At 45.6% G+C, this 72,089-nt stretch overlaps 1 protein-coding gene across 1 annotated transcript; it reads left to right on the top strand.

Annotated features, from left to right (window-relative positions):
• Nucleotides 1-30,760: 30,760 nt before the first annotated feature.
• Nucleotides 30,761-49,417, top strand: LOC141117458 (serine protease inhibitor A6-like). Its single transcript, XM_073610337.1, has 5 exons — nucleotides 30,761-30,911; nucleotides 39,363-39,994; nucleotides 43,240-43,510; nucleotides 46,563-46,713; nucleotides 49,118-49,417. The coding sequence occupies exons 2-5, from the start codon at nucleotides 39,376-39,378 to the stop codon at nucleotides 49,304-49,306; spliced, it is 1,230 nt and encodes a 409-aa protein (XP_073466438.1). The 5' UTR covers nucleotides 30,761-30,911; nucleotides 39,363-39,375; the 3' UTR covers nucleotides 49,307-49,417.
• The last annotated feature ends 22,672 nt before the right edge of the window (nucleotides 49,418-72,089 follow it).

Genomic DNA, 72,089 nt, shown 5'->3' with positions numbered 1-72,089 from the left:
ATTAGATAATCACCTGAATGACCGCAATATACAGGGATATGTAATGTAATACTGACACATAATCACACACATAGGTTGGACTTGATGGACTTGTGTCTTTTTTCAACCTCACCTACTATGTAACTATGTAACTATGTAACTATGAATCTCGCAGGAAGTAGGCAGTGCAGAGCAAAATTGAGGAACGTGGAAAAATAGCGCTGGCCCAGAAGGCTAGCTTAAAGTGATATTAAAGTGTTGTTTTTTTGTTTTAAATAACAAACATGTTATACTTTAGACATGTGCATTTAGTTTCATTCCTAATAAGTTTTTAACAAATTTCAACAAATTAGTTAATTCGGAAATATCTGAATTTCCGAATTTTTCAGAATATTCTGAAATTTGAAAAATTCGGAAATTCTGAAATTTGAAAATCCAAAAATAAGAATGAAAATCAGAAAATTCAAAAGAACGAAAATCCAAAAATAAGAATATAAATCCAAAAATTCGAAAACCCGAAAATTCAAAAATCTGAAATAATTTGACTGTTAGTGAACGTAACAAATACAAATTTATCCGAAGTTACAAATTATCCAAAATAGCGAATGCCATATCTAAACAAATGGAACGTAACAAATTAATAATATTAAATTACAATAATAATAATAATAAAAACATATTATTATTATTTATTAATTTGTTCCGTTTCATTTGTTTAGATGCGGCATTCATTATTTCGGATGATTCGTAACTTCAGATAAATAAAGGAAATTCTAATACCTATAATTTAATAGTTATTTATTATTAGTTAGTTATTATTTATAAATTTTGGATTTTCTTCCTTACTTTCAGATTTTCGAATTCCGAATTTTCGAATTTTTTAATTTTTGAATTCTGAATTTACGAATTACGAATTTTCGGTTTTACGAATTCTCTAATTTACTAATTTATGAAAAAAAACAAAAAACAAAAACTAATTGAATGAAAACTAACAATTTTTTCGGCAGTGCATGTGTCTATTATAATTACCTGCTCTGTTTAATGGTTTTGCACAGGGCAGCCTGGATCCTCCTCTTCTCGGGTCCCCCACCGGTGATCCTGGTAACTCCCTTCTGTCGGGTGCCCCCACAGCAAACAGCTTGCTGTGGGGGCACCTAAGCAGGCCAGCTCCCAACCCGTGGCTCTGTGTGTCCATTCACACACACGGACGGCCACACACGCTCGGCCCGCCCCCTCCATCTCCTGATTGGCTCACTGGCTGTGATTGACAGCAGCGGGAGCCGATGGCCAGAAACCAATCAGGAGTGCGAGTCCCCGGAAAAGCAAGGCTCTCGTGGACATTGCTGGATCGAGAGGGAGCCCAGGTTAGAAATAGGGGGGGTGTCTGCTGCACACAGAAGGTTTTTTTACCTTCATGCATGAAGGTAAAATTCTCAATGTGATTTAGGTCTGGACTGTGACTGAGGCATTCTAACACATGAATATGCTTTGATCTAAACCATTCCATTGTAGCTCTGGCTGTATGTTTTGGGTCGTTGTCCTGCTGGAAGGTGAACCTCCGCCCCAGTCTCAAGTCTTTTGCAGACTCTAACAGGTTTTCTTCTAAGATTGTCCTGTATTTGTCTCCATCAATCTTCCCATCAACTCTGACCAGCTTCCCTGTCCCTGCTGAAGAAAAGCATCCCCACCACACCCACCACATACAGCGGGTGCCTCCCGTGGAGGCGGGTCGGTCATGGCTTTTTTTTTTCTTTTTCGGTCCGTTGGCGGAGCGAGAGAAGAAGACTTCGTGGGACATTTTTATTTTTTTATTTTTTTAATAAAGCACTTGTCCCAAGTTGTGTCTTGTCTTTTGTACCATTTTTACACTTTTTTTGTGAAATGGTAGGCGTACATTTGTACCCCCTTACCATTTCACACAGGGGGGAGGCCGGGATCTGGAGATCCCCTTGTTAAAGGGGGCTTCCAGATTCCGATAAGCCCCGCACCGCAGACCCACACAACCACAGGCCAAGGGTTGTGGGGATGAGGCCCTTGTCCCCATCAACATGGGGATAAGGTGCTTTGGGGGGCTACCCCAAAGCACCCTCCCCATGTTGAGGGCATGTGGCCTGGTACAGTTCAGGAGGGGGGCCACTCTCTCGCCCCCCCTCTTTTCCTGCTGCCTGCCTGGTTGCGTGCTCGGATAAGTGTCTGGTATGGATTTTGAGGGGGACCCCTATGCCATTTTTTTAAAATTTCGCGCAGGGTTCCCCTTAATATTCATACCAGACCTGAAGGGCCTGGTATGGAATTTGGGGGGACCCCCATGCAATTTTTTTTTAAATTTTGGTTTAGGGTTCCCCTTAATATTAATACCAGACCCAAAGGTAATGGACTGGAGGGATCCCATGCCGTTTTTCTCAATGACTTTTATCTGTATTGCCGGACCCGACAATTCATTATAGCTGCGAGTAGGGATGGGCTGTCTGTTCGAGTCGAACATTGGCTGTTCGCCCGTTCGCCGAATAGCGAACAATTTGGGGTGTTTGTGGCAAGTTCGAAAGCCGCGGAACATTCTTTAAAAGTCTTTGGGAGAAATCAAAAGTGCTTGTCATAAAAAGTGTTTGGGGACCCGGGTCCTGCCCCAGGGGATATGTATCAATGCAAAAAAGTTTTAAAAATGGCCGTTTTTTCTGGAGCAGTGATTTTTTCAGGAGCAGGACCCGGGTCCCCAAACACTTTTTATGACAATACCATGCATATAAGCCTTTAAAATTAGCACTTTTGATTTCTCCCATAGACTTTTAAAGAGTGTTCCACGGCTTTTCAATTTGCCGCAAACACCCCAAATTGTTCGCTATTCGGTGAACAGGCGAACATCGGGCTTATCCCTAATAACTGCATGCTTGGTGACCTTAAACATGTTTGAACCTGCATGACAAGCAGCAACACTCTATGACGTTCAGTTGATTCTGAGTCGCCATTTAGTTTGGTTGTGTTTTCTGTAGTGTCTCAAAAAAATGCTAAGTTTAAAAGTTGAACAACGTGTCAATTTGAAATTTTTAGTAAAATTGCAGAAAACACCAAGAGAATGTTTTCAAATGCTTACTACAACTTATGGGAATGACGGCCTGTTTTGTGTGCGTTTGTTTGAGTGGCACAAAAGATTCAGTTAGGGACATTAGAATGAATTCCTAAAAGTTAAATCAGTGCTTAGAGGGACACATTTTGAGTCAGTTGATGCTGTAAAGGAGAAAACGGTGGATGTGTTGAAACAGCTGACAGAAATAGATTTTCTCCATGCCTTCGACCAGTGGAAAATGGAGTGCAAATGGGGAATATATTGAAAGGGACAAGCATTACATTTGTAATACATATAAATAAAGGTGAGTTATTTAATAGACACACCTCGTATTTACTAATTAGGTGACTTCTGAAGGCAATTGGTTCAAACAGATTTTAGTTAGGATTTATTTGTAAAAAAATTTTGAAAGCCATTTATCATTTTCCTTCCACTTCACAATTATGAGCCACTTTGTGTTGGTCTATCACATAAAATCCCAATAAAATACATTTACGTCTTTGGTTGTAACATGACAAAATGTGGAAAATTTCAAGAGGTATGAATACTTTTTCAAGGCACTGTATACAAAATGTCAAATACTATAATTTCTTTTGGTGGGGTGTCTGCTTTTGGAAATCATTTAGACCCCTTTCACACTGGGGCATTTTTCAGGCGCTTTAGTGCTAAAAATAGCGCCTGTAAAGTGCCTGAAAAAAGCCTCAGCAGCAAACCCAGTGTGAAAGCCCCGAATGCTTCCACACGGGGGCGCTGTGCTGGCAGGACGTCACAAAAAGTCCTGCCAGCAGCTTCTTTGCAGCGATGGGGCAGCGCTGCTATACCGCTGGCAAAGCACCGCTGCAGCGGCGTTTTACGGGTGGATTTAACCTCTTTTCGCCCGCTAGCGGGGGTTAAAGCCGCCCCCCCTAGCAGGCAAATAGCTCTGCTAAAACGGCGGTAAAGCAGCACTAAAAATAGCGCCGCTAAAACGACGGTAAAGCAGCGCTACAAATAGTGCCGCTTTACCGCTGACGCCCGGGGCGGCTCAGTGTGAAAGGGGTCTTAGCATTAAAAGCTAAATAATTATGAATTCTAAAGAGCGCATTGATAGTACATTTTACAATATTATTATCCAGAAAACACTTCAACTACAAAGTCATTTCTGTTCAACTTTATCTGATAGTTTTATGGTTTAAAGTCCTCATCCATAAAAGTCTTATCTAACCTTTATGTCAGTGCTGTTTTTTACCATAAACCTCCCAGAGGAGAGCTTAATTATTAACCTCTTCCCGCCCAATTGGCACAGCCCTATAACTGGGCATTAAGATGTGTGGAAGAGGATGAACATCCTGATCACATGAACACTGTGATTGGCTGTCACCATAGGCATGCACAGCCTATTACATTAGGGTGTGCACCCCAAAGCTCAAAGCTGAAAGAGAAGAGAGGGAGAGCTTTCCCATCACCCTGCCAGCACACAGAGTGACAGGGCCACTGTCAGAAATCATGGGCCTGATAGAGTCTACCTGACAAAGCTCCCTCCACCTGACAGAGCTAGGGCCTAAGCCTGACAGGGGCACAGTATTCTATGAGGTGGGTGCAGGGTGTATAGTGAGGGGTGCAGGGTTCTGTGCGGTGGGGGCAGGGTTCACAGTGAGGGGTGCAGGGTTCTGTGGGGTGGGGGCAGGGTTCACAGTGAGGGGTGCAGGGTTCTGTGGGGTGGGGGCAGGGTTCACAGTGAGGGGTGCAGGGTTCTGTGGGGTGGGGGCAGGGTTCACAGTGAGGGGTGCAGGGTTCTGTGGGGTGGGGGCAGGGTTCACAGTGAGGGGTGCAGGGTTCTGTGGGGTGGGGGCAGGGTTCACAGTGAGGGGTGCAGGGTTCTGTGGGGTGGGGACAGGGTGCATAGTGAGGGGTGCAGGGTTCTGTGGGGTGGGGGCAGGGTTCACAGTGAGGGGTGCAGGGTTCTGTGGGGTGGGGGCAGGGTTCACAGTGAGGGGTGCAGGGTTCTGTGGGGTGGGGACAGGGTGCATAGTGAGGGGTGCAGGGTTCTGTGGGGTGGGGGCAGGGTTCACAGTGAGGGGTGCAGGGTTCTGTGGGGTGGGGGCAGGGTTCACAGTGAGGGGTGCAGGGTTCTGTGGGGTGGGGACAGGGTGCATAGTGGGGGGTGCAGGGTGCTGTAGAGTAGGTCAGTATAGGGTGAGGGGTGCAGGGTGCTGTAGAGTAGGTCAGTATAGGGTGAGGGGTGCAGGGTGCTGTAGAGTAGGTCAGTATAGGGTGAGGGGTGCAGGGTGCTGTAGAGTAGGTCAGTATAGGGTGAGGGGTGCAGGGCAGATGGAAGGCACAGGGTCAGGAGACCATACAAGTAGACGGTGCAAAACTAAAACAATAATTCACAATAATTTAAGAAAACAACAAAGTCCTGAATGAGCATAAATTTATGCAAAGGAGAGACTTCAAGTCTTCTCTGTATGGTGGTGAAGAAGTCCATGGATTATGCACAATGGCAATAGAGGCATAATATGCTCAGTGCCAATATGGGTGAATGGGATGGGGATGGGAGGGGAGAGGGAAATCAAAGTCCACAATCACGGCAGCCATCCGGTGGAAACAGAAACCATGTTCCCAAAACACTGAAACAGAAAGACAAGAAAAAGAGGCGCCTCTGGGTGCAGAATGTATAACAGTTTTAATCAAGCAAGTAGTTGCAAGCATAACTCACATTTTTGCAGTAAGTGTAAGGCATAATATGGTCCCATACAACGGGGGGCATCAGTGAGGTCAATCCCTGGGATGCATGTGCTGACCCTGTGTTCGTCTCCAGAACCGCTAGATGGTGTACTGCCGACAGTGGTGAATGGACATCAGAACGAGGCTTGGGATGCAGACTGGAGTCCAGGCGGAGGGTGATGATGTCACTGGAAATGCAACGCATTTCTCGAGCTGGCAGGCCATGGATAGCGTGACGGCCGTGCTCCTTTCTCAAGCTGATTGACAGGAACCAATAACGGGGAATATCTGGAGAGGGAGGGGAGGGGAGTGGCCAGAGTAAAAAACTGGCCCTGTGCAGTGATGCATCACAGAAAATGTAATACAGCAGCGTGCAAGGGGAAAACATTATATAAAAGCATTTAAAAACATTAAAAAACTAGAAGTGGTGGGCAGCAATCACAGGTAGAAATGAGCATTATTAACAATAAATATACAATGGAACATTATGTGGTGGCGTTAAAAGAACAAAAAGTGTAAAAACGACAATACATAAAATTCATTAGAATCATTTTAGCAGAATGTAGGGGGAGGGAAAATATGGTGTGTGAATGCCTAATAAGCCAGGTGCATATGGGATTTATATGGCACGAGGGTAATTTAGGATAGGGGAGGGGTTTTTCTTAAAAAAAAGTATGGATAAAGGGAATGAAAATAGATAGTATGAGTTAATGGGAAATAATGTGGATGGGAAGTTAAAGCGGGGTTCCACCCAAATTTTGAACAATATCTGTATGTATTCTCTTCCTTGTCTAGATGCTGACATGCCGTTTAAAAAAATTTAAATCGCCATAATTACCTTTTATTTTTCTATTCTTTGCACTTCCTGGTTCTCCTCCCGTGGGAGTAGGCGTGTTTCTAGCCTCTCCCAGACTCCTGGGAGCTGGTCTCAGGCTTCCCAGGATGCCACTGAGCATGTGCGGGAACGAGCAGTGAATGCTGGGAGCACAGCATTCACCACATTCAGGAAATAACTGCTTGTGGGCTTCAAATGCCCACAATGAAGATGGAAACCGCCTGCAGTGAATAATATAAGTTATTCTTTCCGACGAAATCTGACACAGGCGGACATATTACACACAATATGTGAGTATGTAATGCTGAGAAGAAAAGTTTGTGAATGAACTCAAAAAAAAAAAATTTGATAGATAGGTGGACCCCCGCTTTAAGATGGCAAAAGAGGGGGGCAATTAAAGCTGGAAAATAGGGGCAGGGGGGGGGTTGGGGAAGGAGAGTGGCAGGTAATACTTTGAGGAAAGGATTATATATATATATATATATACACACATATTGCATATATGCAAATACATAGGGGGAGTGTGGAAGCATGTATGAAAATATAAGTACATATACAGGTTCAGTACATATATTGACATATTAACATTAGGATGTGGGCAATATATGCATGTGTTGGGATGAGATATAATAACATACTATATGTAAAGGGGAAGAATAAGAAGGGGAGGGGTTGGAAAAGAGGGGAAGGGAGGGAGGGGTGTAGGAGGGGGGGATTGAATAGAAAAGCAACAAAGGATGGGGAGGGGAAGAAGAGAGGGGAGATAGAGGGGAAATGGGGAGGATAAAGGGGGGAGGGGGGAGAAGGGGGAGGGCGGAAGGGAAGGGGGTGTGTGATCATACTTATTGAGGGCCAGCAGACCCCCATGGGGGGGAATGAAGGAAAGGATGGGAGATCAACCTATAAATTATATAATCGAAAAAATGGTGATTAGATATCATAGAGATCATGGTGGGTAAGGTTAAGACAGTAGGATATGATATATAATACTGTACAATAATGGATCTTAAAAGGGAGGTAGTGTGGCTGTAAGACTTAAGGGTAAGTGAGGTGATATTAAGTATTAGAGAATAGTAGATACTTCAATACATTCATTGATTCCTCCTGGCGAAAGGGCATCAAGGCGGTAGATCCAATAAGTCTCTCGCACATAATTTTTTAAAACGTTCAGCTGTTGGGAGAGACTTAGAGATCTGTTCTATAACCCAGACTCTCAGCCCAGTGGTGGAGCCTTGGTGGGCCACAGCAAAGTGTCTGGGAACACTGTGTGGATCCGTTCCACCCTCAATGTACCTCCTGTGCTCTCCAAAACGCTGTCTGAGGGGCCGGATGGTACGGCCAACGTACATAAGGCTGCATTGACAGATGAGGCCATACACTACATAATCGGAAGAGCTATTGTAGAAGTCTATTAAGGGATAAGTACTTCCTTTGGTACTGAATGATTTTTGTCCATGGTCTACAAAGTTGCATGTTTTTGCATAATTTTTTGTGACATCGGTACATCCCCACCAGGGGAATGAGAGTTAGTGCTGAAGAAAAGGCCGGAGTGGTTTTTAATTTTCTGGGGGCGATTTTGTTCTTCAGGTTGGGGGCCCTAAGATGTGTGACCCTTGGGTGTGTGGCAGGGGCGGATCCAGAGTCTAGCCTTGGGAGGGGCACTGCCAGAAAATACGTTTTTTGTGGGCAATTTATCGAGGAAATGGCTGGTGTTGGCGCTTCAATTATCCCAGCACCATGGTTGTTATTTCTATTAATATATTGTAATATAAAATTTAATGGTTCAACTCACCTTAATGCAGAATCAGTGGGAGCCCTGAGCTTGTCACTTGCCACCGTCGCCTGGCACACATTGCGGATTATCACTTGCCACGTCACCTGCCACATGTTGCAGATTGTCACTTGCCACGTCACCTGCCACACGTTGCAGATTGTCACTTGCTGTGTCACCTGCCACACGTTGCAGATTGTCACTTGCCACATTACTGGCCACACATTGCGGATTGTCACTTGCCACGTCACCTGCCACCAGATGCAGATTGTCACTTGCCACGTCACCGGCCACACATTGCGGATTGTCACTTGCCTGCCACCAGATGCAGATTGTCACCTGCCACATGTTGAGGATTGTCACTTGCCACGTCACCTGTCACCAGATGTGGATTGTCACTTGCCACGTCACCTGCCACACCTTGCACATTGTCACTTGCCACGTCACCTGCCACACATTGCAGATTGTCACGTCACCTGCCACCAGATGCGGATTGTCACTTGCCACACATTGAGGATTGTCACGTCACCTGACACACCTTGCGGATTGTCACATAGCTGCTAAGGTGGTGTTTTGCTTGCCTCTTTCTTCTTTGTCCCAGATCAGGCAGCAGAGAGATAATGTAATCTCTCTGCTGCCCACACTGCCTGAACAGTGAGGGCAGAAGTTACTGCAGGGATGCGGGGCAGTGAGAGATGATGTCATTTCTCTGCTCCCCTGCACGCCGGCTCGCTGATTGGCCAGCCGCCCCCACTCACACCTAGCCTGCTCTCACCCGCCCACACACTGAGCCACACAAACCAAGCTGCCCGGTCCTCCCGCGGAGCCACCCGCTCCCGCATCCACTCGGGGAGCCGCCCGCTCCCGCATACGCTCGGGGAGCCACCTGCTCCCTCATCCGCTCGGGGAGCCGCCCGCTCCCGCATCCGCTCGGGGAGCCGCCCGATCCCTCATCTGCCCGCTCTCTCACCCGCCCGGCCCGCAACAAATTTCTCGGGGGTGGCAATTACCCGTTGCCCCCCCTGGATCCGCCCCTGGTGTGTGGGGAGGATTGATTTAAGATGAGGGTCTTGTTGCAGGATGTCCCAATAGTTGGACAGAATTATTTCCAATTTCTTATGTTTGGAGTGGAAAGTGGTAATGAATCTACTTGAGCAGTCTCTAGGAGGTAGGTTGGTTTTGGTGGGTTTTCCGTGGAGGTACAGTTTGTACGCGTCTTCCGCTAGGCTCTCAGGGTATTGTTTCTCCAAAAATTTGTTTTTTAGATTAACGCTAAGTTTAATGTAGTCTGTGTCCCTTGTGCAATTTTGTCTAAGACGACAAAATTGGCCCTTAGGGATGTTTTGAACCCATTTTGGGTAGTGGCAACTTTTAAAATGCAAGTATGAGTTGCCGGCTGTGGGCTAAGTATAATTTGTACTAATTGGTCTATTGTTCCCAAGGGCCCATGCGCAGCTCTTGCAAATCAATAAAAGTGGCGCTAAAGGCCAGTGTTTAAACTGCCAAGTGTGCAAAACAGCTCTATAGGCTAAAGTGATCTGGTGCTGTAAATGCTACATAAACAATACAAGATTATTACATAAATGTGCAAATGAAATCGTGACAGTGCCTCTGAAAGTATACCATACACGAAGCAATATTAAATCGTGCACTGATATCAATAATAGAATATGAGTGATTTAGTCCATAAAAAAATCCATAGACAGGACACCGTGCAGGAAATGTGCAGTCTCTGGAAACAGTCCACCAATTCACTCAGTGTTAGTGATTCCTCTCCCCTTGAACTCAACACTCACCAGCTCAATATGCCTCACACTCTCGTGTTTTGGCAATAAGGCATAAGTATAGTTGGTCAATGGAAGGCGGAAGATCCAGATTCCTTGATAAATCGAAGTGTCACATCAAGGACAATGAGTTCAAGCAATATGGGATAAAATCTTGCACGGTGGCCTGCAGTGCGGTCCGTGCTAGTTGAAGTCACTTTGCTAGCTCCAATCCAACACATTTCCTCTCAGAAGGCATTGACTGGGATGCAAGATTTTATCCCATATTGCTTGAACTCATTGTCCTTGATGTGACACTTCGATTTATCAAGGAATCTGGATCTTCCGCCTTCCATTGACCAACTATACTTATGCCTTATTGCCAAAACACGAGAGTGTGAGGCATATTGAGCTGGTGAGTGTTGAGTTCAAGGGGAGAGGAATCACTATCACTGAGTGAATTGGTGGACTGCTTCCAGAGACTGCACATTTCCTGCACGGTGTCCTGTCTATGGATTTTTTTATGGACTAAATCACTCATATTCTATTATTGATATCAGTGCACGATTTAATATTGCTTCGTGTATGGTATACTTTCAGAGGCACTGTCACGATTTCATTTGCACATTTATGTAATAATCTTGTATTGTTTATGTAGCATTTACAGCACCAGATCACTTTAGCCTATAGAGCTGTTTTGCACACTTGGCAGTTTAAACACTGGCCTTTAGCGCCACTTTTATTGATTTGCAAGAGCTGCGCATGGGCCCTTGGGAACAATAGACCAATTAGTTCAGTTTTATTTTATTTTAAAGTGGCAGCTTAGCTTAATACGTTTTTTATATTTGCTTTCTAGGGGGGTAACACCCCTGTACCTGGCATTTGAGCGCAGTGGTGGAAACTCGGGGAGGGCGGTATATCTTGAGTTTTCTCATTTGTTACATAAGTATAATTTGTAGCATATATTTCTTGACCATCATGTCCAAGCTCCATGTCTAGGAAGGCTAGGGAGGTCTGGTTACTTTTGTATGTAAATGATAATCCATACGTGTTGTTGTTACAATGTTTAACGAACGAGTTGATGAGGTCTGTGCTACCATCCCAAATAATGATGAGATCATCAATATATCTTCCTGAAAAATATAATGTTGGCTGAAAAGGGGTTATTGTTATGGATAAATTGGTTTCCCCAAAAGCCCATAGCCAAATTGGCGAAGGAGGGGGCAAAATTGGCCCCCATCACTGTTCCTTGCTGCTGTAGATAAAAATCTCTGTTAAAGGTGAAATAATTGTGCGTCAAGCAGAATTTTGTAGCTTATATGATGAAGGTGGCCTGACGAGGGTTGATAAGGGGGTCCATAGCCAGATAGTGCTCCAAAACCGTAATACTGAAGGTGTGGGGAATGGAGGTATATAGGGAGCTGATGTCTAGTGATAACCAGGCATATGTTGGTTCCCAAGTGTAGGGTGAAAGATGTTCCAAAAGATGTGTGCCATGCCGGATGTATGATTGGAGTTGGAGGACTAGAGCTTGCAGGAACTGGTCCGCATTAGGGATGAGCTTCGAGTTCGAGTCAAACCCATGTTTGACTCGAACATCGCCTGTTGGACCGTTCATCGAATTGCGAACTATGGGCCTTCATGGCCCATAATTCACTGCGGCATTGCAGTGCATTGCTGGCTGATAATTGGCCAAGAATGCTTGGCCAATCACAGCGCCGTCTGTACAGAGAGCCGTAATTGGCCAAAGCCAGGGTGGCTTTGGCCAATTATGGCTCAGGGGGTTTAGTACACGCCCCACACTATAAAAGGCCGCCTGCGTGACGGCCTTGTGTAGTGTGTTGCGGCGGAGAGAGATAGACAGAGAGACACTGTCATTTGATTTAAGTTAGATAGAGTAGGCAGGCGAGTCAGTTAGCTGCACTTACAGTGCATTGTGTATATATATATATACATCCTAGGTGTTATATATATATATATATATATATATATATATATATATATATATATATATATATACACTGTATTCAGTTTAGCTAGATCCGTTCCTGTTATTCTCTTCCTACTGACAGGCAGGCAGGTGTTTTTACAGTATTTACAGTATTTACAATTAGTGTACTGTGTCCTTTGCACAGTGTGCACCTAAAGCTACCTGAAGAAAATTGCTGGTGTTCTTCTGATCCTATTAGTACCACAGGCAGGCAGCTAAACTATTTACAGTTAGTGTGCTGTGTCTTCTGCACAGTGTGCACCTAAAGCTACCTGAAGAAAACTGGTGGCGTTCTTCTGATCCTATTAGTACCACATGCAGGCAGCTGCAGTATTTACAGTTAGTGTACTGTGTCCTCTGCACAGTGTGCACCTAAAGCTACCTGAAGACAATTGCTGTTGTTCTGATCCTATTAATACCAAAGGAAGGCAGCTTCAGTATTTACAGTTAGTGTACTGTGTCCTCTGCACATTGTGCACCTAAAGCTACCTGAAGACAATTGCTGGTGTTCTCATACTAATAATACTACAGGCAGGCAGTTGATTCTGCTAGCTGCAGTATCAGTATATATATAAATCCCAGCTTTGTGCAGCTACATCTCACTGCAGGCCATTAGTATGTCTGGAAGGCCAACAAGGAGAGGCAGACTGTCACAAGCCAAAAAAAGAGGGCAAGCAGGCTCTGTGTCTAGAGGCAACAGTGCTGGTCGTGGAGATGGTGCATCCTCATCAGCGCGTGGCCATGGGACACGCTTGTCCTTTTTTTCGGCAGCTGGCTGTGTTGAGCCACAACATGCAGAAGACTTGGTATAGTGGATGACCAAGCCGTCCTTATCCTCCTCATCCTCTCTCACCCAGGCTCAGGGTACTTTGTCTGGCAAAGCAGCTGCCAACGCGGCCTCTTCCCTCGGCTCAATGGCATCAGTCACTCCTTCCCTAGCCCCACCATGTCCTCCTGAGGAGTCCCCCGAACTGTTTGACCACAGTGTTGGGTACATGCTCCAGGAGGATGCCCAGTGGTTTGATGGCTTCGATGATGGTACCCAGCTAGAGGACGGCAGTAACGTGAGCCCAGAGAGAGGGGGTGCCCAAGAAGGACAGCAATCTGGCAGTTATGTTCCCCGAGCTGCAGCATACTGCCAGGTTTGCTCCAGTGATGAGGAGGGAGGGGATGATGAGGTCACTGACTCCACGTGGGTGCCAGATAGGAGAGAGGAGGAGGCACATCTAAAACGAGGCAGGATGCCCTCCAGGGGCCAGCTTAAGGGCAGCACACCGACGGCATCACACCGGAGAGCTCCGCATGTGCAGGGCGCTGCTGTTTCTGTGCGTTATTCCAAAAGTTCTTTGGTGTGGGCCTTTTTTGAGACATGTGCATCAGATCTCACCACTGCTATTTGCAACATATGTTTCAAGCGTATCTCGCGTGGCCAAAACATCACCCGCTTGGGCACCACATGCTTGACCAGACATATGTTGACCTGCCATGCAGTTCGTTAGCAAGCGTACCTAAAAGACCCACACCAAAGAACAAAGCAGACCTCTCCTTGCTCCTCATGAGCTGGGATCTCCAATCCCACTAAACCTTCAGTCCTCTCTGAAACCTGCACTGAGAGGAATGAAGGTGTAGAATTAGGTGTGTCACAACCAAGTACTTGCGGGCAATCTGCTATCGGTACACCGACCTCAGATTGTGCCAGACAAATTTCCCTACCCCAGCTCCTGCACCGCCAAAAGAAGTTTGCTCCCAGCCATCCACATGCCCAGCGGTTAAATGCTAGCTTGGCAAAATTGCTAGCACTTCAACTGCTGCCCTTTCAGTTGGTAGACTCTGCCCCCTTCCGTGAGTTTGTGGAATGTGCTTTTCCTCAGTGGCAGGTACCCATACGCCACTTTTTCTCATGGAAGGCGATTCCGGCTCTCTACTGGCATGTGGAAGGCAATGTCTTGGCCTCGCTGATCAGGGCGGTCAGCGGTAAGGTGCATATTACCACTGACTTATGGTCCAGCAGGCATGGACAGGGACGTTACCTATCTTTCACCGCGCACTGGGTATCTCTTATGGCAGCTGGGAAGGATGCAGGACAGGGTGCAGTAGTGTTGGAGGTTGTTCCGCCACCATGCCTCCAAAATGCTACTAGTGGTGATTCTGCCACACCTCTCTCCTCCACCCCCTCCTCTTCTTCTTCCTCCATGGCCTCTTCCTGTGCTGATTTGTCCTCAGAACCAGCGGTGCTTCGTAGGCGTTCAAGAGGCTACACAAGCACGCAGGCAAAAAGATGCCATGCGGTGCTTGAGCTGGTGTGCTTGGGGGACAGGAGCCACACTGGGGCAAAGATTCTGTCAGCTCTGCAGGGGCAGGTTCAGAGGTGGTTGACACCATGCCAGCTTAAGGCACCAACCTCCTCTCTGCCCTCCGACAGGGACAACTGACCCATGTGCCCTGTTTGGCTCACGTCCTTAACTTGGTGGTGCAGCGGTTCTTGGGCAGGTAACCGGGCTTACAGGATGTCCTGTGGCAGGCCAGGAAAGTCTGTGTGCATTTCCGCCGGTCATATAATGCCAGTGCTCGGCTGGTAGACCTCCAAAAGGAGTTTAACCTGCCCAAGAACTGCCTAATCTGTGACATGCCCACCAGGTGGAACTCAATGTTGGCCATGCTGCAGCAGCTGCACATGCAGCAGAGGGCCATCAATGAGTACCTGTGTGACTATGGCACCAGGACAGGGTCAGGGGAGCTTGTTTTTTTCCCCAAGCCAGTGGGCCATGATCAGGGATGCATGCACTGTCCTGTCACCATTTGAGGAGGCCACGAGGATGGTGAGCAGTGAAAGTGCATGCATCAGTGACACTGTCCCCCTTGTCCACCTGTTGGAGCACACACGCTGCGTGGAATAATGGACAGGGCACTTGAGGCAGAACAGAGGCAGGAAGAGGAGGACTTCCTTAGCTCTCAAGGCCCCCTTTATCCAGACAGTGTTCCTGCGTGCCCGCCGATCACACAAGAAGAGGACAAGGAGGAGGATTGTGTCAATATGGAGGTGGAGCCTGGCACTCAGCATCAACAGCAGTCTTTAAGGGATCAGTCCCAAGAAACACATGGACTTGTACATGGCTGGGAGGAGGTGGCTGCAGATCAGGTCATCCTTAGTGACCCAGAGGACTCCGGACCGAATGCCTCAGCAAACCTACGCTGCATGGCCTCCCTGATCCTGCAAAGCCTGCGTAAGGATCCTCGTATTCGTGGTATCAAGGAGAAAGACCAATACCAACCCTCCTTGATCCACATTACAAGGGTAAGGTTGCGGACCTTATCTTGCCATCACAGAGGGAGCAGAGGATGAAACATCTTCGGGAGGCCTTGCAAAAAGGTCTGTGCAACGTGTTCCCAGAGACTGGGAGGTTACAAACTCCTGTTTCTGGACAACGTGTTGCTGAGGCTTCGGTCAGTCAAAGAAGGAGCGGTGGAGAAGGTGGCCGTCTGACCGATGCGTTCAGACAATTTTTTGTTCCGCAGCCCCAAGGTATGATCGGTTCCAGCAACCATCGCCAGCGTCTGTTTTACATGGTGCAGGAATACCTAGGGGCAAGATCTGACTTGGACACCTTTCCCACCAAAAATCCTCTGGGTTACTGGGTCTTGAGGATGGATCACTGGCCAGAGCTTGCACAGTATGCAATTGAGCTACTGGCCTGTCCTGCATGCAGCGTTCTTTCGGAACGCACATTCAGTGCTGATGGAGGCTTTGTAACCGATCACAGCGTGCGTCTGTCCACCGAATCGGTCGATCGACTGACCTTCATAAAAATGAATCAGTCTTGGATCACCACCAGCTACCAAGCACCTGATGCTGATGTAACTGAATAATTTTTTTTGAAATTTCAGATCCCTTCAAAGACTGCCTATGCTAATGCTGAGTGACTATCCTGAGTAATTATCCTCTTCCTCCTCAATGATCACGCTGATAGCTTGTAAGAACATTTTGGTTCTGGGCGCCACCACCAGTGCCTAAGGCCCAATTTTTCAGCCCCTGTTTAACTGGGGAGTGTAATTACAATTTTTGATGTAATACTTTGCAACAGGGCTCATTCCTGCATTCCAACTAGAGTATCTGTGAGGGGTTGCAGTGTTGTGGCACCAGCACCAATGCCTAAGGCCCAATTTTTCAGCCCCTGTTTAACAGGGGAGTGCAATTACAATTTTTGATGCAATACTTTGCAGCAGGGCTCGTTTCTGCGTTCCAACTAGAGTATCTGTGAGGGGTTGCAGTGTTGTGGCACCAGCACCAGTGCCTAAGGCCCAATTTTTCAGCCCCTGTTCAACAGGGGCGTGTAATTACAATTCTTAATCTAATATTTCACAGCAGGGCCCTGTGAAGGCTTACAGTATTGTGGCCACAACAACACCTAAGGCCCAAATTTCTGCTGAGTATATAGGGCAGGCCCCTACTTTCAAACCTCCAACTTACAAACGACTCCTACTTGCAAACAGAAGGAGACAACAGGAAGTGAGATGAAATCTACCCCTAGGAAGGGAAATTCTCTCCTGCAAGAGTAAATATGGGAAAAACATTTCTCCTTTCCACTGATGCTTTATCACCAATCCTTGTTTCACTAAAACCCCCAAATTTTCAAAAAACATTTGTCATTGGGAAAAAAATGAGGTGAAATCTTCTGAAGAGCAACACAGACAGCAAAACAAATGTCACAGGGGTGATAACCCTTCCCTATGTTTTCCAAAAAGCTTAAAATAGATTTTTTGGCTGGAGCTAAACACGTTAAAAATGTACCCGTTCAAAATTACAAACAGATTCTACTTAACAACAAACCTACAGTCCCTGTCTTGTTTGCACCGCCTGTATACTGCTGTTCAGAGTATATAGGGCCTGGTGGCCCCACGCCTTTCCCTTTTTTAATTTAGGTGCGGGGTTCCCCTTAATATCCATACAAGACACAAAGGGCCTGGTAATGGACTGGGGGGTACCCATGCTGTTTGTCTCACTGATTTTTATCCATATTGCCAGGACCTGACATTACATTAAAGCCGCAAGCAGTTTTAAATGACTTTTTTTCCTTTAAAAATGACATTTGGTGCAGGGACTGTTCTAAGCACGGGAAACACGCGCCACTTTACAGGCATACTATAGACACCCCCCAGGTATGATATTTAAAGGAATATTTCACTTTTTTTTAACTTTAAGCGTCATTAAAAGCACTGCTCCCGAAAAAACAGCCGTTTTTAAAAGTTTTTTTTGCATTGATACATGTCCCCTGGGGCAGGACCCGGGTCCCCAAACCCTTTTTAGGACAATACCATGCATATTAGCCTTTAAAATTAGCACTTTTGATTTCGAACGTTCGAGTCCCATAGACGTCAATGGGGTTCTAACGTTCGTGCGAATTTTCGGTCCGTTCGCAGGTTCCGGTGCGAACCGAACCGGGGGGTGTTCGACTCATCCCTATTGCAGGGTATCGCCGAGTATGACTGGGTATCACTGAGTATGGCAGAGTATGGCTGGGTATGGCAGAGTATTGTGGGGTATGGCAGAGTATTGCAGGGTATTGCAGGGTATCGCCGAGTATGACTGGGTATGGCTGGGTATGGCAGAGTATGGCTGGGTATCACCGAGTATTGCAGAGTATGGCTGGGTATTGCAGGGTATTGCAGAGTATGGCTGGGTATTGCGGGGTATTGCAGAGTATTGCGGGGTATTGCAGAGTATTGTGGGGTATTGCGGGGTATTGCAGAGTATTGCGGCGTATTGCGGGGTATTGCAGAGTATTGCGGGGTATTGCGGGGTATTGCAGAGTATTGCACAGTATTGTGAGGTATTGCACAGTATTGCTGGGTATTGCAGAGTATTGCAGGGTATTGCAGAGTATTGCAGGATATTGCAGAGTATTGTGGGGTATTGCAGAGTATTGCACAGTATTGCAGGGCATTGCAGAGTAGTGCAGGGTATTGCAGAGCATTGAGGGATGGCTGAGCATGGATAGATGGATGGCTGGATGTCACTGAGCAGCAGCCCACAGCTCTGCTACCATCCATCCATCCCCCTCTCCGCTCACAGCGTACCGATCGGTACACAGAGGGGAGGAGAGGAACCAGCGTCATGACATGACGCCGGTTTGTTTACATGTGATCGCTCCATCATTTGACAGAGCGATCACATGGTAAACGACCGCGATCAGCTCTGGACCCGGCGGTCACGGATGTTCTCGGGTGAGCGCCCCAGGGGGCGCGCGAGAGCGGAATTCTGGGAGGACGTCACTGTACGCCCTCCCAGAGTTAAAAATACGTCCTGTAGCCGTCATTTGGCTATGGGCCGGTTATTAAGTGGTTAAGTGACATTGAATTGTAGGTTTTAAACAAGGGGCTTATTTTTAGTCCGAAAGCAAAAATGGACACATTTGCATAAGACAAGATATTTATCGCTTTCACAGGAATATCCGTTTAAAGGTTAAAGTTATTATTGTTCTAGACCAGCGGTGAACAATGTCAGCTTGCTGCATTTATCTATTTCTAATTTACAGTTAAAAAAAACAAAAAGTGGCTTTGTTCTCCCCACATCCAGTGCAGCAGCTGAATTGTTCATCAGTAAAGTGGATAAGGATATTAATGGGGTTTTTTTTGCATAATCACAATGGGAGGGATCACATTCCAAAAATAATATAATATAATATAATATGACACAGGAGGAAATTTTGGCCCTTTCTTCTCTGGCCCCACGTAAAGAAATCACGATCAAGCCGGCTGACAAAGGCGGCTCGATAGTGATAATGAACACTACACAATACGAGAGGGAAATACACAAGGCAGTTGGCAGATCCCCAAGTATATAAACGTCTGGAAGTTAATCTCACATTACGTGTCTTGAATAGGATCAAAAAGGTGGTTGGTCAAGCACTACAAAATAATAGAATTGATGTGAGTACACAAACGTATCTAATTTCTGAATACCCTGTGACTCCAATTATTTATGTGCTTCCTAAAATACATAAAGATCCCATTAATCCCCCAGGCCGTCCCGTTGTTTCCAGCACTCCATCAGTGACCATGCCTTTGGCCAAATGTCTTGATAAAGGTTTAACCCCATTGATTATTCAGACTCGTTCCTACATTACAGATACTCAGCATTTTTTAAGTAAAATCCAACCTTTCATCATTCCACCTGATGCACTGCTGGTCACATGGGATGTTGCCATTCCACACGGTGGTGTATTTTGGTTTTGTGCTGCCCTAGGCAAGACTAAATTCTGGCACCCCCCCATCTAAATTTGCCCCACCCCTTTCTGTTTATGTTTCTTCATGTTTTGTTTTATTTTATTTATTTTTTTTGTCCTTCATGTGTCCTAGTCTTGGTTGTTTGTTTGTCTTTTGTCTTATTTGTTTTATATGTTAGTCTGGTTACACCTTTCACTAAACCTCTGCATATCAACTCTATCGTTAGGCTCCTGTTTCAGATCTCCTCTCTTCCCTCTCCTTCGCCCTTCTTTTCCTTATCTTTGAGCTCCTGGGAATTGAGTTATGGATGGTACTATAAAAAATATGAAGATGGTTTGTAAACTTTTGATCTCCTTTCTTTCTTTCTTTCTTTCTTTCAGCCTCTCCCCTCTTATATGCCTATGCTTTCTGCTCTTCTACTCTATGGCCAAATGGCTATTGAAGTTTAAATATAATCTGCAATATGTTTATAATTGAAGTTAAAATATACGATGTAATTGTTTTTTTGACCTCTCAGAAAGATGTAATAATATCATGGAATGTTAGAGGCTTGGGTACTGCACCAAAACTGCAGGCTTTTTTCACTTCACTGACGAGATTTTCACCTTCTATAATTTTCCTTTAAGAAATGCAGTTACTTCCTCATACGTTACATTATTTAAAGAAAAATCAGTTTGGAAACTCAATTTCATTCAACATCTATTCTTATAGCCAACACATTTGATTTTCAATGTAGACAGGTTAGGAAGGATAATAGGGCCGATATATATTTTTTTGGATTGTGTATTGGCTGGACAAAGATGTGTATTGGCAAATATTTATATTCCACCACCATATTCTCCTGAAATTTTGAAGGAATTTATTGTGTTTGTATCCGATAAACCAGATAGACTATGCATGATAACTGGTGATTTCAATAATTATATGGATCCATCAATGGATAAATTTTCCTTATCGGATAAACGATATCCACAGGGGACCACGGCCTTTGCCAAATACATAGCGGAAATGGGACTACTTGACCTTTGGAGATTGGGAAACCCAACCAGTAGACAATTCTCATGTTTTTCAAGTACATACAATACCTTATCTAGAATAGATTTGGCACTGGGGTCTGACTCCCTATTGCCATTAGGGATGAGCCGAACACCCCCCTGTTCGGTTCGCACCAGAACATGCGAACAGGAAAAAAGTTCGTTCGAACACGCGAACACCGTTAAAGTCTATGGGACACGAACATGAATAATCAAAAGTGCTAATTTTAAAGGCTTATATGCAAGTTATTGTCATAAAAAGTGTTTGGGGACCTGGGTCCTGCCCCAGGGGACATGTATCAATGCAAAAAAAGTTTTAAAAATGGCCGTTTTTTCAGGAGCAGTGATTTTAATAATGCTTAAAGTCAAACAATAAAAGTGTAATATCCCTTTAAATTTCGTAGCTGGTGGGTGTCTATAGTATGCCTGTAAAGGGGCGCATGTTTCCCGTGTTTAGAACAGTCTGACAGCAAAATGACATTTCAAAGGAAAAAAGTCATTTAAAACTACTCGCGGCTATTGCATTGCCGGTCCGACAATACACAGGGGAACCCCGAACCAAAATTTTTTAAAAAATGACGTGGGGGTCCCCCTAAATTCCATACCAGGCCCTTCAGGTCTGGTATACATATTAGGGGAAACCCCGGCCAAAATTAAAAAAAAAAAAATTACATGGGGGTCCCCCTAAATTCCATGCCAGACCCTTAAGGTCTGGTATGGATTTTAAGGGGAACCCCGCGCCAAAATTAGAAAAAAAAACGGCGTGGGGTCCCCCCAAAAATCCATACCAGACCCTTATCCGAGCACGCAACCTGGCAGGCCGCAGGAAAAGAGGGGGGACGAGAGAGCGCCCTCCCCTCCTGAACCGTACCAGGCCACATGCCCTCAACATTGAGAGGGTGCTTTGGGGTATCCCCCCAAAACACCTTGTCCCCATGTTGATGAGGGCAAGGGCCTCATCCCCACAACCCTGGCCGGTGGTTGTGGGGGTCTGCGGGCGGGGGGCTTATCGGAATCTGGAAGCCCCCTTTAACAAGGGGATCCCCAGATCCCGGCCCCCCCTGTGTGAAATGGTAAGGGGGTACTTACCCCTACCATTTCACTAAAAAACTGTCAAAAATGTTAAAAATGACAAGAGACAGTTTTTGACAATTCCTTTATTTAAATGCTTCTCCTTTCTTCTATCTTCCTTCATCTTCCTCTTCTTCTTCTGGTTCTTCTGGCTCTTCTGGTTCTTCCTCCGGTGTTCTCGTCCAGCATCTCCTCCGCAGCATCTTCTATCTTCCTCTCCTCGGGCCGCTCCGCACCCATGGCATGGGGGGAGGCTCCCGCTCTTCTCTTCATCTTCTTCTCTTCTTAATCTTCTTTTCTTCTTCACCTTCTTCTCTTCTTCATCTTCTTCTCCAGGCCGCTCTGCACCCATTCTGGCATGGTGACTTGACGGGACTTTCCTGTGACGTCACGGGGAATGCCACAGGTAAGTTCCGTCATGTCCCGTCCCCGCCCCCCCGTTATTTAAGAACTGTCAGAAGAGGGGACGCGTCAGACAGCGGGAGCCTCCCTCCATGCCAGCATGGGTGCGGAGCAGTCCGGAGAAGAAGATGAAGAAGAGAAGAAGAGAAGAAGAAAAGAAGATTAAGAAGAGAAGAAGATGAAGAGAAGAGCGGGAGCCTCCCCTCATGCCATGGGTGCGGAGCGGCCCGAGGAGAAGAAGATAGAAGACGCCGCGGAGAAGATGCTGGATGAGAACACCGAAAGAAGAACCAGAAGAGCCAGAAGAACCAGAAGAAGAAGAAGAAGATGAAGGAAGATAGAAGAAAGAAGAAAGAAGAAGCATTTAAATAAAGGAATTGTCAAAAACTGTCTCTTGTCATTTTTAACGTTTTTTCAACTTTTTTAGTGAAATGGTAGGGGTACTTTTGTACCCTCTTACCATTTCACCTGGGGGGGCGGGATCTGGGGGTCCCCTTGTTAAAGGGGGCTTCCAGATTCCGATAAGCCCCCCGCCCGCAGACCCCCACAACCACCAGCCAGGGTTGTGGGGATGAGGCCCTTGTCCTCATCAACATGGGGAGAAGGTGTTTTGGGGGGCTACCCCAAAGCACCCTCCCAATGTTGAGGGCATGTGGCCTGGTATGGTTCAGGAGGGGGGCACTCTTTCGTCCCCCCCTCTTTTCCTGCGGCCTGCCAGGTTGCGTGCTCGGATAAGGGTCTGGTATGGATTTTTGGGGGACCCCACAATGTTTTTTTTTTTTTTTTGGCGCGGGGTTCCCCTTAAAATCCATACCAGACCTGAAGGGTCTGGTATGGAATTTAGCGGGACCCCCACGTCATTTTTTTTTTTCATTTTGGTTCGGGGTTCCCCTGTGGGGAATTCCCATGCCGTTTTTATCAATGAACTTTTATGCAATGCAGAGTAGTTTTAAATGACTTTTTTCCTTTGAAATGTCATTTTGCTGTCAGACTGTTCTAAACATGGGAAACATGCGCCCCTTTACAGGTATACTATAGACACCCCCCAGCTACGAAATTTAAAGGGATATTACACTTTTATTGTTTGACTTTAAGCATTATTAAAATCACTGCTCCTGAAAAAACTGACGTTTTTAAAACTTTTTTTTGCATTGATCCATGTCCCCTGGGGCAGGATCCAGGTCCCCAAACACTTTTTATGACAATAACTTGCATATAAGCCTTTAAAATTAGCACTTTTGATTTCTCCCATAGACTTTTAAAGGGTGTTCCGCGGCATTTGAATTTGCCGCGAACACCCCAAATTGTTCGCTGTTTGGCGAACTTACGAACAGCCGATGTTCGAGTCGAACATGAGTTCGACTCGAACTCGAAGCTCATCCCTAATTGTCATATCTTAGTGAAATTAAATATGAGGCTAGAGGTATATCCAACCATTCACCTCTGATATTATCCTTTTTATTTAGGATTAATGTAGGGGATAGATTGTGGAAGGTGAACCCTTACTGGATTTCACTTTTTCCTCCAGACGAAATTAAATTAGAACTTACTACATTCCAGCAGATGAATAAATCTACTGTATAACCCTTAATATACTGGGACGCACAGAAAGCTTACCTTAAAGGCCTTCTTATTTCGCAAATCTCAAGAAAAAAAGAAACAATCTAGAGCTTGGGAAAAAAATCTTGCTGATAGTATGTTACAAGCTGAAGCATTATATATAACTAATCCTAATAAAAGCACTCATACACAATGGATAAATAGTCAAGAAAAATAGCCATTAAAAAAAGCAGAGAATAAAAGGTTTTTTTTGCAGCAACCTTACTTTGAGGAGGGAGAAGGAACAGGATGTATATTGGCCTCTATTGTAAAGGTACAGCGATCAACATCCCTTATTACGGAAATTCATACTTCTGAATACGGGAAGACCAATAATACCCTAGAGATCCTAAAAGTGTTCCGGACTTTTTATCAGAAGTTATATACAAGTAGGACAAGAGATCACGAGGAGGATATGAAAAAGTTCTTTGAGTCCATTAATTTGCCAAGGTTGACAGATGATGATAGGGAGATATTGGAGGAACCATTAACGCTAGATGAATTGAGGGTTGCAGCGACCAATTTAGCCAATAATAAATCTCCTGAGTTAGATGGCCTTCCAGGAGAAATTTACAAAACAGAGAGGTATTATTACCTGATCTCCTAATGGTTTTTAATCATGCCTACGAGGTGGGATCTTTACCCCCCTCGATGAAAGAGGCTGTGATCATCTCTATTCTGAAACCAGGTAAAGATCAAACAAAGCCTGATGCATACTGCCCTATCTCCCTGTTAACATCGGACGTTAAAACCTTGGCAAAGATAATGGCAACTAGACTTTCAAAGTATAACGATAAATTAATAAACCGTGATCAGGTTTTATCCCAAATAGATCAGTAGCCAATAATATCAGACGCCTACAGGTACCCATAGATAATACTGGAAATAGAGCTATCATGTCGTTGGATGCCTCCAAGGCATTTGATAGTATTGAGTGGAATTATCTATGGGCTTCCCTAAAAAATTTTGGAATAGGACCAAAATTCACTAAGTGGATACAATTGTTATATAACTCTCCGAGTGCGAGAGTACAGATTAATGGATCAACTTCATTACCTTTTTTTTGAAGAGAGGAACTAGATAGGGTTGTCCCCTGTCTCCTCTCCTTTTTGCACTGGCAGTGGAACCCCTATTCGGGAAAATCCAGACATTGTGGGATTCCAGAGAGGTGCAGGCGAAGAAAAAATAGCACTTTTTGCCGATGATGCTCTGGTTTTTCTGGGGTATACACACTACTCTATGTCTAAAGCCATCTCACTTATTGATCATTTTGGTACATTCTCAGGATTCAATATTAACTGGGATAAATCGGTAATAATGTCGATTGATCCGATGAACCCGACGCAATTGGGGCCTCCACACCAGAACCGCCAGATTAAGTATGTTACCTCATTTAAGTACTTGGGGGTAATAATCACCTCAAATGTTAAGGATTATATAGATAAAAATGTATTGCCTCTTCTAGGTAAATTTAGGCAACAAAGTAAAACTTGGAGCAAATTCCCATTAACTATGACAGGGAGAGCAAATCTGGTGAAGATGGTGTGGCTCCCCCAATTGCTATTCCTATTACACAATTCTCCAGTTTGGTTGACATCAAAATTATTTAGGACATTAGATTCTACATTTAGAGACCTTATTTGGAAACATGGTAAACCAAGAATTAAACTTGAAACCCTCCAACAGGCACAAGATAGAGGTGGAATAGCGGTCCCTAACTCTAGACTGTACTTTTTTGCAGCACAAATTCAACATTGGTGTGGTTGGGGGGAGATAGATGACCAAGACCCTATACAGAATATAATAATGACTCAGTTTAAACCTCTACCATTAGTTCAGCGAATAGTCTCCCACAGATTTTATGAGAAGAGAAAATTTCCAACTTTTTATCTGATCCATAAACTGTGGGAGACGATACGCATTTTTACGCAGCATAAGGGATATACAAGACATATGCCAATATGGGAGAATCTTTGTCTACCCGAAATAAATAAAATACCAGAATTTTTAGAATGGAAAAGGGCTGGGATAAATTTCCTTTACCAGATAATTGAAGGGGATTCTTTACTGCCTTTTAGTATATTGAAAGATCGCTTCCAACTACTATCAAAGTCTAACTTCTATCAGTACCTTCAGATTCGCCATGCTCTACAAAGCCAAGCTTTAACATTTCCATTTCAATATAACCCATCAGAAATCTTACTAAAAGCAACTTCAGTTAGACTTACTAAACGGGGATTAATGGGGGATCTTTACCACATTTTATTAAATACAGTGAAGGCAGATGGACAGGCTAAGAGTTTTATTCGTTGGCAAAAAGATCTGGTAGATCTTAATGAAGATGAATGGACTCGTGCCATGGAGATCCTTCCTGGGGTATCTGTTTCACCATCTCAGCAATTGACTCAGCTTTTCATCTTACACAGAACCTACTATACCCCACAAAAATTGTTTGTGTGGGGAAAAAAAACGCTTCGCCTTTATGTCCATGATGCTTTATTTCGTCTGGTTCCCTTATCCACATGCTTTGGCGATATCCCAAGCTCCGTAGATATTGGTTTTTATGACCCTAAATACAATTTCGCGAACAGAAATAATAGATACTCCTAAATTGTCACTACTGGGAATAATTCCAGATGGAATTTTACCTGTGGATATGCACATAATGTGGACTAGATATCTCTATTTATCCCGTAAACTTATCCTACAAAAATGGACAGTTAAGATCCCACCAACTCGCAAACAGTGGAGTAATAAGATAAACTATATATTAAAAAAGGAAAGATTAACATATAAACATAGGGGAGTCCCCCAGAAATTCAGCAAAATTTGACACTACTGGATTGACCCGAGCAATCTACTGTATGATGGCTTAAGTGGAGGGGTTAGTGAGGGTGAGAGGGGGGGAGGGGAGGATGGGGATGAGGAGATTGATCTATAATATATTAAGATGATGGGAGTTGAACAAAGCAAAATAAACTATTGCAAGGTGTATGTTTATTGTTGGTGTGTGTGGCTAATTTTATATGAGTTTTTGACTTTTTCTGAATTTGTTTATGTTTCTTATTGTTTTTTTGTGAATATGTGTATAATATGAAATTGAATGACGATAAGATCCTTAGGTTGTTAATTTGTATAAAAATGATCTTTCTCTTTATCATTTTGTATGTAATAAGCATTATTAAAATAAAAAAAAGATTTAATATAAAAAAAGATCCACCCCGTCACCTGGAAACTCCACCCCTTCCTCTTTAGGCTCCACCTCTTCCTATTAGCACTCCACCTGAAGAGTTGGTCAGAGACTGCAGACATGATACAGCCAATGGCCAGAGACTGCAAACAACATACAGGAGAGGGTCAGAGACTGCAGGCATGATAAAGGAGATGGTCAGAGACTGCAGGCATGATAAAGGAGATGGTCAGAGACTGCAGGCATGATAAAGGAGATGGTCAGAGACTGAAGACATAATAAAGGAGATGGTTAGAGAGTGCGGAAATAATAAAGGAGATGGTCAGAGACTGCAGACAACATAGAGGAGAGGGTCAGAGAGTGTGGGCATGATAAAGAAGAAGGTCAGAGACTGTAGGCATGATAAAGGAGAGGGTCAGAGACTGCAGCCATAATAAAGGAGATGGTCAGACACTGCAGCCATAATAAAGGAGATGGTCAGAGAGGGCGGAAACAATAAAGGAGATGGTCAGAGAGTGCGGACATGTCTCCCCATGGTCATCAGAGTGAATAGAAAAGTCTCCAGCCATTCATTCACTGTAATCACAGTGGGGGAAAAGCTTCTAAAAAGTTCTAAAACATGACAAGCAAGATAAGTTACAACATCTTCTGTGACATAATCATTGTGCTTCTTCTAATAGTAATAATAATGGGCCAGTTACCATTACATCCCTGTGACCGTCCTCGCCAGTTCACATAGAGCCGAGCCCGCCCCCTCCCGAGTGCAGCCAAAGTGAGACGAGCCCGCCCCCTCCCGAGCGCAGCCGAGGTGAGACGAGCCCACCCCCTCCCGAGTGCAGCCGAGGTGAGACGAGCCCGCCCCCTCCTGAGCGCAGCTGAGGTGAGACGAGCCCGCCCCCTCCCGAGCGCAGCCGAGGTGAGACGAGCCCGCCCCCTCCCGAGCGCAGCCGCGGTGAGACAAGCCCGCCCCCTCCTGAGCGCAGCCGAGGTGAGACGAGCCCGCCCCCTCCCGAGCGCAGCCGAGGTGAGACGAGCCCGCCCCCTCCTGAGCGCAGCCAAAGTGAGACGAGCCCGCCCCCTCCCGAGCACAGCCGAGGTGAGACGAGCCCGCCCCCTCCTGAGCGCAGCCAAAGTAAGACGAGCCCGCCCCCTCCTGAGCGCAGCCGAGGTGAGATGAGCCCACCCCCTCCCGAGTGCAGCCGAGGTGAGCCAAGGCCGCCCCCTCCTGAGCGCAGCCAAAGTGAGCCGGGCCCGCCCCCTCCTGAGCGCAGCCGAAGTGAGCCGAGTCCACCCCCTCCTGAGTGCAGCCGAGGTGAGATGAGCCCGCCCCCTCCCGAGCGCAGCCGAGGTGAGACAAGCCCGCCCCCTCCTGAGTGCAGCCGAAGTGAGACGAGCCCGTCCCCTCCCGAGCACAGCCGAGATGAGCCTGCCCCCTCCCAAGCACAGCCGAGGTAAGCAGAGTCTGCCCCCTCCTGAGCAGGGACCCCCCCCCCGGCCAAGCACAGCCGAGGTGCACCTCTGCTCAAACCCAGCCGAACGGAGACTGCACCCCTCCTGAGCACAGCCGAGACAGCCGAAGGGGACTGTTTTTGTGCAGGAGACGGGAGCCGGAAGGAGGTGGGGGGCTTTTGTCCATGCGGGGTGGGGGCGGCCTTTAGCCGCCCCCCACAAAGTTCCACCCTAGGCCTGGGCCTTGTCAGCCTAGGCTAAGACACAGCACTGATTCCACATAGTCTAGGAATGGAAGCCTGTAAGCGTTTACTGATTAATTCTACAAAAAATACACTTCTGCTCAGATTTAGTTTCTCCTTGAATTATTAGCCATTGTATTAGAGGAATTAAGGATATTTATTATTTACAATTGGCCGGAGCAGCGATGGGCAGTAATGGAGCGCCACCTTATGCTAATGCATTTATGGACATGATTGAGCAAGCTTTCATCTTTCCTTGTACATTATTCAATGAGCACTGTACAGCATGCTACAGGTTCATTGATGATGCTTTTGCTATATGGACAGGTGATTTACACTCATTATTTTTGTTTAATTGCTATTTGAATTCATTAGTTCCTGGGTTAACATTTAACATGAGTAACACCGATGCAGTCCCATTCTTGGACACGCTTTTATCAATTAAGGACGGACATATAGTTAGCGACCTATCAATTGTTATTATTTTCTACTTTTCATCCCTCGGGGGTTTTTAAATCAATCCCCCGTACCCAGGGCAGGACTTAGGGTGCTGAGGACCCCTGGGCTTGAGTCACTTTCGGGCCCTACCTTCTATAAATACTAATGCGTGGCACTGATGACACGTGGCACTGATGACAGATGGCACTAATATGTGGCACTGATGACAGATGGCACTAATACATGGCACTGATGACACGTGACACTGATGACAGATGGCACTAATACTTGGCACTGATGACACGTGGCGCTGATGACATGTGACACTGATGACAGGTGACACTAATATGTGGCACTGATGACACGTGGCACTGATGACAGATGGCACTAATATGTGGCACTGATGACAGATGGCACTAATACGTGGCACTGATAACACAAGGCACTAATACATGACACTGATAACAGATGGCACGTGACACTGAGGACAGATGGCACTGATGACACGTGACACTGACAGGTGGCACTGGGGACAGGTGGCACTGAGGACAGGTGGCACTGATAGGTGGCACTGGGGACAAATGGCACTGGGGAAAGATGGCGATGGGGACATTTGGCACTGATAGGTGGCACTGGGGACAGGTGGCACTGGGGACAGGTGGCACTGATAGGTGGCACTGGGGACAGATGGCACTGGGGACAGATGGCGATGGGGACATTTGGCACTGATAGGTGGCACTGGGGACAGGTGGCACTGATAGGTGGCACTGGGGACAGATGGCACTGGGGACAGATGGCGATGGGGACATTTGGCACTGATAGGTGGCACTGGGGACAGATGGCACTATGATGTGTAGTGTAACTGTAACTAGTGTGAGTGTTCACTCACGCTGCAGCACGGAAGCTCTCCTTTCTCACACACGGTCTCTGTGTGAGGAGGGAGAGCCGGAGATGAGAGATGATCTCATATGTTTACATAAGAGATTACCTCTCATTGGACACTCCGATCGAGTGCTAAAGGGCGGCTGTGGTTGGCCATTTAGCACGATCTGTGATTGGCTGTGTCCAAGGGACACGACCAACACAGAACTTTCCCGATGCGTGCCCGCGGCGGCGCGCAGAGGGGAAGTAAACAGGAGGATGTCCAGGGATGCCCTGTAGCCGTCTTTAAGCTATAGCGCAGGCGCAAAGTGGTTAATGGGCGGGGCTCTCTATTGGGCGGGGCCCATGGGCTTGAGCCCAGTCAAGCCCAATGGTAAGTCTGGCCCTGCCTGTAGCCAATTAAAATGTGTAACTAGAATTATCAGTGAAACTGACACCTGTAATATCAGATTAAATGAGATGGAAGACAAGCTGCGAGAGCGAGGTTATCCAGCAGATGTAGTTCATTCTGAACGTGTCAATATTAATAATGATACTTTACCTATTAATAGCTCAGGTCGCAGAACGCCGTTCACCTCTCAATTCCATGCGTTCTCACACAAGATCAATAACATTATTAGGAAACATTGGTCCATGTTACAAAATGCTGACCCCTCGATTCCTGAGTTCAATAATCCCCCATTGCCATCATACCGACGAGGTAGAACGATTCGTGATAAATGAGTGAAATCTGATCAATATGTAATGATAAGCCCCCCGGGGAACCTTTCTAGGTCCAAAGAATACAGGTTCATTCCCATGTCTGAGCTGCATCCAATGCTCAAGCATGACAAAAGGAAAAAAAAAGTTTTTCTCACCCTCTTAAAGAGGACTTCCACCCAGGGGGGCCGTCAAAAAAAAAAAAATTAAAAGTCAGCAGCTACAAATACTGCAGCTGCTGACTTTTAATTGGACACTTACCTGTCCCTGGGTCCAGCGATGCGGGGGATCGAAGCCCCGCTCGTCTCCCCCCTCCGCTCGTCAGCACCGGCATTTCAACTGTGGGCGCCGGGCTGTGGCTTCACAGCCTGGCACCCACTGCGCATGCGCGAGCGGCGCCGTGCGCCGTGATTGGCCGCTCAATCACCTGGGACCTGTAATGGGTCCCAGATGATTGACAGGAGGGAGGGAGCAGAGCGGAGCCCTTCCTGTGCCGAGGAGGAAGTGATGTCACCAGCCCAGGCTAAGGGACAGGCAGACTACGAGGGACCACCTAGCAACAGGCATTTAGAGGTAAGTGAAAAAAAAAAAAATATCCAAATGTTTTTTTGTTTTTTTTTTTAGAATTTTTACAGGTAGTTTTGTTTTTTGGGTGGAACCCCACTTTAAGGGCTACGACATTCCGATCGGAGATCACTATACTTGCCAATCGTCCTATGTGGTGTACATTATCAAATCTCCCTGTGGTCTCCTTTATGTGGGGGGGAGACCACACAAAAGGTTAAGGACCGCATAGCCCGCCATAAATACTCAATTAGGGACAAACTTGTCAAGCCTCCTTTAGCTAGACACTTTGTAGAACAGGGACACACAGGGGGAGATTTACTAAAACTGGAGCGTCCAGAATCTGGTGCAGCTGTGCATGGCAGCCAATCAGCTTCTGACTTCAGCTTCTTCAATTAGGCTTTGCCAAGAAAACCTGGAAGCTGATTGGTTTCTATGCGGAGCTGCACCAGGTTTTGCACTCTGCAGCTTTAGTAAATAAACCCCACAGTGTCACAATTAAGATTTATGGTGATAGATGGCATTACTATCAATAGACGTCGGGGGGGGGGGGGAGCGATAGGGAAATGGCTCTAAGGAAGAGAGAAGTTAGCTGGATTCATCAGCTGGACACTCTCCAGCCGAAGGGGTTAAACTCTGATTTTGATTCATATTTATTTCTTTGAATATTGTTAAGTTGGTTAATGAATTGGTTATGGAGAGCTAAACTCTGTTTTTTCATTTATATTTATTTCTTTGAATATTTGCAGGTCAGTTAATGAATTGTCCCTGGAGAGATTATTATATTTATTTATACATTTTAGATTGTTTGCTCTTCGGTGTGATGCTGGTTGTGTGTGTGCGATCCTATACAGATCCTATAGAGGTCCTATACAGATCCTATACAGATCCTATAGAGGTCCTATACAGATCCTATACAGATCCTATACAGATCCTATAGAGGTCCTATACAGATCCTATACAGATCCTATAGAGGTCCTATACAGATCCTATACAGATCCTATAGAGGTCCTATACAGATCCTATACAGATCCTATACAGATCCTATAGAGGTCCTATACAGATCCTATACAGACCCTATACAGATCCTATAGAGGTCCTATACAGATCCGATACAGATCCTATAGAGGTCCTATACAGATCCTATACAGATCCTATACAGATCCTATAAAGCCCCTTTACAGATCCTATACAGATCCTATAAAGATCCTATACAGATCCTATAGAGGTTCTATACAGATCCTATACAGATCCTATACAGATCCTACACAGATCCTATAGAGGTCCTATACAGATCCTATACAGATCCTATAGAGGTCCTATACAGATCCTATACAGATCCTATAGAGGTCCTATACAGATCCTATACAGATCCTATAGAGGTCCTATAGGGGTCCTATACAGATCCTATACAGATGTTGTGTGTGGGGGTTGCACAGACATACCGGCACACACTGATGATGGTACAGTGATGGCTGTTAGACCCCTTTCACACTGGGGCGGTTTGCAGGCGGTGTTGCGCTAAAAATACCGCCTGCAAACCGCCCCTAAACAGCCTCCGCTGTTGGTTCAGTGTGAAAGCCCGAGGGCTTTCACACTGAAGCGGTGCGCTGACAGGACGGTGAAAAAAGTCCTGCAAACTGCTTCTTTGGAGCGGGGAAGGAGCGGTGTATTCGCCGCTCCTTCCCCGTTCCTGCCCATTGAAATCAATGGGACAGCACGGCTATACCGCGGCAATACCGCGGCTATAGCCGCGCTGTACAAAGGAATTGAACCCTTTTTCGGCCGCCAGCGGGGGGTAAAACCGCACCGCTAGCGGCCGAATACAGCTGCAAGAACGACAGTACAGCAGCGCTAAAAATAGCGCTGTTGTACCGCCGACGCCCCCACCGCCCCATTGTGAAAGGGGCCTTATAGTACTATCATTGCTTTATTATTTACATTTTATTTACTTATCTTTATTCAATTTATTTTTAGAATCTCTGATTATTACATCCTACAAGGTGTAAATTCTTTCTTTCCATTCCGTTTGATTCCAAAACCACAGAAAATTTATATTTAAATTTGATGACATTTTCAGATAGTTTTATTTTTATGGTCTGATTGATTCCAGATAAATTGTTTGTTCACTTTAATTGGTTAAATCATTAATTGATTGTTAGTGGACTATATATATTACCATATGTATGATCATTTGGTAGTCATGATTTTCTGAGGAAGGGCGCGGTCTATAATAGCCCGAAAACGTTTATATCATGTATGCCTAATATCATGATGTCTTATTGATGTCTTTTTGATGATATATATATATATATATATATATATATATATATATACCCTGTTTCCCCGAAAATAAGACCTAGCGTGATTGTCGGTGATGGCTTATATTGCAGCCATCACCGACAATCACACTAGGTCTTATTTTCGGGGAAACAGGGTATATATATTAACCCCTTCAATACAGGGCACTTATACACCTTCCTGCCCAGACCAATTTTCAGCTTTCAGTGCTGTCGCAGTTTGAATGACAATTACGCGGTCATGCTACACTGTACCCAAACTAAATTTTTATCATTTTGTTCCCACAAATAGAGATTTCTTTTGATGGTATTTGATCACCTCTGCGTTTTTTTTTTTTGCTAAACAAATAAAAAAAGAATGAAAATTTTGAAAAAAATAAAAGTTTTGCTTTTGCTTCTGTTAAAAAAATTTGTAAATAAGTAAGTTTTCTCTTTCACTGATGGGCACTGATAAGGCGGCACTGACAGGCACTGATACGGCGGCACCGATGAGGTGGCACCAATGAGCGGGCACTGACGATGGGCACTGGTAGGCTGCACTGATGGGTGGCACTGATATGCACCACTGATGGGCATTGATAGGTGGCACTGATGGGCACTCATGGGTGGCACTGGGTGGCACTGGTTGGCACTGATGGGCACTGATAGGTGACACTAATTGGGCACTGAAAGGCGGCACTGCTGGGCACTGATAGGGTGGCACTGATAGGCGGCACTGCTGGGCACTGATACGTGGCACTGATGGGCATCCCTGGTGGTCCTGGCAGTGGTAGGCATTGGAGTGGGCACTGATTGGTAGCTGCCTGGGCACATATTGGTATTTCCCTGTGGTCCAGTGTGGTGGCCATCCTGGTGGTCCTGGGCGGCTTCCCTGGTGGTCCTGGGCGGGATCCAAGGGGGGGGTTGTGCTGATAAACAATCAGCACAGACCCCCCCTGTCAGGAGAGCAGCCGATCGGCTCTCCTCTACTCGCGTCTGTCAGACGCGAGTGAGGAAAAGCCGATCACCGGCTCTTCCAATTGACATCGTGATCAGCCGTGATTGATCACGGCTGATCACATGGTAAAGAGTCTCCGTCAGAGACTCTTTACCTAGATCGGAGTTGCGGGGTGTCAGACTGACACACCGCAACAACGATCGCCACGATGCGCGCTCCCCGGGGGCGTGCAGCGGCTCATTATCCTGATCACATCATATGACGTCCGGTCAGGATAATGAAACCACTTTGCCGCCATCATTCTGCTATATGGCGGGCGACAAGTGGTTAATACACTGCCTGCACTGATTGAATATAGAGTAATATCAAATACACTGCCACTAACTGAATAATCTGCCTAATGTAACTCAAGCTATCTCTCCGTCCACACCAACAACACTACACAGGGCCGCCGTGCAGGCAGCCTTATATAGTGTGGGGCGTGGATTTAGTCCCCCTGAGCCATGATTGGCCAAAGGCACCCTGCCTTTGGCCAATTATGGCTCTTTTAGCAGAGGGCACTGGGATTGGCCAAAGCATGCAGGTCAGGTGAATGCTTTGGCCAAACATCATACTGTATAGCCATGCACTGCGATCTCGCAGTGCATTATGGGGTGTTCTGCGGCACTCAAATTTGCCGCGAACGCCCCATAATGTTCACTGTTCTGCAAACGGGCGAACACCCGATGTTCAGGCCGAACTCGAACATCAAGCTCATCATCCCTATATACCAGGCGGTCATTATTAGTGGGGGGGATTCATAGGTGGTCATCAATGGTGGGGAGAGAAGTCAGGTATTCTTCATTCAAGTAAGGGGATGGTGAACACTCATCAGTTCATGGAGGACCCCAGGTGCTCATCAGTCTACTCATCCTAAGAAAACTCTTATTTGTAGGGAAGAATTTGCTGTGAACCTGTCGTGAGACAAAGATGGAGGGGGGGGGAGGGGGTCATCTCTATCTCATGACAGGTTCTATATACAGCAAACTGACACCCTCACAGTTAAACACAAAGAGACAATCATACCACTTTGTTTTACAATGTTTGACACTGTCCAGAGTTTCGGTCATGTTTGTTGGGTCGGGGCGTTATGACCTCACAGTGTATCTGATTAGGAAACTTTTTTTATGGGCGATATAAGAGTCAGAATTCCAGAGATTTGTGCCTTGCAGAGGACAAGTGAGTGAGAGCACTTCTAACGGTACGTTATACTTTATTTTATTCTTTTTTTATTTTGATAGATAGATAGATAGATAGATAGATAGATAGATAGATAGATAGATAGATAGATAGATAGATAGATAGATAGATAGATAGATAGATAGATAGATAGACAGATAGATAGTCAAAAGTATTGGGACGCCTGCCTTTACACACACATGAACTGTAATGACATCCCAGTCTTAGTCCATAGGGTTCAGTATTGAGTTGGCCCACCCTTTGCACCTATAACAGCTTCAACTCTTCTGGGAAGACCGTCCACAAGGTTTAGGAGTGTGTCTATGGGAATGTTTGACCATTCTTCCAGAAGAGCATTTGTGAGGTCAGGCACTGATGTTGGACGAAAAGGCCTGGCTCGCAGTCTCCGCTCTAATTCATTCCAAAGGTGTTCTGTCGGGTTGAGTTCAGGACTCTGTGCAGGCCAGTCAATTTCCTCTACCCAAATCTCACTCATCCATGTCTTTATGGACCTTGCTTTGTGCATTTGTTGCGCAGTCATGTTGGACCAGGAAGGGGTCATCCCCAAACTGTTCCCACAAAGTTGGGAGCATGAAATTGTCCAAAATGTCTTGGTATGCTGACGCCTTAAGAGTTCCCTTCACTGGAACTAAAGGGGCCAACCCCTGAAAAACAACCCCGCACCATAATCCCCTCCCCCCCCCACACCATAATCCCCCCTCCACCAAATGATTTGGACCAGTGCACAAAGAAAAGTACATAAAGACATGAATGAGAGAGCTTGGGGTGGAGGAACTTGACTGGCCTGTACAGAGTCGTGACCTCAACCCGATAGAACACCTTTGGGATGATTTAGAGAGAAGACTGCAAGCTAGGCCTTCTCGTCCAACATCAGTGCCTGACCTCACAAATGTGCTTCTGGAAGAATGGTCAAACATTCCCATAGACACACTCCTAAACCTTGTGGACGGCCTTCCCAGAAGAGTTGAAGCTGTTATAGCTGCAAAGGGTGGGCCAACTCAATATTCACCCCATACTCATTCACGTGGGAGGGCGGGGATCTGGGGGCCCCCTTACTAAAGGTGAGCTTCCAGATTCTGATAAACCCCCCCGCCCATAGACCCCCAGAACCACCGGCTAGGGTTGTGTGGATGAGTACAGTACATGACCGAAGGGTCTAGTACTGGAGGGTGACCCCACACCGTTTCTTTTTCTATAATTTTTTTTAATAGCTGGGTGCCGACAATTGTAACTGCGAGTCAATTTTAAATGTGATGTAACTCGTTTCTTTTTTACTTTAGAAATGTAATTTTGCTGCAGCATGTTCTATACATGCTATAGATGCGCTACTTTACAGGCTGACTAAGGGGACCCCCAGGAACTACATTTAAAGAATTATTTGATTTTATTGTTGCACTGTAAGCATCACTGCTTCTGAAAAATTATTGTTTTCAAAAAAAATTTGCATTGATACATGTCCTCCAGGGCAGTACCCAGACCCCCATACCCTTTTTAAGGCCAATTACTTGCATATAAGCCTTCAAAATGGGCACTTTTCATTTTTCCTGTTCGGTTCCCAAAGACTTCCATTGGGTTTGTCATTCTGCTCAGAACTTTTCCCCGTTCGGGAGTTCTGGGTGGGGGGTGTTCGCCCCGCCCATCTCTACTTTTGGGGCGTTCCCTCTTCTTCGAGGTACAAGCAGTATTCAACTTACCAAAATAAGTTAAACCTAAATTAAAATTGACATGTCCAATTCAGTCCTATCTCCAATCTCTCGTGCCGTATTTATATTGATTAGTGGGATTCTCCAATGGTGTGTAAAGTTTTGCCGAACAATCCATTATGTTTTTTTTACAGAACTTAAATACTTACCTTTATCTCTTTCACTGGCAACAAATTAGTTACTAAAACCTCCATCTATTTACGATGAATTTGCTGTAAAACGTAGACTACAGCCCATAAGCCATCAGACATTCCCCCCTTAAAACCAACAGAGGTACCCCCTTAGGTCAGTAGACACAGACCCCCCTTAAGACAGGCCCCTTGGAATACTTGCGCCACAATTGAGAAGAACCTACGCTGTGGACAACTGTTCTCCGATTAGCTTTACTCCATCTTTGGTTGATCAGCTCTGTGAGTTTTCTCGTGTCCAATAGTAAAATGGAATGTATAGTGTTTTTGTATATATTTTGTTTCTTTGTTTATCTAATATGTTTATCACAAAAAAAACTAAAATAATTAAAAAAGTGATTTCATTTTTTTGTCAGGCAGTTACGAAATATTGTATATGAACAATTTGTTTTTACCATTTCTTGGAAGCAGAAATTAGCACAATGTGGGGGGGGGGGGTTGCCATTTCTTTGTACAGTTGGTTGAATTGGGTGCAGGGAAGCACTGGGTGCCTTCGCTACCACAGTGCTAATGCTGTGGGCATCACGTGCGTTCCTGTGCCATTAAGGAGGGGTGGGCTTCTTCCAGTCACACCTGCCCTTAACCTATTCATTGATAGATGTGCTCCTACTATGGAGGCTCTGAAAATCATAGAGTTAGAACAGTGGTATATAAAGAGGTCCCTTTGTCCCGGGCACTTCGGCTTACTCATATATTTGCAAATGTGGGCAAACCCCTCTGTTTTTAACCAATTCCAGACAGCCTGCCCAAAATGTACTGCGGACGTTTGGCCCGCACAGGCAAAGAGACATAACTGTACCGAGAAAACAAAATCTCCTGCGCTCAAAGGTGATGTGATGGTGGTGGATGTTGATCGGGATCTGTATGATCAGTGGCAGCCCATCCATTAGGGGTGCCGGAGTGCCGCCCCCCCTCTATCCACGGCCGCTATTTTGACAGGACACCACCACCCCCAATCCATGTGTCCGGCCCCTTTTAGGACGCCGGGCTCCTGAATTACAGCGGCGGGGGTGTTTTCTTGTAGCACTTGATTAGAGCCATCTAATAGGCTTCAAAATAGGGTGGGCTTGTGGCGCAGAGTATTGCACCAGGAGCCCACCCAGGTGTTACAACAGTGATTGAATATTCATTATTAAAACACTGATCCTCAATCTGGCCAATCAGAAGCAGGTCTAAGACCCATTTTCCGATTGGCTGAAAAGAGAAGAGTCCCAATTGGCCGCTGAGGAGGGAGGAAACGGAAGCCGCCACGATGCCCGTGGAGAGCAAGGGAAGGGAAAGCCGTCGCCGAGCAAGGGAAGCCGCCGGTGAGGCCCGGGAGAAGCACTGCCCACCATAGATTGGGAAAGTGCCCCAGACCCACCCATCCGTGGTGGTGGAGTACTGTTTGCTGCCCCCCCCCCCAAAAAATTACCACCGGCTGCCACTGTCTATAATTCCAGGTAACTGCACAGGCCCAGAGCCCTGAAGAAGAGGGGATCTCCCCTCAAAATGCGTCAGCCATCTGCCACGGTCTCAGATAATGCACCCCGATCCCACCCAGATGTGTTGCGAAAGCAAAGAAACATTCGCTGTTGAAACACTGATCCTCAATCCAGCCAATCAGAAGCGGGTGTGAGACCCATTTTCCGATTGGCCAAAAAGGGAAGACTACTGATTGGCTGCCGAGGAGGAGGAGAGAAAAAAAGGAAGCCGCCCTAGCTGCGATGACCCATGGAGAGCAGGAGAAGGAGAGGCCTCTGCCGATGAGCAGGTGAAGCCGGCGGCGATGGGGTAAGTGCCAGGGGGGGGTGGTATACTGTTTGCCGCCCCCCCCCCCAAAAAAAAAAAAATTCCACCGGCCGCCACTGGCAGCCACATATCTTGAATATGAAATGTTGGGGTTACAAACCCTTTAAGGCTTTTCCCATTAGAAAAGTAACACTTTCATGGACATTTATCAAGCATTCTTGAAGCTTTTTTAACACTTTATAAACACAAAGAAAACACATCATAAAAACATCATAAATGCTATAGTTAATGAACATTGCTTCATTCTTCATAATTGACACATATGTAGTCAAGCCTTAAAACCCTTATTTTATTTCACACAGGTGTAAAAGAAAGATGAAGATACTTCTACTCCTCCAGTTGTTCATTTCTCTGGTCCTTGCGGCCCATACCTCCAAACAGGACCGAGCCCACAACACCAACCATCTATCTAAATCAGAAGAGTCAGACGTATCTGAATGCCAAATGAACTTTGCCGTGAGGATTTTTCAACAACATTTTAAGGGGTTCGGACCCATCCCACCATCCAATCTAGTTCTTTCACCGATCAGCATTTACACAACTCTCTCCATGCTGGCTCTCGGTGCCAGAGGAACAACCCGCGATGAAATCTTCCTCACCTTAGGCCTGGATGAAACCACGAAAGACAAGGTGCTGAATCAGGGCAATAGAAAGATTCTTCAAGCGTTAAGTCAGAAAACCAAAGACGTGAAATTCAAGCTCGGTAATGAGATCTTCACAGACCAGTCGGTAAGTATTTCAGAAGAATACCAAGAGGATGTGGCTCACTACTACAATGCCTCCTTTCATTCCATCAGCTTCAGTGACCCTCAGAATGCTGCGAAAATCATCAATAAGATTGTGAGTGACAGAACAGACCATAAGATAAAGAATGTGGTCCAAAACTTGGATTCCAAAACATTGATGGTTCTTCTAGATTATGCAGTCTTTCGTGGTAAGTCCACTTTACTGTTGACTACAGAAAGTAGATTTTGGAGCAACAGTTGTTAGAGAACTACAGACCCAACATTCATCAGGCTTTCTTTTTTAAGTCTGTCTTGGAAGGGTTGTATTTCCCGTGAGGCACTTGCAGTCTAGTTCCTTGTTCTTCAGAGTAAGGGGGCAGCGCCAAGCCTAAAAATTTACTGTGATTTTTTTTATTATTCTTTATTTTATTTGCATCAGCTGCCCACCTCTGAAGATTTGTGGCTAAAGTCAACAAGGGAATTAACTTTCTCAAAAGTCTATCCTGGAAGGGCTGTATTTACTGTGAGATACTTGTAGGCCAGTCCCTAGGTTTTCAGGGTAAGGGGGCAGCACTAGGCCTAAAACTTACAAATTACATTGTATATTTCGTTTGCATCATCATCCAAACACAGCCTGCCATACAGGAAAAGTATTTCAATAAAGTAAGACGGTGCCAACCTACAAATGTGTACACCAAATAAAGGCAATTAACCGTTTAAATGCAAGCAACACTCAATACAATGCCTTGAAAAAGTATTCATACCCCTTGAGATTTCCCACATTTTCTCATGTTACAACCAAAAACTTAAATGTATTTTATTGGGATTTTATGTGATAGACCAGGGGTCTTCAAACTACGGCCCTCCAGTTGTTCATGAACTACAATTCCCATCATGCCTAGTCATGTCTGTGAATGTCAGAGTTTTACGATGTCTCTTGGGATGTGTAGTTCCGCAACAGCTGGAGGGCCGTAGTTTGAAGATCCCTGTGATAGACCAACACAAAGAGGCACATAATTTTGAAGTGGAGGGAAAATGATAAATGGTTTTCAATTTTTTTTTAGAAATAAATATGTGAAAAGTGTGGGGGGTGGCATTTGTATGGCGCCCCCCTGAGTCAATATTTTGTAGAACCCCCTTTCTCTGCAATTACAGCTGCAAGTCTTTTTGGGGATATCTCTACCAGCTTTGCACATCTAGAGAGGGACATTTCTGCCCATTCTTCTTTGCAAAATATCTCAAGCTCTGTCAGATTGGATGAAGAGCGTCTGTGAACAGCAATTTTCAAGTCTTGCCACAGATTCTCAATGTGATTTAGGTCTGGACTGTGACTGGGCCATTCTAACACATGAATATGCTTTGATCCAAACCAGTGAAGGCAAACCTTGGCACCCCAGATGTTTTGGAACTACATTTCCCATGATGCTGAACTACACTGCAGAGTGCCTGAGCATCATGGGAAATGTAGTTCCAAAACATCTGGGGTGCCATGGTTTCGCCATCACTAATCTAAACTATTCCATTGTAGCTCTGGCTGTATGTTTAGGGTGGTTGTCCTGCTGGAAGGTGAACCTCCGCCCCAGCCTCGAGTCTTTTGCACACTCTAACAGGTTTTCTTCTAAGATTGCTCTGTATTTGGCTCCATCCATCTTCCCATCAACTCTGTCCAGCTTCCCTGTCCCTGCTGGGTTACTCGAAAGGTTGCTAGGGGTTCCTTGAGCAATGAGCAATTTCTGCCTCTCCGATAACTTTCCATTGACACCATAAATCTTTTTAGCATTCTATAAGAAGGTAATTCTTCCCAGTGACCACAAGCGTAAGGAGCATTCTCCCCACTGACCATCACACGAATGTATCATTAGTTTTTAGCAGGAGTTCCCTGAGACCAGAAAGTTATTTCAAGGGTTCCTCTGTGTTCAAAAGGTTGCGAAAGGCTGCCTTAGCCTCTCAACCCACAATGTCTCAGGTTGCTCTCATAGAGGTGGAATGATCTCTCTAATTATTTACTAGAACCGACCTCACCACTAACAGTACATACCAAACATAAATCCCATAGTGAAGTACAGGCTCTCCTGACTTAACGACCAGGTTCCTTTCCAACAACTAGTGCCCTGTACACACGACCGGTTTTGCTGTCCGAATAAGCTCTGAAGGTTTTTCCAATGGAATTCCTCTCAAGCTGTCTTGCATACAGACGGTCACACCAAATTCCGACCGTCCAGAACGCGGTGACGTACAACAACGCGTACGACGGGACTAGAAAACGGAAGTTCAATAGCCAATGCGCCAATAGCTTCCGTCTCGTACTTGCTTCAGTGCATGCGTCGTTTTTGGTCCGTCGGAACAGCATACAGACAAGCAGTTTTCCCGATAGGAATTGGTTCCGTCAGAAATATTTAGAACATGTTCCATTTCTAGGTCCGTCAGAATTTTTGACGGAAAATACGATGAAAAGCTCCCCATCAGACTTTTTCTGTCGAACATTCCGCTCGTGTGTACGTGGCATTGGTCATTAAACGAATTGGTCCTTAAACTAGGAGCCACAAGTAATCAATATTTTTAAGCATTCTTAACTACTATACTGTACTGTATTGTGAAAAAAAAAAAAAAAGGGTCTAAACACAATGCAATAACGTTTGTTTTAATTTGCATAAGTACAGAACACAAACGTAAATTCTGTACTGTACAGTACAATGGTGTACAGCTCGTCTTTGGGTGGGTCTGATCGGTCGTTAAACAGGTAAGTCGTTAAAACGAGGAGTATCTGTACTGTAGATATCAATTTATTATAAAACAAAGTAAAATTACTCGCAAACAGGAGACAATACGAGCATTTAAAATCACACCGCCAAGGCTCCACCCGACGTACGTTTCGTTCTAATGGACGTCTTCCTGGGGCATCTTGTTTCTGTTACCTTTATTGTGCCACAATGTAAAAAGCGTCAAAGTTAAAATAAACTACAAAAAGTTAGTATCTTATGAAGGTGGAGCTAATTAAGCATAACCTCTTATTTAAAATAACTGAAAGAAAACTGAGGCAGACAGATTTTGCAATCGTGTCTTACATACTTTCTAAAAGTGGCTTTGCATGCGCCAAACTCAAGACAGGTATATGAATTTGGCGCATTCTTCACCACTTTTAGAATGCATGAGAGGGGGGGTCAGGAAGAAATTTTTTTCCCCAGCTGGAGCAAAGTGGATCATGCTTTATTGGGGTTGTTTGCCTTTTTCTTGATCAACTGTGGGTATAGGATTGTATATAGGATTGTAATTTTTTTTTACCCTTTTATTGGTTGAACTAGATGGACTTGTATCTTTTTTCAACCTGACTAACTACGTAACTATGAGAAACGCTTTTGCAAAATCTGTCTGCGACAGTCCTTATGGATTCTAGGGATAGAATGCCCAAACCATGATAGTTTACCTTTAAAGCAATCTTTTTAATTTCCTCCAGGTAAATGGTATACAGAATTTGACAAAAAACTTACAGAGAAAGGAACCTTCAATGTGAACCAGGAGAAAAAAGTCGTAGTGACGATGTTGAAAAGGCCAGGATTGTATAAGGCGTACAGAGATCACAAGACTGGAACCTTTATAGTGAAAGTGCCATATGCTGGTGACCTATCCCTTCTCCTCTTCATACCGCAACTGGGTGGCCTCCGCCACTTTCGAAACTCACTGAACGCCCCCATGATAAAGAAATACTTACGTTTAATGCAATCCAGGTGAGAGCTGCTTAAACCAGAATTTCAGTTTAAACACTGTGAGACGTATTAGCCACGTGATCATTCAAACAGCCATGTGCAACTTAATGCTTACTGGATGAATGCAGAATTTATTGGATGCCAACAGAATGGTAAAAGGCTATACCTTAAGCACAGAGCAGTGTGTACAGTGCCTTGAAAAAAGTATTCATACCCCTTGAAAGTTTCCACATTTTCTCATGTTACAACCAAAATCGTAAATGTATTTTATTGGGATTTTATGTGATAGACCAAAACAAAGTGGCTCATAATTGTGAAGTGGAAGGAAAATGATAAATGATACAAATAAGTATGTGAAAAGCGTGGGGGGGCATTTGTATGGCGCCCCCCGGAGTCAATACTTTGTAGAACCCCCTTTCTCTACAATTACAGCTGCAAGTCTTTTTGGGGATGTCTCTACCAGCTTTGCACATCTAGAGAGGGACATTTTTGCCCATTCTTCTTTGTAAAATATCTCAGGCTCTGTCAGATTGGATGGAGAGCGTCTGTGAACAGCAATTTTCCAGTCTTGCCACAGATTCTCAATGGGATTTAGGTCTGGACTGTGACTGGGCCATTCTAACACATGAATATGCTTTGATCTAAACCATTCCATTGTAGCTCTGGCTGGATGTTTCGGGTCGTTGTCCTGCTGGAAGTTGAACCTCCACCCCAGTCTCTTTTGCAGACTCTAACAGGTTTTCTTCTGAGATTGTCCTGTATTTATCTCCATCCATTTTCCCATCAACTCTGACCAGCTTCCCTGTCCCTGCTGAAGAAAAGCATCCCCACCACATGATGCTGCCACCACCATGTTTCATGGTGGGGATGGTGTGTTCAGGGTGATGTGCAGTGTTAGTTTTCCCCACACATAGCGTTTTGCTTTTAGGCCAAAAAGTTGAGTTTTGGTCTCATCTGACCAGAGCACCTTCTTCCACATGTTTGCTGTGTCCTCCACATGGCTTCTCACAAACTACAAACAGGACTTCTTATGACTTTCTTTCAGCAATGTCTTTCTTCTTGTCACTCTTCCATAAAGGGCAGATTTGTGGAGAACACGACTAATGCCGCGTACACACGGTCGGACTTTTCGGCTACAAAAGTCCGACAGCCTGTCCGACAGACTTTCGACGGACTTTTGTCAGACTTTTGGCGGACTTACGGCAGCTTTAGTCCATCGGCGTCCGTCTGACTTTTGTAGACGAAAAGTCCGACCGTGTGTACGCGGCATAATAGTTGTCCTGTGGACAGATTCTCCCACCTGAGCTGTGGATCTCTGCAGCTCCTCCAGAGTTACCATGGACCTCTTGGCTCGTCTCCGATGAATGTTCTACTTGCCCGGCCGGTCAGTTTAGGTGGACGGCCATGTCTTGGTAGGTTTGCAGTTGTGCCATACTCTTTCCATTCTCCGATGATGGATTGAACAGAGCTCCGTGAGATGTTCAAAGCTTGGGAGATTTTTTTATAACCTAACCCTGCTTTATACTTCTTCACAACTTTATCCCTGACCTGTCTGGTGTGTTCCTTGGCCTTCATGATGCTGTTTGTTCACTAAGGTTCTCTAAAAAAAACTCTGAGTGCTTCACAGAACAGCTGTATTTATACTGGGATTCAATTACACACAGGTGGACTCTATTTACTAATTAGGTGACTTCTAAAGGCAATTGGCTGCACTAGATTTTAGTTAGGGGTATCAGAGTAAAGGGGGCTGAATACAAATTCTCCCCCCCCCCCCCACACTTTTCACATATGTATTTGTAAAGAAATGTGAAAACCATTTATCATTTTCCTTCCACATCACAATTATGTGCCACTTTGTGTTTATCACATAAAATCCCAATAAAATACATTTATGTTTTTGGTAGTAACATGACAAAATGTGGAAATTTTCAAGGGGTATGAATACTTTCAAGGCACTGTAGTGGTGCCCCCCATGTGGGCCTCTAACTGATGATAATGAAAGATGAGAAAAGCACAGTCACAAAGGGAACACTGATGACCAGAGTTATTCCCCTGATTGTGCAGAGGCTGCCAGCACACACACATGAGCACACTGACCACGTGACCAGTCTAAGGGATGTCTTTGGTGGCGCTGGGCAGCGTGGCTCTCTCTCTGCTGGTGCTGGGCAGTGTGGCTCTCACTCTGGTGGCACTGGGCAGCGTAACTCACTCTCTGGTGGTGCTGGGCAGCATGGCTCTCTCTGATGGTGCTGGGCAGTGTGACTCTCTCTCTGGTGGTGCTGGGCAGTGTGGCTCTCTCTCTGGTGGCGCTGGGCAGCATGGCTCTCACTCTGGTGGTGCTGGGCAGCGTAACTCTCTCTCTGGTGGTGCTGGGCAGCATGACTCTCTTTCTGGTGGCGCTGGGCAGCGTGACTCTCTCTCTGGTGGTGCTGGGCAGTGTGACTCTCTCTCTGGTGGCACTGGGCAGCATGGCTCTCACTCTGGTGGTGCTGGGCAGCATAACTCTCTCTCTGGTGGTGCTGGGCAGCATGGCTTTCTTTCTGGTGGCGCTGGGCAGCGTGACTCTCTCTCTGGTGGTGCTGGGCAGTGTGGCTCTCTCTCTGGTGGTGTTGGGCAGCATGGCTCTCTCTCTGGTGGCGCTGGGCAGCATGACTCTCTCTCTGGTGGTGCTGGGCAGTGTGGCTCTCTCTGGTGGCGCTGGGCAGCATGGCTCTCACTCTGGTGGCGCTGGGCAGTGTAACTCTCTCTCTGGTGGTGCTGGCCAGTGTGGCCCTCTTTCTGGTGGCGCTGGGCAGCGTGACTCTGTCTCTGGTGGCGCTGGGCAGCATGACTCTCTCTGGTGGCGCTGGGCAGCGTGACACTCTCTCTGGTGGCTCTGGGCAACATGACGAGGAGGAGGAAAAGGTGAAGCAAGGGTCAGCTATGGCCTTAGGCAGCTGCCTAGTTCGCCTAGCGGGAGCACCGGCCTGGATAGAGGTTGTTGTAGCTTGCAAAGACTTTTTTTGCCTGATTGAGAAAACCTGAGATAGTTGGTATTGCTAATACAGACACTGATGTGTATTTTCCTCCACAGTACTCTGATCCTCTACATACCCAAAATATCCTTCAACCAACCAATCGATCTCCAGCATGACCTGTCGGTTATGGGCATGAGAAAAATGTTTAGTGAGACGGACGCTAACTTCTCCGGGATGTCCATGAACAAAAAGATGAGCGTTTCAAATGTAAGTATTTTTCTTTTGTCTAAAGACAAATCACTAGTATTTCCCATGTTCCCCCTGCAGCTTTTCCTTTCCAATTATGGCCTTGCTGTGCCTTGTTCTGCACTGTGTTTGTGTAGGCGGCCATCTTGGTGTAGGCAGGGCTTCCTCATGACAGAGAAGCCCCTCCTGATGACTTGTTTTCTGATGACTGATGGGGTAATGATAAAAAAGCAAAAAAAAACGTGATGGAGGAAGCACTGATCCACAGAATGAATGAAGAAGAAGCAGAGAGATTCTTGCACCGCAGGTTCTCAGGTACAGCTTCTCCTCCAGCAAGGAGAACAGTGAGCAGCACCCTGTTACACATAGGGATATTATTGGCCTAGAAAATACAAACGTAGAGATTTAGAGTTTCACTTTAAAGCAGCGTTCCAGGAAAAAATTTAACTCCTTTGAAGACATAAGCACATAAGCACCCCCCCTTTTTTTTCATACCTTTTTTCGGATATCTGCTTCTGGACTTTCGGCCCATGGTGCCGTGGCGAGGTACGTCACTTCCGCATTTTTTTGTGCCCTCCTCATTCCCCTCCCCCGTCGCCTTCTGGAACCTGTGTCTGGAGGGGCCGCGGGAATCACGCCATTCGGGGCCGCGTGAATCACGCCATTCGCAGTAGGAAACAGACTGGGAAGCCGCAAGGGGAAGTTCCCCTTAAGTCTTCCTCCTCTCCTCCCCTGCCACATTTGGCATGTGTTTTTATTTTATTTTTTTTTGGTGGGGGAGGGGGGCCAGTACCTAGTTTTGACAGGTACCCGATCCCACTCCCACTGCAGTTGGGGATTTCGAAGAGCATGGTGGCAACTCCTACAGCTGCTCAAAGTCCCTGGTTGGTCGCCTGGCATCTTTTTGAACCCCTGAATCATCATTGATTGTAGTTCTATGAGATATCTTATCGTTACCCGGGAAGGCTCTAATTCCAACAGTATCCCCTGAGGAAGCCCAGTTTTGAGGCGAAACATGTTGGTAATTATGCTTTTAATGCCCTTTACCTATAAGGACTATATCATATGAGTCTACTGTATTGTATTGTATTGTTTTTATGAGGATTAAATTGATGCTGGAAAAATAAATCTTAACTTCTTTTAATAGAATTTTTCTGGATTCATTCTTAAACGCACCTAAAAAAATCCCACAAATTTGCAACTATACCTATCATCAAGGAATGTGGTGCTATAACTATGGTGTCTTGTCCATAATACGTTTTGTTCTGCACATGCTCAGTTTTCAGCGACTTTCTATGCTGAGCATTTCCTCCCTATCACATCTGAGCAGCCCATGTGACTATAGAGTCAGACATGTGGGCGTATAGACAGTGGTAAATGACAGCCGACTCCCTCCATGCCCATTAACAAGCTAAACACAATGGGGGGGATATTACATGTTGATTGATGGAGTCTTCACCTCCCACTCATTCTAAGACACAGGCTGGAGGGGGCGTGACACAGTCTGTGACTGGCAGAAATCTGCCCACACCATGTTATTGCCAAAAATAGTAAAGGTTTGTTTTTAAAAATATATATTTGTATGACCATAGAAATGGTTGTTTTTTTTCAACGTGTGACCAGCGGCAGAGGACTAGAAGTTCCTCCTGCTTATATTTCCCTGCAGACAGGCTGGGAGAGAGCCGGGTCATGTGACTAGACATGCGCGGTTCATTTCGTTCCAAATTCAAATTCGGACAGGTTTTCATTTTCCGGATGTATCCAAATTTCCGTATTTAGAATAGTACCGAATTTAAAATAAACCAAAAAAATCGTTTTCGAACTGTTTTCAAATAATTTTTGAATTCGAAAACTTTTTGAATTCGATTCGTTTTCCAATTTCCAAAGAGAATAAAATAGAATAGAAAAAAAAGGAATGGAATAGAGGAAAAAACAAATCTATTCTATTTTATTCTCTTTGGAAATTGGAAAACAATTTGAATTCGAAAACTATTCGAAATTGATTCTAAAACCTTTCGAATCGATCCGGGTTCGAAAATGAATAAACTAAACGAATTCCTGAAAACAAATTAAACTAAACAAATTTATGTAAATAATGAATGGAAACAAAACAATTTTTTTCGTTCTGCACATGTCTACATGTGACAGCTGTATATCAATTAGGAAAAAAGGTACTTAGATTTATTTTTAAATTAAAATAATTACAGAGCCGTCATCCACATACAGAAAGAAAAGGGAGAATGTAAATTACACAGCCTGGGTTTAGTATCACTTTAAGTTCTTGTTTTCCAATGATTATTATTACCACTCTGCTGCATACAAATCTAGGACTTACCTTATTCTTCAAATATATATTTTTTTATATTTTGCAGTCTTTTAACTTTTTCATTAGGTTCATTCTTTTATTTTGTTTTTGTGTTGACAGATTTACCACCAGTCTTATTTCAGCATTGACGAGGAAAGAACAGAGGCGCGGGGTGCCACTGCCGTCCAATTAAACGTGGACCTACCAAGCCCCATAGTCATGGCTGACCGTCCATTCATTTTCATGATCTACCACAAAGTTGCCAAAACCATTCTCTGGATCGGCCAGATCATAGACCCGTCTCAGTAAAATCCCTGAGGGGAGAGAAGGGAAGAGAAGGGATGGGATGTGAAAAAAGCAGATATAAACTGCTATACAAAAATGTAACCCGGCTAATAATAAAGCGAATGTGTCTGACAATTTCTGTTTAGTGTTTTTCTCTTTATAACATTTGTGTTAACGAATGAGAGAGACACAAGCCAGTGACAGGTGAGCTTCAAGGATGACCCGATAGCAGTGGCGGCCCATCCATTGGGGCGCATGGGCGCCGCCCTCCCCTTTCCATGCGTCCGGCCCCCTGATCTACATGCAGGGCACCGAACGCATGGATTCCAATGTGGGGGGGTTTAGCCTGCCTCGTTACAGCCCTAGCCTGCCCCTATACTACCCTAGTCCACCCCGATAAAGCCGTAGCCCATCGCTATACTGCCCTAGCCTGTCACTACACAGCCTTAGTCCGCCCCTATACAGTACAGCTCTAGCCTGCCCCTATACAGCCCTAGTCCACCCTTATACAGCCCTAGCCCATCCCTTTACAGCCCTAGTCTGCCCCTATACAGTACAGCCCTAGCTTGCCCCTCTAGTCCGTTGCTATACAGCCCTAGTCCGCCCCTATACAGCCCTAGCCTGCCCCTATACAGCCCTAGCCTTCCCCTATACAGCCCTAGCCTTCCCCTATACAGTCCTAGTCTGCCCCTATACAGCCCTAGCCTCCCCCTATACAGCCCTAGCCTTCCCCTATACAGCCCTAGCCTTCCCCTATACAGCCCTAGCTTGCCCTTATACAGCCCTAGCCTGCCCCTATATAGCCCTAGCCTGCCCCTATACAGCCATAGTCCGCCCCTATACAGCCCGCCCCTATACAGCCCTAGTCCATCCCTATACAGCCCTAGTCTGCCCCTTATACAGCCCTAGCCTGCCCCTATACAGCCCTAGTCCACCCTTATACAGCCCTAGTCCATCCCTATACAGCCCTAGTCTGCCCCTATACAGTGCAGCCCTAGCTTGCCCCTCTAGTCCGTCCCTATACAGCCCTAGTCCACCCCTATACAGTCCTAGCCTGCCCCTATACAGCCCTAGCCTTCCCCTATACAGCCCTAGCCTTCCCCTATACAGCCCTAGCCTGCCCCTATACAGCCCTAGCTTGCCCTTATACAGCCCTAGCCTGCCCCTATACAGCCCTAGCCCGCCCCTATACAGCCCTAGCCCGCCCCTATACAGCCCTAGTCTGCCCCTTATACAGCACTAGCCTGACCCTATACAGCCCTAGTCCATCCCTATACAGCCCTAGTCCGTCCCTATACTGCCCTAGTCCATCCCTATACTGCCCTAGCCTGCCCCTTTACAGTACAGCCCTAGCCTGACCCTATACAGCCCTAACTCACCCCTATACAGCCCTAGCCTGCCCTTAAACAGCCCCAGTCTGCCTTTATACAGCCCTAGTCCGCCTTTATACAGCCCTAGTCCGCCCTTATACTACACGAACCCACCCCAGTAAAGCCCCAGCCCATCGCTATGCTGCCCCTGCCTGTCACTATACTGCCCTATCTTGCCTCTATACAGACAAATTTAGATGGGGGGTGGGGGGCGCCAAATTTTATTCTTGCCTAGGGCAGCACAAAATCAAAATATACCACTGCATGTAACAATCAGTATATTTTGCTAGAAAATTACTTGGAACCCCCAAACATTATATATATATATATATATATATATATATATATATATATATATATATATATATATACATTTTTTTTTTTTTTTAAAGAAGAGGCCCTAGAGATGGTATTTGCACAGTGTTTTTTCAAATGCAATTTTTGGGGAAAAATACACTTACATGAATGTTATTGCAAATTAACACGATACATCACCCATTTGTTTTGAAAAATATATAAAAGATGAAGTTAAGCCGAGTAAATAGATACCAAACATGTCACGTCATGTTACTATCCATAGGCGACACTTTGCAAGACTTTACAAGTTACCACTATAGATTTACAGAGGAGGACTAGAATTATTGCCCCATGATTTGATATTCATGGTGATACCTCAGATGGGTGGTGTGCTCCAGAGCTTAGTTAATGAGGTAAAGCTTCACTTTACAAAGATCAGCCATGCAAGAAAAATGTAAAACAAAACAGCCTTTTTGCTTACACATGACTGGATGATGGAAGTCAGTAGAGGCGTTTTTAGGCATCCGTGTTCAAGAACCGCAATTGGATTTGTGTATATATATATATTACACACACTATATTACCAAAAGTATTGGGACGCCTGCCATTACACACACATGAACTTTAATGACATCCCAGTCTTAGTCCGTAGGGTTCAATATTGAGTTGGCCCACCCTTTGCAGCTATGACAGCTTCAACTCTTCTGGGAAGGCTGTTTACAAGGTTTAGGAGTGTGTCTATGGGAATGTTTGACCATTCTTCCAGAAGCAAATTTGGGAGGTCAAGCACTGATGTTGGACGAGAAGGCCTGGCTCACAGTCTCCGCTCTAATTCATCCCAAAGGTGTTCTATCGGGTTTGAGGAAAGGGCTCTGTGCAGGCCAGTCCCCAAACTGTTCCCACAAAGTTGGGAGCATGAAATTGTCCAAAATGTCTTGGTATGCTGACACCTTAAAAGTTCCCTTCACTGGAACTAAGGGGCCAAGCCCAACCCCAGGCAGGCTAGTCAAGTTCCTCCACCCCAAACTCGCTCATCCATGTCTTTATGGACCTTGCTTTGTGCACTGGTCCAAATCATTTGGTGGAGGGGGGGATTATGGTGTTGGGGTTGTTTTTCAGGGGTTGGGATTGGCCTCTTAGTTCCAATGAAGGGAAGACGTTTTGAACAATTTCATAGTCCCAACTTTGTGGGAACAGTTTGGGGATGCCCACTTCCTGTTCCAACATGACTGCACACCGGTGCACAAAGCAAGATCCGTAAAGACATAGATGAGAGAGTTTGGGGTGGAGAAACTTGACTGGCCTGCACAGAGCCCTTTCCTCAAACCCGATAGAACACCTTTGGGATGAATTAGAGCAGAAACTGCGAGCCAGGCCTTCTCATCCAACATCAGTGCCTGACCTCACAAATGCTCTTCTGGAAGGATGGTCAAACATTCCCATAGACACACTCCTAAACCTTCTGGACGGCCTTCCCAGAAGAGATGAAGCTGTTATAGCTGCAAATGGTGGGCCAACTCAATATTGAACCCTACGGACTAAGACTGGGATGGCAGGCGACTAGGCTTGCCACCTCATCCCTTTAAACTCGAACACATATTAATTACACGGGTTCTGTGGCTGATTAAGGTGGTAATTAAACTCACTTGGTGCCTTATCTGAGTTAAATTGGCATCAGAACCTGTGTAATTCATGTGTGTTCAGGTTTAAAGGGATGAGGTGGCAACCCTACAGGCACCCCAATACCTTGGGTAATATAGTGTATGTATATATGCAACACTTTGCAGAGGGGCAGCACGGAAAGAGTCCCCGCCGGCTTGCGCTACACTGTTAGTGTAGCGCAAGTCTTATGGGGTGGACTGGGCTGAGAGGCAAATTAGTCTGGCGCCCCCATAAAGCGGCCGCACTGCTTCCAGTATGTGGGCGGCCGGCCGGCCGCAACTATGGGGGGCGCTGCTTATAATTTTGACTGTCCTCTCATCCTGGACCACAAACCTTCCTCACTGTGCTACATTTTCTTATAACCCCTGTCAGTTTATTTTTTACCATCCTTGTCCCATTGCAGAGATTTCCCTTCACTTCCTGCCCCATAGCCAAACAGGAAGTGGGAGGAAATCTATGCAAATTAAGGGAATACATTGCACCCCCCCCCCCCCCCCAGGCCCTCAGAACTAGTGTCCCTACTCGAAAATTTCAGGGCGGGTCTTAAACAGCAAGGGGTTTGGCCTTGACAGGAAGGGGTGGGTCATATTTAAATAGGGGGTGCAAGAGTTTAGTCAGGCCTAGAGCAGCACAAAACCTAAATACACTACTGTATATATATATATATATATATATACTGTATATACATATCCAATTAGGGCTCTTGAACACAAATACCTAAAAACACCACATTTTTAGGTGTTTTTTTAACTTATCTAAATGCAGCCTGTTGTGGTTAATGGGCCTGTACACACAGGTGCGTAAACCTGCGCTCCGTATAGATCTGTAAAAAAAAAAGACAAAACTCTGCATTGCGGGTCAGTGTTTTACAAGTGAGCAAATACACACCTGAATGCACGTACACCACAAAACAAGAAAAGCTGGAAGAATTTTTATGTTTGTTTGTGAACTCATAAAAACTACACAGCCCACCCTTGCATTTGTATGCAGGAAGTTTCTGTTTCTGAAGTGATGTTCATCCATCAGTACTGTCTGCAAGAACCCGAAGATGTGTCCACTTCTTTCTTCCACATGTGAAAAAAACTTTCACCCAACTAACATGGGCACCTCCACCTTTCACTGGAAACTCACTTACCCTCTCATCCAGCCAGATAGACATCCAGCACTCCGGTGAACACTCTAATTAGATCATTGCTGGTCCTCTGATTAGATCATCGCTAGTCCTCTGGTTAGATCATTGCTGGTCCTCTGATTAGATCATTGCTGGTCTTCTGGTTAGATCATTACTGGTCCTCTGATTAGATCATTGCTGGTCCTCTGGTTAGATCATTGCTGGTCCTGTGGTTAGATCATTGCTGGTCCTCTCTGGTTAGATCATTGCTGGTCCTCTGATTAGATCATTGCTGGTCTTCTGGTTAGATCATTGCTGGTCCTCTGGTTAGATCATTACTGGTCCTCTGATTAGATCATTGCTGGTTCTCTGGTTAGATCATTGCTGGTCCTCTCTGGTTAGATCATTGCTGGTCCTCTGATTAGATCATTGCTGGTCCTCTGATTAGATCATTGCTGGTCCTCTGATTAGATCATTGCTGGTCCTCTGGTTAAATTATTGCTGGTCCTCTGATTAGATCATTGCTGGTCCTCTCTGGTTAGATCATTGCTGGTCCTCTGGTTAGATCATTGCTGGTCCTCTGATTAGATCATTGCTGGTCCTCTGATTAGATCATTGCTGGTCCTCTGGTTAGATCATTGCTGGTCCTCTGGTTAGATCATTGCTGGTCCTCTGATTAGATCATTGCTGGTCCTCTGGTTAGATCATTGCTGGTCCTCTGGTTAGATCATTGCTGGTCCTCTGATTAGATCATTGCTGGTCCTCTGGTTAGATCATTGCTGGTCCTCTGGTTAAATTATTGCTGGTCCTCTGATTAGATCATTGCTGGTCCTCTCTGGTTAGATCATTGCTGGTCCTCTGGTTAGATCATTGCTGGTCCTCTGATTAGATCATTGCTGGTCCTCTGGTTAGATCATTGCTGGTCCTCTGGTTAGATCATTGCTGGTCCTCTGATTAGATCATTGCTGGTCCTCTGGTTAGATCATTGCTGGTCCTCTGGTTAGATCATTGCTGGTCCTCTGGTTGCAGACGTGTAACTGGTGGCTAGGGATGAGCCGAACACCCCCCGGTTCGGTTCGCACCAGAACCCGCGAACGGACCGAAAGTTCGCACGAACGTTAGAACCCCATTGACGTCTATGGGACTCGAACGTTCGAAATCAAAAGTGCTCATTTTAAAGGCTAATTTGCATGGTATTGTCCTAAAAAGGGTTTGGGGACCCGGGTCCTACCCCAGGGGACATGTATCAATGCAAAAAAAACTTTTAAAAACGGCCGTTTTTTCGGGAGCAGTGATTTTAATGATGCTTAAAGTAAAAAAAAAAAAGTGAAATATTCCTTTAAATATCGTACCTGGGGGGTGTCTATAGTATGCCTGTAAAGTGACGCGTGTTTCCCATGTTTAGAACAGTCCCTGCACCAAATGTCATTTTTAAAGGAAAAAATCTCATTTAAAACTGCTTGCGGGTTTAATGTCATGTCGGGTCATGGCAATATGGATGAAAATCAGTGAGACAAACGGCATGGGTACCCCCCAGTCCATTACCAGGCCCTTTGGGTCTTGTATGGATATTAAGGGGAACCCCGCACCCAAATTAAAATAAGGAAAGGTGTGGGGCCACCAGGCCCTATATACTCTGAACAGCAGTATACAGGCGGTGCAAACAAAACAGGGACTGTAGGTTTGTTGTTAAGTAGAATCTGTTTGTAATTTTGAACATTTTTAACGTGTTTAGCTCCAGCCAAAAAATCTTTTCTAAGCTTTTTGGAAAACATAGGGAAGGGTTATCACCCCTGTGACATTTGTTTTGCTGTCTTTCCTCCTCTTCAGAAGATTTCACCTCACTTTTTTGTCCCAATGAAAAATGTTTTTTGAAAATTTGGGTTTTTTTGTGGAACAAGGATTGGAAAGCATCAGTGGAAAGGAGAAATTGTTTTCCCATATTAACTCTTACAGGAGAGAATTTCCCTTCCTAGGGGTAGACTTCATCTCACTTCCTGTTGTCTCCTTCCGTTTGCAAGTAGGAGTCGTTTGTAAGTTAGATGTTTGAAAGTAGGGTCCTGCCCTATATACTCAGCAGAAATTTGGGCCTTAGGTGTTGCTGTGGCCACAACACTGTAAGCCCTCACAGGGCCCTGCTGTGAAATATTAGATCAAGAATTGTAATTACATGCCCCTGTTGAACAGGAGCTGAAAAATTAGGCCTTAGGCACTGGTGCTGGTGCCACAACACTGCAACCCCTCACAGACACTCTAGTTGGAACGCAGGAACGAGCCCTGCTGCAAATTATTGCTTCAAAAATTGTAATTACACGCCCCTGTTAGACAGGGGCAGAAAAATTGGGCCTTAGGCACTGGTGCTGGTGCCACAACACTGCAACCCCTCACAGACACTCTAGTTGGAATGCAGGAACGAGCCCTGCTGCAAAGTATTGCATCAAAAATTGTAATTACACGCCCCTGTTAGACAGGGGCAGAAAAATTGGGCCTTAGGCACTGGTGCTGGTGCCACAACACTGCAACCCCTCACAGACACTCTAGTTGGAACGCAGGAACGAGCCCTGCTGCAAAGTATTGCATCAAAAATTGTAATTACACGCCCCTGTTAGACAGGGGCAGAAAAATTGGGCCCTAGGCACTGGTGCTGGTGCCACAACACTGCAACCCCTCACAGACACTCTAGTTGGAATGCAGGAACGAGCCCTGCTGCAAAGTATTACATCAAAAATTGTAATTACACGCCCCTGTTAAACAGGGGCTGAAAAATTGTGCCTTAGGCACTGGTGGTGGCGCCCAGAACCAAAAATGTTCTTACAAGCTATCAGCGTGATGATTGAGGAGGAAGAGGATAATTACTCAGGGATAGTCACTCAGCATCAGCATAGGCAGTCTTTGAAGGGATCTGAGATTTCAAAAAAAATTATTCGGTTACATCAGCATCAGGTGCTTGGTAGCTGGTGGTGATCCAAGACTCATTCATTTTTATGAAGGTCAGCCGATCGACCGAGTCGGTGGACAGACGCACCCTGTGATCAGTTACCACGCCTCCAGCAGCACTGAATGTGCGTTCCGAAAGAACGCTGGATGCAGGACAGGCCAGTAGCTCAATTGCATACTGTGCAAGCTCTGGCCAGTGATCCATCCTCAAGACCCAGTAACCCAGAGGATTTTCGGTGGGAAAGGTGTCCAAGTCTGATCTTGCCCCTAGGTATTCCTGCACCATGTAAAACAGACGCTGGCGATGGTTGCTGGAACCGATCATACCTTGGGGCTGCGGACCAAAAAATTGTCTGAACGCATCGGTCAGACGGCCACCTTCTCCACCGCTCCTTCTTTGACTGACCGAAGCCTCAGCAACACGTTGTCCAGAAACAGGAGTTTGTAACCTCCCAGTCTCTGGGAACGCGTTGCACAGACCTTTCTGCAAGGCCTCCCGAAGATGTTTCATCCTCTGCTCCCTCTGCGATGGCAAGATAAGGTCCGCAACCTTACCCTTGTAACGTGGATCAAGGAGGGTTGCCAGCCAGTATTGGTCCTTCTCCTTGATACCACGAATACGAGGATCCTTACGCAGGCTTTGCAGGATCAGGGAGGCCATGCAGCGTAGGTTTGCTGAGGCATTCGGTCCGGAGTCCTCTGGGTCACTAAGAACGACATGGTCCGCAGCCACCTCCTCCCAGCCACGTACAAGTCCATGTGTTTCTTGGGACTGATCCCTTAAAGACTGCTGCTGATGCTGAGTGCCAGGCTCCACCTCCATACTGACACAATCTTCCTCCTCCTCCTCTTCCTCCTCGTCCTCTTCCTGTGTGATTGGCGGGCACGCAGGAACACTGTCTGGATAAAGGGGGCCTTGAGAGCTAAGGAAGTCCTCCTCTTCCTGCCTCTGTTCTGCCTCAAGTGCCCTGTCCATTATTCCACGCAGCGTGTGCTCCAACAGGTGGACAAGGGGGACAGTGTCACTGATGCATGCACTGTCACTACTCACCATCCTCGTGGCCTCCTCGAATGGTGACAGGACAGTGCATGCATCCCTGATCATGGCCCACTGGCGTGGGGAAAAAAAACCAAGCTCCCCTGACCCTGTCCTGGTGCCATAGTCGCACAGGTACTCATTGATGGCCCTCTGCTGCGTGTGCAGCCGCTGCAGCATGGCCAACGTTGAGTTCCACCTGGTGGGCATGTCACAGATTAGGCGGTTCTTGGGCAGGTTAAACTCCTTTTGGAGGTCCGTCAGCCGAGCACTGGCATTATATGACCGGCGGAAATGCACACAGACTTTCCTGGCCTGCCTCAGGACATCCTGTAAGCCCGGGTACCTGCCCAAGAACCGCTGCACCACCAAGTTAAGGACGTGAGCCAAACAGGGCACATGGGTCATTTGTCCCTGTCGGAGGGCAGAGAGGAGGTTGGTGCCATTGTCGCAAACCACCATTCCTGCCTTAAGTTGGCGTGGCGTCAACCACCTCTGAACCTGCCCCTGCAGAGCTGACAGAACCTCTGCCCCAGTGTGGCTCCTGTCCCCCAAGCACACCAGCTCAAGCACCGCATGGCATCTTTTGGCCTGCGTACTTGCGTAGCCCCTTGAACGCCTACGGAGCACCGCTGGTTCCGAGGAAGAGGCCATGGAGGAAGAAGAAGAGGAGGGGGTGGAGGAGAGAGGTGTGTCACAATCAGCATTTTGGAGGCGTGGTGGCGGAACAACCTCCAACACTACTGCACCTTGTCCTGCATCCTTCCCAGCTGCCAGCAGAGTCACCCAATGCGCCGTGAAGCTTAGGTAACGTCCCTGTCCATGCCTGCTGGACCATGAGTCAGCGGTAATATGCACCTTACCGCTGACCGCCCTGTCCAGCGAGGCATGGACATTGCCTTCCACATGCCGGTAGAGAGCCGGAATCGCCTTCCGTGAGAAAAAGTGGCGTTTGGGTACCTGCCACTGAGGAACCGCACATTCCACAAACTCACGGAAGGGGGCAGAGTCTACCAACTGAAAAGGCAGCAGTTGAAGTGCTAGCAATTTTGCCAAGCTAGCATTCAACCGCTGGGCATGTGGATGGCTGGGAGCAAACTTCTTTCGGCGGTGCAGCAGCTGGGGCAGGGAAATTTGCCTGGTACAATCTGACGTCGGTGTACCAAAAGCAGATTGCCCACAAGTACTTGGCTGTGACACACCTAATTTTACACCTTCATTCCTCTCACTGCAGGTCTCAGAGAGGACTGAAGGTCTAGTGGGGTTGGAAATCTCAGCTGATGAGGAGCAAGGAGAGATCCTCTTTGTTCTTTGGTGTGGGTCTTTTAGATACGCTTGCCAACGAACTGCATGGCAGGTCAACATATGTCTGGTCAAGCATGTGGTACCCAAGCGGGAGATATTTTGGCCACGCGAGATACGCTTGAGACATATGTTGCAAATAGCAGCGGTGCGATCTGATGCACTCGTCTCAAAAAAGGCCCACACCAAAGAACTTTTTGAATAACGCGCAGAGACTGCAGCGCCCTGCACATGTGGAGCTTTGGGGTGTGATGCAGTCAATGTGCTGCCCTTAGGCTGGCCCCTGGAGGGCATCCTGCCTCGTTGGTGATGTGCTGCCGCCTCCTCCTCCTCCTCCTCCTCCTCCTCCTCTCTCCTATCAGGCACCCACGTTGAGTCAGTGACCTCATCATCCCCTCCCTCCTCATCACTGGAGCAAACCTGGCAGTATGCTGCAGCAGGGGGAGCATGACTGCCAGATTGCTGTCCTTCTTGGGCACCCCCTCTGTCCGCGCTCATGTTACTGCCTTCATCGAGCTCAGTATCGTCATCAGAGCCTTCCAAACGCTGGGCATCCTCCTGGAGCATGTACCCAACACTGTGGTCAAACAGTTCGAGGGAATCCTCATGAGGACATGGTGGAGCTAGGGAAGGAGTCACTGATGACATTGAGCTGAGGGAAGAGGCCGCTGCTTTGCCAGACAAAGCACCCTGGGCATGGGTGAGAGAGGATGAGGAGGATGAGGACGGCTTGGTCATCCACTCGACCAAGTCTTCCGCATGTTGCGGCTCAACATGGCCAGCTGCCGAAAAAAAGGCCAAGCGTGTCCCATGGCCACGTGCTGATGAGGATGCACCGTCTCCACGACCAGCACTAGACACAGAGCCTGCTTGCCCTCTCTTATTGGCTTGTGACTGTCTGCCTCTCCTTCTTGGCCTTCCAGACATACTAATGGCCTGTAGCTGCACTAAGCTGGGATAGAACACCTGTAATTTTCTTCAAGTAGCTTTATATACTGTAACCAGACAAGCCTGCCTGTCAGTAGGAAGATAACAGGAACGGATCTAGCTGAACACTGTGAGCAGGACGCACTGTACTAAATGTAAATAGTCTAGCTGCCTGACCGTGGTACTAATAGGATCAAATAGAACACCTGTAATTTTCTTCAGGTAGCTTTATATACTGTAACCAGACAAGCCTGCCGGTCAGTAGGAATTTAACAGGAACGGATCTAGCTGAACACTGTGAGCAGGACGCACTGCACTAAATGTAAATAGCAGGAACGGATCTAGCTGAACACTGTGAGCAGGACGCACTGCACTAAATGTAAATAGTCTAGAAGATAACAGGAACGGATCTAGCTGAACACTGTGAGCAGGACGCACTGCACTAAATGTAAATAGTCTAGAAGATAACAGGAACGGATCTAGCTGAACACTGTGAGCAGGACGCACTGCACTAAATGTAAATAGCAGGAACGGATCTAGCTGAACACTGTGAGCAGGACGCACTGCACTAAATGTAAATAGTCTAGAAGATAACAGGAACGGATCTAGCTGAACACTGTGAGCAGGACGCACTGCACTAAATGTAAATAGCAGGAACGGCTCTAGCTGAACACTGTGCGCAGGAAGCACTGCACTAAATGTAAATAGCAGGAACGGATCTAGCTGAACACTGTGAGCAGGACGCACTGCACTAAATGTAAATAGCAGGAACGGATCTAGCTGAACACTGTGAGCAGGACGCACTGCACTAAATGTAAATAGCAGGAACGGATCTAGCTGAACACTGTGAGCAGGACGCACTGCACTAAATGTAAATAGCAGGAACGGATCTAGCTGAACACTGTGAGCAGGACGCACTGCACTAAATGTAAATTGCAGGAACGGATCTAGCTGAACACTGTGAGCAGGACGCACTGCACTAAATGTAAATAGTCTAGAAGATAACAGGAACGGATCTAGCTGAACACTGTGAGCAGGACGCACTGCACTAAATGTAAATAGCAGGAACGGATCTAGCTGAACACTGTGAGCAGGACGCACTGCATTAAATGTAAATAGTCTAGATAGAAGATAACAGGAACGGATCTAGCTAAACTGAATACAGTGTATATATATATATACAACACCTGGGATGCATATATATACACAATACACTGTAAGTGCAGCTAACTGACTGACTGTTCTGCCTAATCTATCTAACTCAAATCAAATGACACTCTCTCTCTCTCTCTCTATCTCTCAGCACACGGGAACACACACTACACAGGGCCGCCGTGCAGGCGGCCTTATATAGTGTGGGGTGTGTACTAAATCCCCTGAGCCATAATTGGCCAAAGCCACCCTGGCTTTGGCCAATTACAGCTCTCTCTACTGACGGCGCTGTGATTGGCCAAGCATGCGGGTCATAGTGCATGCTTGGCCAATCATCAGCCAGCAATGCACTGCGATGCCGCAGTGAATTATGGGCCGTGACGCGCCACACGAATTTAGCGCGAACCGCCCATAACGTTCGCAATTCGGCGAACGATCGAACAGCCGATGTTCGAGTCGAACATGGGTTCGACTCGAACACGAAGCTCATCCCTACTGGTGGCCTCTCGAGGTCCATAAGATGAACAGATGTCAGACACAATAAATAGACTAAACATGCACATAGGGTAACATTGTTTTTAAAAAGTTTTACTTAAAAGAAGAGATGGACCGAACATAGGGTTGCCACCTCACCCCTTTAAAGGGGTTGTAAAGGTAAAAATTTTTTCACCTTAATGCATTCTATGCATTAAGGTGAAAAAACTTTTGACAGTACCGCTGCCCCCAGGCCCCCCGTTTTACTTACCTGACGCCTCGAATCTTCGCTGCTCGTCCTCGTCATCTTCATTGCAGCTCAGCCTGGTCGCTGATTGGCTGCAGTGGATGGATTGAAAGCAGCGCAGCCGCTCGCGCTGCTGTCAATCACATCCGATGACGCTGCGTGCCGGGGGGCGGGGCCGAGTGATACAGCGAGCGGCTATAGCCGCCGGCTGTATCACGGGAGCGCGCCCGCAAGCACTCACCACCATGCGAGGGAGCTCGCATTAAGGTGGTAAATGACCCCAGAAGACCAGGTTCGGGGCCACTCTGTGCAGAACGAGCTGCACAGTGAAGGTAAGTATAACATGTTTGTTATTTTAAAAAAAAAAAAATTACCTTTACAACCCCTTTAAACCCAAACACATATGAATTAACACGAGTTCTGTGGCTGATTAAGGTGGTAATTAAACTCACTTGGTGGCTTACCTGCATTAAATCATCCTCAGAACCCGTGTAATTCATATGTGTTCAGGTTTAAAGGGATGAGTTGGAAACCCTAGCCGAACACTCCCCTGTTCATTTTGCAGCAGAACTCCCACACAGGGGAAATTTTTAGCCCCCGAAACAGCAAAACCCCATTGAAGTCCATGGGAGCCAAACACGAGAAATTAAAAGTGCCCATTTTGAAGGCTTATATGCAAGTAATTAGCCATAAAAGGGGTATGGGGGTCCGGTTACTGCCCTGGGAGACATCAATGCAAAAAAAAAAAAAAAATCATGATTTTAATGATGATCAAAGTGGAGCATTAAACATGAAAAATTTGTTAAACCACTTCAGCCCTAAAATGTTTAAACCCCCCCCCCATTCCTGACCAGGCCATTTTTTGCGATACAGCACTGCGTTACTTTAACTGACAATTGCGCGGTCGTGCAACATTGTACCCAAATAAAATTGATGTCTTTTTTTTCCCCACAAATAGAGCTTTCTTTTGGTGGTATTTGATCACCTTTGCAGTTTTTATTTTTTGCGCTATAAACAAAAAAAGGCCAACAGTTTTGAAAAAAAAAAAAATATTTTTTTCTTTCTGCTATAAAACATATCCCATAAAAATGTAAAAAATCGAATTTCTTCATAATTGTAAGCCAATATGTATTCTGCTACATATTTAAGGTAATAAAAAAAAATCACAATAAGTGTATATTGATTGGTTTGCACAAAAGTTATTGCGTCTAAAAACTATGGGATAGATTTAAGCCTCGTACACACGATCGGGTTGTTGACCAATAAGGATGAGCTCCAGTGTGTTCGCAAAGCCCACGTGCAGAGCCCGACAGGAAGTCGGCACTGCGCTGCGCTAATCACAGGCAGTGAGACATTTCCCAATCTCTGCAGCCGTGCCAGACAATGTTTCACTGCCTGTGATTAACGCAGCGCAGGGCCGCTTCCTGGCGGGCTCTGCACGTGGGCTATGCGAACACGCCGGAGCTCATACTTATTGGCCAACAGAGTGTCAGACTTTTGTCCGAAGGGCGTGTGCCAGGATCTTGTCTTGCATAAAAACGTCACACAATTGTCGGCCAACAAACACGAACGTAGTGACACACTACTTGGAATTTCAGCTCTTGAGCGCCACCCTTTGGGCACCTTCTGCTAATGTTGTGTTTAGTGAGCATTGATTCCGAGCATGCGCGTTTGTACTTTGTTTTTTTTATGCGATGGACTTGTGCACAGACGATAGGAAAATCTGACAACAGACAATTGTCCACCGAAAATTGACTAGCCTACCATCCAAAATTTGTTGGCGGAAAGTTGGCCAACAATTGTCTGATGGAGCGTACTAACGGTCGGATTTTAGGCAAACAGTCTGTCATCACACAATTCCCTGCTGAAAATCCGATCGTGTGTACGAGGCTTAAGAGACTTATTTTTTTATTGTTTTAGTAGTAATGGTGGCGATCAGCGGTTTTTAGTGGGACTGCGACATTGTGGCGGACAACACATGGGACTAGTTTCTCCATACAGATGTCTGTGTCTTGAAGCCGCCATTACCAACAAAGTATTTTGTACCAAATAGTAAATACTTTTCAGTTAGTGGGTTCAAGACTTTTTGCCCGTGTCCTTCCATTTTATTACACAGAATTCTGAACGGATTTGTTTTGGTGTCATTGTATGTATGGATTGCACGGGTTGTTACTGACGTGTGGGGAAAATGTCATGTCAATAGCACCTTTACCAATATATTTACCTAGAAAAATGGTGACATGTACAATACTTATCTTACTCGCCTATATGGTGTTACTGCAAGTTTAACACCATATAGTTCTGTGCGTTACTGCAAGTTTAACGTCATATAGTTATGTGCGTTACTGCAAGTTTAATGCTATATAGTTCTGTGCATTACTGCAAGTTTAACGCCATATAGTTCTGTGCATTATTGCACGTTTAACGCTCGATATTTCAGTGCGTTACTGCAAGTTTAACTCCATATATTCTGATTCTATTGTCAGTAGAATATCAGTGTGCATCTAGGGATAGTTCACTGTGATTGTAGTGTGATCATTCATCTTTACATTAGTGTCAATTTAGGGGTAGTTCAGTCAGTGTGGGTGTAGTGACCGTTTAACACAGTTTTTTTTTCTGTGCGTTACTGCAAGTTTAACGCCATATAGTTCTGTTTGCTACTGCAAGTTTAATGCTGTATAGTTCTGTGCATTACTGCAAGTTTAATGCCATATATTTCAATGCATTACTGCATGTTTAGCGTCATATAGTTCTGTGTATTACTGCAAGTTTAACACCATATAGTTCTGTGCGTTACTGCAAGTTTAACGCCATATGGTTCTATGCGTTACTGCAAGTTTAATGCCATATGGTTCCGTGTGTTACTGCAAGTTTAATGCCATATAGTTCTGTGCGTTACTGCAAGTTTAACGTCATATAGTTCAGTGCGTTAATGCAAGTTTAACGTCATATGGTTCTGTGCATTGCTGCAAGTTTAACGCCATATGGTTCTGTGCTTTACTGCAAGTTTAATGCCATATAGTTCTGTGCGTTACTGCATGTTTAGCGTCATATAGTTCTGTGCATTACTGTAAGTTTAACACTATATAGTTCTGTGCGTTACTGCAAGTTTAACGCCATATGGTTCTGTGCGTTACTGCAAGTTTAATGCCATATAGTTCTGTGCGTTACTGCAAGTTTAACATCATATAGTTCTGTGCGTTACTGCAAGTTTAACGTCATATGGTTCTGTGCGTTGCTGCAAGTTTAATGCCATATAGTTCTGTGCATTACTGCAAGTTTAACGTCATATGGTTCTGTGCATTAGTGCAAGTTTAACTCTGTATATTTCATTGCGTTACTGCAAGTTTAACGCCATATAGTTCTGTGTGTTACTACAAGTTTAGCGCCTTATAGTTCTGTGCGTTACTGCAAGTTTAACGTCATATAGTTCTGTGCGTTACTACAAGTTTAGCGCCTTATAGTTCTGTACATTATTGCAAGTTTAACATCATATAGTTCTGTGCGTTACTACAAGTTTAGCGCCTTATAGTTCTGTGCGTTACTGCAAGTTTAACAACATATAGTTCTGTGCGTTACTGCAAGTTTAACACTCTATATTTCATTGTGTTACTGCAAGTTTAACATCATATAGTTCTGTGCATTACTGCATCTTGTTACATCTTGTATCTTTGTGAAACATTGGTAGTGTTACCTCCTGCAGGTTTATTTTAGATTTAGAAAAAAGGTAACACTACCAATGTTTCACAAAGATACAAGATAATCTCCAACAAGCTAACAACCGGGATGAGCTTTTGAGTAAATGTGTTTCCTTGTTGGAGAGTAGAGGGAACATTCAGCTGGGAGGTCTCCATTTACTCACATGACATTTACTCTGTAATTATAATTACTTTGTTTCCAGAGTCTGGTCATCTCTATATATACACTGTGAGGTTTGATGTTGCATTGTCAGTGTTTCTTATCTCAGCCAGTTCTTGCCCAAAAAGCTTGTACCTATTTAAAGCAATTGTATTGTAACTTTCTATCTAAAGAAAACTACAAAAAAACATTCCCCAGTATCAATGGGAGAAAAATCCTTCACATTAATGGAAGGAGGGGAAAGTGACCTGTCATTAGTGGTTCCTGGGAGGAAAATAATGGCCCACATTGGTGGTCAGAAAATATATCAGTGGTAGAAAGAATACCGGACATCATTGCCCATGGGAAGAAGAATGCCCAGACATTGGTAGTTAGGACATTGCACTGCTAGAGGTGAGCAAATCAGTTCTTTTTTACAAACTGTAAAATCTGCAAATCCCTCTGTTACATCAGTGGTCAGTACAGAAACATTTACACTGTTTACCAATTTAATGGGGGGGGGGGGGTTCTATACTGACTGACAATGTAACTAGGACATTTACACTGACCACTAAGGATGGGGGAATGGTTCAGACCGGGCATGAGTTCAGGCCAAACATTGGCTGTTCAGAAGATCTCTGAACAACTGAATTATAAGGTAGTTCGACAGTTTGTTCGGCCCGCCGAACGACCACAATGCACTGCGCGGCCGCACAGTGCATTGAAAGCCCTGATTGGCTGAAGCAATGAAAGCTTCGCCCAATCAGGGCACAGAGCACTGTCAGTGCCATGATTGGATGCTGTCACGATGACTGTATCCAATCATGGCTCATTGCTCTAAATCCCGCCCCACACTATAAAAGTGTTCTTTCTATAGCGGCCATTTGTAGTGTGATAGCGGCCTGGAGAGAGATAGAACAGGGCTCTGTTCAGAGCGACTAGACAGTTAGTGTGCTATTCTGATTCTATTGTCAGTAGAATATCAGTGTGCATCTAGAGATAGTTCACTGTGATTGTAGTGCGACCATTCATCTTTACATTAGTGTCAATGTAGGGGTAGTGCAGTCAGTGTGAGTGTAGTGACCGTTTTTTTTCTGTGCGTTACTGCAAGTTTAACGCCATATAGTTCTGTGCGTTACTGCAAGTTTAACGCTGTATATTTCATTGTGTTACTGCAAGTTTAACGCCATATAGTCCTGTTTGCTACTGCAAGTTAAATGCCGTATAGTTCTGTGCAATACTGCAAGTTTAACACCATATTTTTCATTGCGTTACTGCACATTTAGCATCATATAGTTCTGTGCATTACTGCAAGTTTAACTCCATATAGTTCTGTGCATTACTGCAAGTTTAAAGGGGGGAAATTCCTGCAAGCCACACTTAATTCTATGCTTGGTGAAAAACACTACCCAGCTGTATACGTTAAACCCGTCTCATAAGCGTGCAAAAGAAAATACAAAAGAAAAATACGCTGTGCTAGATGTGCTACTTGGTATTATAGCGTGCAAAAACTGCTGCGCGTATATAAACGCATGTAACCATAAGTATATAAGTCCAAAGGGTAAATTATAGTATATTATAAGTTATAAAGTGATCTGTGTTTATAAATGAGTAATCAAATATGAAATATGATAAAAAATATATATAAAAAATATATAAACGCATCAAAGTGCATATGTGCTAATAAGTATATCTGACAGTAATATACAAGTGCATAAATACAGATAAATTCCCAAAAAGTGCTTGGTGCAAAAATAGATATTAAAAAATCCAAAACAGTGCTAAGTGCCACACAGTTCATGTAAAAAAACAGTCCCTAATAAAAATCGATCATATAGTACACTGAAGTCCTGGGAGTAAACAATGAAGGCGCTTATGTGTGATGTCCACTAGTGATGTAATTAAGCATGCTCATAATTTCTTAGTGCCGCAGGCCATGCGATAGTGCAACTCGGTGACCCCCAAGGTAATATGCTTACCTCAGAGTGTGTGACTTAGTCGCTAAACGAAGTCAAATCACGCTTTTGAACCACTCCAGGGCTCTATGCCGATCACAGGATCCCAGGTTCCATTGCAGTGTAAACAGATGGATGAGAAGAAAAAAACCATATAGTGTAATATTGTTTTAAAAATTTTTCAGAAAATAAAAGCACTCCCCCAAATGGGGTACTCACAATCGTTAGGTGCGTCAGTGCACCGCTCTATGGCTGCTGTAACAGTGAGGGTATGGTGTGCGTCTCATCAAACGGCAGATCCCGTTACTGCAAGTTTAACCCCATATAGTTCTGTGCTTTACTGCAAGTTTAACGCCATATAGTTCTGTGCGTTACTGCAGGTTTAGCGCCATATAGTTTTGTGCGTTACTGCAAGTTTAATGCCATATATTTCATTGCCTTACTGCAAGTTTAACGTCATATAGTTCTGTGCGTTACTGCAAGTTTAACACTGTATATTTCATTGTGTTACTGCAAGTTTAATGTCATATAGTTCTGTGCGTTACTGCAAGTTTAACGCTGTATATTTAATTGCATTACTGCAAGTTTAACGCCATATATTTCATTGCGTTACTGCAAGTTTACCGTCATATAGTTCTGTGCATTACTGCAAATTTAACACCATATAGTTCTGTGTGTTACTGCAAGTTTAACGCTGTACATTGCAGTATATTATAGCATATCCATGGAGTGTGTGTGTGTTGTGAATTCTCAAGTTAAAGTGCACCAAACACCACTTTCCATTGATTAATGTGCATCCACGTAACATTTACACATCTTTATTACATTTTGTTAATAAGCACCCTCCACTTCCCCCCATCATGTCTGGGAGGACAACAAGGAAAGGCAGATGTTCCCATGGCAGTGTATGTGTCCACAGACAAAGGTTGTGGTCCGTCCTCAGGCCGGGCACAATTTCCTCTGTCTAGTGATGCTGTCCATGCTATCCAGCCAAGGCATGCAGAGGAGGTGGTGGACTGGCTTACTAAACCATCCTAATCCTCCATCACCCAAGCAGAGACCAGTGCGCAGTTCCCTGCAGCTGCCAGAGTGCAGTGGCAGCTGGTGCTCAAAATTTTTGGGGAGGCGCAAACAAACTGAAAAATTCTGGAAAAAAAACAATTGCAGCCTCACTGTGCCCATCAAACGCAACCACTGTGCCCATCAAGTGCTGCCACTGTGCCCATCAATTGCAGCCACTGTGCCCATCAAACGCTGCCATTGTGCCCATCAAACGCTGCCACTGTGCTCATCAAATGCTCCCATTGTGCCCATCAAACGCTCTCACTGTGCTTATCAAACGCAGCCACTGTGCCCATCAAATGCTGCCACTGTGCCCATTAAATGCTGCCACTGTGCCCATTAAATGCTGCCACTGTGCCATCAAATGATGCCACTGTGCCCATCAAATGCTGCTACTATGCGCATCAAGTGCTCCCACTGTGCCCATCAAATGCTCCCACTGTGCCCATCAAATGCTCCCACTGTGCCCATCAAATGCTCCCACTGTGCCCATCAAATGCTGCCACTGTGCCATCAAATGCTGCCACTGTGCCCATCAAATGCTCCCATTGTGCCCATTGAATGCTGCCACTGTGACCCCCACGCCCACTCGCCGTCTGCCTGGCACTTACCCTGTCTCGGTGAGGCAGCGGGTGTCGGCGGCGAGTTGTGTCCTCCATGGACATGCTCCTCCATGTCCTCCATGTCTTCTCCCGTCCTCTCCTATAGGCGTCCAATCACAGTGCCTGTTGTTTCAGCCAATCAGTAACGGGTAACAGACCCGAGCACCTGATTGGCGGAGAGGCGGTTCAGTGTTAGGAAAGCAAATGTTCATTTGCAGTTCTAACACACCTGAGTGAACTGCGAGCTCCAAGAAAACACCCCCCGCCGCTGTAATTCAGGCGCCTGAAAAGGGGCCGGGTGCCTGAATAGGGCATGGCAGTGGCGGCCATGGATAGATTCATGCAATGCATGAATCTATCCATTGGTCATAGAGGGGGTGGCTGGAGAGAGGAGGCGTGCCCGTGCTTCCTTATGGATGCACCACCGCTGTTCTAGAATCATAGTGGGAAGAAGAACAGGGCATACTACCTAAGTATTTATGGGACTCCAACCGATCCCTGGGGAGGTGTGCCCAGTTAGTGGAGAAAGAGTACATAAATAGTCTTAGGCCTGCCTGAGCAGCAAGGGCAGAGTTCCTGTGTCCAGTCCTCCTGGAGAAGACCCCTGTACAATGGTGTCTGTGTCAGGAGCAGATTTCCCAACTAGGCTTAGCTGGGGGTGCCTATTGGGAAGCTTGAGTCCAGGGATCAAGTTAGGTCCAGAGAAGATTATTGGAGAGGGCCAGGAGGAAGATAGTGGGAAAGAGTCCAGCTGTCCTGTGGTTGTGTGAGTCTACATCTTTCTCCCTAGGAAGAGCCTGGTGGAGATTGGCAGGAGGCAACCGATGATCCTGTGGTTATGTACTATATGTGACCCCAGTGCCGAAGAGTTATGCCCTGTACACACGGTCGGATTTTCCGACGGAAAATGTGTGATAGGACCTTGTTGTCGGAAATTCCGACTGTGTGTGGGCTCCATCACACATTTTCCATCGGAATTTCTGACACACAAAGTTTGAGAGCTTGCTATAAAATTTTCCGACAACAAAATCCGTTGTCGGAAATTCCGATCGTATGTACACAAATCCAACGCACCAAGTGCCACGCATGCTCAAAATAAATTAAGAGACGAAAGCTATTGGCTACTGCCCCATTTATAGTCCCGACATACGTGTTTTATGTCACCGCGTTTAGAACGATCGGATTTTCCGACAACTTTGTGTGACCATGTGTATGCAAGACAAGTTTGAGCCAACATGCGTCGGAAAAAATCCATGGATTTTGTTGTCGGAATGTCCGATCAATGTCCGACCGTGTGTACGGGGAATTAGTGTGTAGATTTAAAATCTGGAAAGAGTACAGGTCACCATCACCATAGAGATCCAGCGGGATATTCCTTTTTTGTACTGTGCAGCCAGAAAGTTGATGAGTCCTCAAGTTATTCACTTCTACAGTTTAGTCGGGTATCCCATGCTCCCCTCCCTATCCAAGTTCATCATTCCCAATAAAAACAAAAAAAAAGAAACCTCTAGACTGTTCTTTGGCGCCAAAGGAAGAGCAAGGAAAATGCTGGGAGCCTGGGTGTGTGTGCTCTGAGTGAGGAAATAGGGCCAAATTCACCAGTTCCTCCTACGGGGGTACGGTACATTAAAAAAAACTGTTCTGGTCACTTATAGGCTAATAGGCAAGGGATGGTCAAACAAATGGCATGGACAGGGGGTTAGGGGCTGGGCCCTGGGAGATACAGTGGGGACGGAAAGTATTCAGACCCCCTTAAATTTTTCACTTGTTATATTGCAGCTATTTGCTAAAATCATTTAATTTCTATTTCTTTTCCTCATTAAAGTACACACAGCACCCCATATTGACAGAAAAACACAGAATTGTTGACTTTTTGCAGATTTATTAAAAAAAGAAAAACTGAAATATCACATGGTCCTAAGTATTCAGACCCTTTGCTGTGACACTCATATATATATAAGTCAGGTGCTGTCCATTTCTTCTGATCATCCTTGAGATGGTTTTATACTTTCATTTATGTCCAGCTGTGTTTGATTATACTGATTGGACTTGATTAGGAAAGCCACACACCTGTCTATATAAGACCTTACAGCTCACAGTGCTTGTCAAAGCAAATGAGAATCATGAGGTCAAAGGAACTGCCTGGAGAGCTCAGAGACAGAATTGTGGCAAGGCACAGATATGGCCAAGGTTACAAAAAAATTCTGCTGCACTTAAGGTTCCTAAGAGGACATTGGCCTCCATAATCCTTAAATGGAAGACGTTTGTGATGACCAGAACCCTTCCTAGAGCTGGCTGTCCGGCCAAACTGAGCTATCGGGGGAGAAGAGCCTTGGTGAGAGAGGTAAAGAAGAACCCAAAGATCACTGTGGCTGAGCTCCAGAGATGCAATCGGGAGATGGCAGAGAGTTTTAGAAAGTGAACCATCACTGCAGCCCTCCACCAGTCAGGGCTTTATGGCAGAGTGGCCCGACGGAAGCCCGCATGGAGTTTGCTAAAAAACACCTGAAGGACTCCAAGATGGTGAGAAATAAGATTCTCTGGTCTGATGAAACCAAGATAGAACTTTTTGGTCTTAATTCTAAGCGGTATGTGTGGAGAAAACCAGGCACTGCTCATCACCTGTCCAATACAGTCCAAACAGTGAAGCATGGTGGTGGCAGCATCATGCTGTGGGGGGGGTTTCAGCTGCAGGGACAGGACGACTGGTTGCAATCGAGGGAAAGATGAATGCGGCCAAGTACAGGGATATCCTGGACGAAAACCTTCTCCAGAGTGCTCAGGACCTCAGACTGGGCCGAAGGTTTACCTTCCAACAAGACAATGACCCTAAGCA

This window comes from Aquarana catesbeiana, linkage group LG13, assembly GCF_042186555.1.
Source record: "Aquarana catesbeiana isolate 2022-GZ linkage group LG13, ASM4218655v1, whole genome shotgun sequence".
NCBI classification, from domain to species: Eukaryota; Metazoa; Chordata; class Amphibia; order Anura; family Ranidae; genus Aquarana; species Aquarana catesbeiana.
The sequence above is the reverse complement of the archived record's forward strand: the minus strand, read 5'-3'. Positions and strand labels throughout refer to the sequence as shown.

Coding starts and splice junctions, on each gene's coding strand:
- LOC141117458 (XM_073610337.1), top strand. CDS start 39,376: ATGAAGATACTTCTACTCCTCCAGTTGTTCATTTCTCTGGTCCTTGCG. Junction 39,995..43,239: donor AGATTATGCAGTCTTTCGTG/GTAAGTCCACTT, acceptor AATTTCCTCCAG/GTAAATGGTATACAGAATTT. Junction 46,714..49,117: donor AAAAGATGAGCGTTTCAAAT/GTAAGTATTTTT, acceptor TTGTGTTGACAG/ATTTACCACCAGTCTTATTT.